General features: G+C 39.4%; 3 protein-coding genes across 3 annotated transcripts in view; 2 read left to right on the top strand and 1 right to left on the bottom strand.

Annotated features, from left to right (window-relative positions):
* Window positions 1-2047: 2047 nt before the first annotated feature.
* Window positions 2048-3441, bottom strand: LOC114365058 (uncharacterized). The gene has a single exon (XM_028321510.1). The coding sequence runs from the start codon at window positions 3189-3191 to the stop codon at window positions 2418-2420; it is 774 nt and encodes a 257-aa protein (XP_028177311.1). The 5' UTR covers window positions 3192-3441; the 3' UTR covers window positions 2048-2417.
* Window positions 3442-44336: 40895 nt separating this feature from the next.
* Pex19 (peroxisomal biogenesis factor 19) overlaps window positions 44337-57148 on the top strand; it is a 17763-nt gene continuing 4951 nt past the window's right edge. The window contains exons 1-6 of the mRNA XM_028321504.1: window positions 44337-44506; window positions 48240-48392; window positions 49447-49497; window positions 49733-49824; window positions 53586-53711; window positions 54905-55056. Of these exons, the coding sequence (XP_028177305.1) occupies window positions 44443-44506; window positions 48240-48392; window positions 49447-49497; window positions 49733-49824; window positions 53586-53711; window positions 54905-55056 (638 nt within the window). The 5' untranslated portion in view covers window positions 44337-44442. The remainder of the gene's footprint in view (window positions 44507-48239; window positions 48393-49446; window positions 49498-49732; window positions 49825-53585; window positions 53712-54904; window positions 55057-57148) is intronic.
* Window positions 55096-56590, top strand: LOC114365054 (uncharacterized). Its single transcript, XM_028321506.1, has 2 exons — window positions 55096-55370; window positions 56085-56590. The coding sequence occupies exon 2, from the start codon at window positions 56100-56102 to the stop codon at window positions 56481-56483; it is 384 nt and encodes a 127-aa protein (XP_028177307.1). The 5' UTR covers window positions 55096-55370; window positions 56085-56099; the 3' UTR covers window positions 56484-56590.

Raw genomic sequence — 57148 nt, 5'->3', positions numbered from 1 at the left:
TCAATTTTTGTCGTAGAACAAAAATTTTTGCACTGTGTTTTAAGGATTTCTTAGCCCTATAAATCTGCATTCACAGCTAAAAATCGAAATGATCCTCATTTGGTGTTCTTTGATCACCCATGGATAAGATGACCTGGGTGATCAAAATGGACACCAGTTTAATTATTATTTTAGTTTCACACTATAATATCCTATTATAAAGTATAAATCACACCTCTGAATACTCACATATTAGTTTTCTGCGGTTTTTAGAAAATATCAAAAATCTTACAAAAATGGGCAGGGCACATAGTACGAGAACTGACGGCCGATGGGGCGGAAAGGTTCTGGAATGGAGGCTGTGTACTTACTGGAAAACGCAGCGTGGGATATCCTGTCCACCCACAAGGTGAATAGATGACATCATAAAGGTAGCAGGGAAGCGCTGGGCCGCTGGACGCAGGCCGCTACCAATCGATCAACATGCAAATCATTAGGGGTGGTCTATGTTTAGTTCAGTGGACGTCCTATGGCTGAAATGATGATGATTACAAAAAATAAAAATGTAACTATTCAGAGGAGGTGTGATTTATTTAATAAGTGATCAAAGTGGCATAGACCGAAAATTTTCTACTGGGTTGGTTGACAGGGCAGGGCTTGATCCTGGCTAATTACTTATGTAGGTGCCACAGTCTTATGTAAGTAAGCCTGTCACCTTTTGCCCAACAATGTTAACATTGTTGTGTTTCGTCAGTTGGAGGTAGCTCAACCATAGAGGGGTGCGATGGTGAGGGACCTCCTCGTGGTGCACCCTGGGCAACGTCCGCGTGGTCTGTTCACGCGGGCGGCTAACCTCTCACCTGCGCGGCAGGTCTCGTCAACTCGGCGGGCCTGTCGGGCAACCCGTAACCCGGGTCACGATGCAGGGGACATCTTAAAAAACCCCCACAGGTGGGGACTGGCGGGGCATTTGCCCGGGACCATTCTTTGGAGGGCCGCTCTCGGTCCTTCTCTGATCAGCAGAACTGACTGAGCAGCGGCATGGAGCAGACCTTAACCCGCTACGGCGGGCCGGGGGTCCTGTTGTACCAGGGCCGCGAGGAGAAAACCTCTATAAAAACAACTGGAGGAGGGGTTCCCTCGAAGCTGGAGAGGCTCACTCTTGAGCGAGGCTCTAGCCTGAGGCAGAACTGCGGACGAATGTCCAACTTGGACAATAACTCGCGGCTGCGTTTCTTTGGGCTCTGGTGGAAACCGTCGGGTTTTAGTGGGTAGGCCCCGCCTTTAGTGGGTAGGTAGGGAGAGTCCCATATAACCCACTGGCCGTCCCCATCGATCAGTGGGTATGCGCAAAGCATTTCTCGACGGCACTCTGGCACTTCGAGGGAAGCTCGCTTCTTTCACGTTTCCTTCTACCTTCAGGCTGATCAACACTTTCCATTAGCTGCATGAAGATGGCAATTAATCAATAATAAAAAAAAACTTAAGTAGTAAGTATTAGAATATGCTTGAGTGGTGGCGGTGAGTGACAAGATTATTAGACTATTTTGTTTAAAACTTTACAGGAGTAATAATTACTCCTATCGACAAATGAATACCTACCTAAGCTCGTTTTCAGGGTTTTCAGAATTATCGGCTCAAAGGAGGAATGAGGTGACAAAGTTTGAAAATCAACATGGGTACAGTAGGCGCGCGAGTTCATGTCCATCCTGAGGAATGCGGTAGTGCTGTTATGCTAATGGCGATATCGATTAAGTAGGTCAACCTTATCTACTTATTCCATATTTTTTGCAACTTATAAGGAAGTAACTATAAGTATAAGTAAATAAGTAAGTAAGGCCCCGATGGATATGAACTCGCGCGCCTACTATACCTAGGTACCTAGTATGGTTTAACGTGTCACTAATTACGAAAACAATACGCGGTAGACTTTCTATAGATTTTGTAGATTCGTGTGGGCGAAGCTACGGGCAAAAGCTATTTTTACCATAATTATTGTACCAAGAGGGCTTTGCAAATTACCTCAGATCTTTAGAAACATGGAAATCAAACATTGGTTCTTAGCGTATCTTTTATTGCAAGAACATTACTTATTTAATTAATAAAATAGGACAACATTTACATTGGTAGGTAGTCAGCTAACCAAAGCACGCACAAGTGTTGACGATAAGGAGAAAAAAATATTAATTTTGTGTGTTGATTGAGTAGAGTATCATATTTCGTGTTCTAAAGCTCATATACTTAAATATGTAGAAACAGCTGCCAAGGAATTTTTAGGACCATAAGCTTTTAAATAAAATAAAAAAACAATCACTATCCCTTTGCTTTCACTACTAGGAACGTTTTATTCAATCTTTGGTTATAAATCAAAATTTATATTTTATGCAATTTTAAATAGCTATCTTCTTTTAAAATAACTTAAAGAATAATTTATAAAATCAACCATGTAAACATAAAACACACGCAGACAATAAACATAATAATTTAGAATTGATGGCGTTAGAGCTATTTTCCATAGAACAAGCCTGATCTTCGTAGGTCAATGTTTTGAGAGTTTTTTTCCACTTAGCTTGAGCATCTTTTGAACCTATCAACTTGCCGTCAATATATTCGGCACACTGCACTGTCACTGTTGGTTGAGCGATGAGGGAATTTATCTGCTTGCTGCCCAGTTTCAAGGTACGGTTTCCCCGCAGTTCCAAAGCTTCCTTCCCGTTCAGGTACCATCGTACTTGTGCATTGTTTTCCGCTCGACAGTACGCCTGAATCTCTTCATCTTCCCCGTACTCGTCAGAGAGACCCTCGACGACAGGTTGTCGGTGCTGACGGCTTACCACCTTCATGTAGCCAGTCTTAGATTCGAACTTGTAGGGCGGTTTGTCGAGCTCCAGGTCGCATCTGTAGAGGCCTGAGGCTTCCTCGGTGAGCTGGCCGAGTCGGAGCCGGCACTCGGTGGGCCCGCAGGAGATCAGATCGATGGTGCCGACGCCGAGGATTGGGAAAGATCGCGTGCTGGGTGTCGACGTGGGTTTGTAGCGGAAGAACTCGGTGGAGCCTTTGAACCAGTTGAGGATTGTGAAGTTGGCGTCGTAGCGGCACTCGATGTCGACGGAGGTTTGGTCGGGGGGCACGTACGGAGGTACGTGGAAGCTGGTGATTTTGAAGGCACGCGCGGTGGTGAGCGTGAGGACGACCAGCGCCGGCGCCAGCATGGTGTCGGGTCGCGCGCTCGCGCCGCACTGCGCCCTAACCCTGCGCAAGCGCTCTTAATTAAACAGTTTATTAAACTCCGACACTTAACCGTCCGACGGATCCCCTGGTATCACAAATGTTGTCGGCTTAATTGATAAACATATTGCTTTCGCTGGGGCATGGAGTTGAATGGGACTCTATTATTTTTTGGGGGAAATAGAAGTGTTATATTAATTGTACCCTCATACACAACTAATTACAAACTACTGTACTTAATAAGATACAAATGTAGGTACGTTATATTGGAACAGGAAAACTGTACTGACTGAGACTGTAAAACTTAATAAGCTCTATCTCATCTGACATGACCAAGTAACGAATAGCTACAAACAGATTGTGATTTGTAGGTATCTGGTAGGAGTATATGTGTGATTTTTTGTTAGCAATAGCAGGATTTAACGAAATCTGCCAAACATCGGACGTTACTTTTGCATTTGCAGATACCTAGCTGTGAGCGTAGTGTGGCATAAACTTCTTCCCAAGCGAAGTCCCGATAGCAGCAGGAGGGTTAAAGGTGCCGGCAGCCGGCGTCGTTACGCACGCTGTGTGTCATCCAATTCGCGAGATTAGCCGGCCGAGTAGATTGTATCCGTTTGACACTGATTTTCGAAGAATAGTTCAAGGTTCAATATATTATGAACACAGAAAAGCATACTATTTCAACTGTCGCCAAAAACGACTCCAGTGTTTTTGAAATTAAACTCGACACGCAAGCAATTAAGAAAATATTATTATCACACGCTTGAGACTAAGGCTCACGGTATTTTTGATGATCTTAATCACACTTTACTCGTACGTTAAATGCGGTTCGGAAAACTATAGGTGATAAAATACCTACTGTGTAACCTCACTTGTAACTTTTGAAGTGACGGACACCTAAAAAGATTTATTAAATTTAATGAATGGTGAATGTTCCGTCATCGTATATTTCAACCGCTGCAACTCCTGTGTAGCCAGAATCTACAGCTTAAACGCTAATAAAAACCCAAGTAGTGAAGGTCAAGTTTGTCCCGGGGGAAAGTTAAACTGTCATTGGACCCGCAACAAAATCGTGTGCCTGTGTGAACCTACCTAAGCTCTCGTAAAAATCATCCAATGATTATACCCAGGGGTCACGGGTCCATCTCACGAGCCCACGCGCTTGTCTCGGAAGCAAGACATTACAATTTTATTAGCGGTAACCGCCTCAAGTGTTATCAGCCTAATTGAATAATGCACTATACTAACGACCCCATACACATCTTAATATTTAAAATAAGTTAGTTCCTCTCCACAACCGTCGGAATTACGAAACGAATCTTAGAAATAGTAAATTGGGCTGCCAGAAGGTGATAGCGTTCATCTTCATTAGTATAAGGTAGAGTTCCTACATCTGAAGCTAAATTATGTACTTATTTTTTTATTTACTTACTTAGACGATGGCTTAGGTTCTAAACACACTTTGTGAGTTAGGTTTTCAGAGAGTTAGTAGGTACCTACCTAGTTCAAAAATTTAGATTCTCGGAAAATTAGTCTAACGAGACGTCAGGAAATTAGGTTAGCGAGAAGATAGGTTTTCATAAAGTTGGGTTTTTGGAAAGTTATGTTTTCAAAAGTTAGGTTAGCGAGAAGTCAGGTTTTCAAAAAGTTGGGCTTTCGGAAAGTTAGATTTACAAAAAGTTGGGTTTTCAAAAAGTTAGGTTAGTGAGAAGTTAGGTTTTCTTTAAGTTGAGTTTTGAGAAGTTAGGTTTACAAAAAAATTATCTAGCGAGAAGTTAGGTTTTCATAAGGTTGGGTTTTCGGAGTTAGGTTTTCATAAAGTTGGGTTTACAATTTGGTATTGAAAAAGTAAGGTTTTCAGAGAGTTGGGTTTTCTGAATGATGGGTATTGTTTTGCGTGTTTGTTTTACTAGTAGCCTATTTTTGATATAATGTAACATAATTTATGTATCGCGTATTTGCATAGAACGAGAATTTATTTTCATATGTTTTCGTAAAATTGAGAAATAAAGGGTTCCCCATACTCATACCTATTCCCTATTTCACATTCAAATTTTTGCAACCATAATAGCCCATGTAAACCTAGCCGAAACTCTCCGATCTCCGAAGTATGACACATTTTCAAGGAACTCGAAAGGTTATTGTAATGAAGTAAATTGTTCTCGTGACGAGCCAACAATGTCATCGAGGAAGGGTAATCTCCTGCCGGATATTACCGCTTGAGGCCGAGGACCTGTCTTCAATGATGCAGTTTGATGAACGACTATTAACTACTATATTGTTATTGGATAAACATGTTGTATCCCTTTATTAATAAACTATAGAATGCCGCAAGTTGCGGTCCTCAACTGGCTAAAACGCCGTTTTTGTCTCTTTAGATCACAGTTTCGTTTACACAGATAGTGACTAAGTATTCACTATGAAATCATAATTAAAAGGCGGAGTTGAACTATCTTACAAGGTGCTAAACTCTAAACTTTGACAAACTTCATACAAAAAGCACCGGTTATTGTTACGTTTAAAATAAGGTGGTGCAAATCAGCCTAAATATGTTTTGTAAATAAATAGTATACCTCATAGTACTACGTGTGCTACGTAGACGTAGTAAGTGCTACGTGTGCTACGTAGACGTAGTAAGTGCTACGTGTGCTACGTAGTCGTAGAGTCTACGAGGAACGTAAGGTAAAGTTGTTCTTTCACAGTATAATCATAAAGATTGTTCTCTCTAAAATTGACCGCGATGTGACTGCATTAGTATACTTACTTGGCTTCTAAACAACTTGCCACTTCTAAATGACTCTAGATTGAAGATAAGATTTCAGTCAAAAAGCGTAAAGTAGCCCCCACAAATACGTTGTAATTAACAAATTATCGTGCGTTATCAGAACGACGTTATTATATGCGGGGTGATAGGATCTGAATACGTGTTACAAAGGCATCTGGCGATAGAGACTCAACTAATTATGTTCTTTAAAGCACATAATTTAGAAAGGTTTCATAGTATAAAATAAATATGTATGTAGTTATAAAACGTCCGGGGTAGTAGAAAGTAGATTTAGTTAAGTACATAATTAAATAAGGCATGTACCTAGGTTGGGTATTATTCAGCGGTATTCCATAAAATAAGTATTTTTGCTGTAGGTATACAGTCTTTGTGCTTTTTGGTTCCATTTTCTGCAATAATTTCACGTAAAAACTAATGTCAAAACCTTAATCCCGTGTGCTTACCATGAGTTTACGTTAGGTGTGCTCGCTAGCGACTGCGTAAAAAAATGACATTTAATTGTATGACATATTGTGCAGCGCCCCTAGCGGCTACTTTCAAGAAACAAAATCTTCATAGAGATTTTTGACGTACTCGCTAGCGAGCACACCTAACGTAAACTCATGGTAGGTACACTGATCACCTAACATTACTCAAGTGCTAAAATATTGATAGTGGTATCTTTTGTTTCTTACGGTTTTTCCCAAAGTTTTACCTACCTTAACATCAAACCAATAGGAATCCCTATCCCCCAGAGTCCGTAGTTGCTATCACAACTCTTAATACCCCCAGGGGCACAATTTCGGTAATTCAATCCAGCGATTTGACATGCCTGTCGGGTCGGGCCCTGACCGTCATCGACCGACAAATTACCCGCCAGATAAATAATCCGACGTAATTCAATTTCCACTTCTTAATTAACATTTCTAATTTTTTGATTGGATTTTTCAAGTGAAATTAATGGCGTTTGACAATTTATTTTGTATATTTTTTGTACCCTATAATTAAGTAGAAATTTTCATTGCTATTATTTTTTTGCTATTTACTCTATGAATTTACATTAAATAAATTAGTAAAATTTTCTTTTGACACTTACATATTTATTATTTTATTGTTTAATATTATGATCCTAATTGTAATTTCATGTTGTGTTCTTGTAAATTAAACTTTATAAACGGAAACTACAACTTAATTGGCTTTAAGATTTAGATTTGGTAGATGAAAAGCTCTAGAAAGCTCTCGAACAAAGCGCCATCTAGTTAGCAGTCTAAACATTAAACTCAGGGCGTGTCTCTACATGAGTAAAGCACAGAAAGAAAATTGCTGGAGCTTTTGTAAGTTCAACGAACTGTTCGTAGAGGGCGTTATTTTGAATTTAATATGTTAGGTGTCAATCATGGTACAGTTTCTATGAATTGTATATTTATTAGCTTAAAACTCATAGTCGTATCATTTCTAGTGTTGTTACAAATATACCTAAATTAATAAAAACAAAAAACCAATTAAAAATGAAGTAGCTGCCTTAGGGTCAAATGGGCGAATTGGTATTCTCAAATTGACCTTACCTATACACACACGAAGTTTGTCTAACCTTCCACAACTGGCCATGAGGCAATATATATCCAGGAAGCACAGAGCTGAATGGGAAAGCTCCAACGGTATGAGCCACTCCAAACTATTCCTAGTTGGAAACACAAGATCATGGGAAAAGCTCATACTCAATGGAAACAGAAGGCAAGCCCGAGTGATCACGGGTGCGCTAACAGGACACTACACTACAAACCACATGCTCCACAAAATGGGCCTAACTACGGATGACAGCTGTCGAGCATGTGGAGAACATGCGGAGTCCATGAAACACCTACTCTGCGAATGTGACGCGCTAGCTAGAACTAGAATGGGTCTCCTGGGGTCGGCTTATCCGACACCAGAAGAATATAGGTCCTTCTCACCCAAGCTCTTGATCCACTATATGGATAGGATCTTTGCGGATGAGGGGGGATAAAGGTATAGGGAAGCACAAAAGATCCCAATGGGTCGACGTGCACTGCGCCCATGCGCGGCCCTAAATAAGATAAGATAAGATAAGATAACCTTCCACAAAACATACTGTAGATCGTAATCTGTTTTCACAAAATTACCCTAAGAGTTTGGTCCATTTTTTTATGCAGAACAAAGCGGGTATTTGACTGCAATAATTCTATGATTTTATATAAATTATGTAAGTTCGTTTGTTTCACATCACACAACCCTAAAATAAGACCATTCGAATTTTAAAACCTTAAGTTCCTAGGTAATAAAAGTCCATCGCCATTTGATGGTCGGACGAAAGATTTCCGAACAAACTGTAAAGTTGGAAGACGCTCGAAGTTAGCAGAGTTCCGCATAGCCGTCAATTTGCGGCGATTTATGCCGCAGCCGCAGCTCTTAACAAGTTCTCGCAAACATGGACGTTTGGCCAAAAGTATCGGCTTTGTTCTGGTCTTTATTGTTACATTAATCGTAGATCTAAGTAGACAATCTAACCTTTGGTTTCCACCAAGATTGCAAATTCTATGTAACCTGCTTCAAATACATATAAAGAAGATGATCCGACGATCTAGTTAAGGTCGAGGGTAGTACCTGGCAGGCGCAGGACTACAGGTCATTGTAGTAACTGGTCTGGCTACAGGTTCATGGGAAGGCCTTTGCCGTCTTTTGGTTTTTTTTTATTTTTTTATTTATCTTTATTAAAGAAACATACAGCCGTGTTTGAAACGAAATAACTGTAATGTTCACTCTGTATAAAAATCATAATGCAGCTCTAAAATAAAAATAAACAAGCAATGAGTTGCATTTTAGAAAGATGCTTATCCATTTTTTCATTTTCTAGACTTCCTATGTCCAACGTAGTTTTAGCCCGATAAATCCATCGCTTGCATTTTCGCGGCTGGCAGCGCCGGACTGCAAGTTCGCTCGTTATTTTTATATCAGTGTTGTTTGTTGCGTTTGCACTAGTGTTTTTAGCACTTTATCGCACTAAAGAGTTTTAGCACATTAGGGCTGACTTTTAAAGTGCTTTTGTGATATGGAAAATACATCGTGTAAAACTTTTAGGACGTTTGTAACTTATCACTTTCAGGACGCGTAGCTCTACAATTTTATGTAGGTGCCTTGTTGTAATCGATTTTGAATAACGTTACGCTTTTGTCAGAACTTGATATACAGGTGTGATTGCGGGTTCTAATCTCTCAAGGGCACATTTTATACAGTGTGAGTCACGTTAAAGTGTACATATGAAAATAGATGAAACTAGACCTATTTTTATCGACAAAAAAGAGGTCAAAAATTTTTTGAGATTTTTTTAATTTTTTTTATAGAATTTATTTTCTTCCAATTACTTATTGTAAAGAAAACGTAATAACTTTTAAACTAAGCGGTATATCCTGATAAAATAAAAACAATAATAATGCTAAATAACAGGCAATACTAAAAAATACATAAAATACACAAAAAAGGCCAACAAATAATAAAAAATGATACTTTTTGAAAAAAATCTGCTTTTAAATTCGTGTTTTTTTGGTTATTTGTAAAAGTTCTCCAAAAAATGCCCCTATAACAGGTGGTTTTTATTACTCTGTATTATTTTCTATCGTATTATCTTTGTAAAACCAAAAATCGCATGTTTCTATCCCTATCACAACTTTTGCTATGAGCGTTTGAACAAAGGCCTGCCACAACATTATTCTCCGCTGCAGGTAGAGAAAATTTTAATTTTAACTAAAATGCTTATTTTACTTCGAAATCTTTTGTTTTTATTTGAATTTAACTTATTTATCTAAATTACAAATCTAGAGCCATTTTCAGTTTCGTTGTTAACGAAGCGTTGAATAGCGCGCCCGGAGAGGCTTAGTTCAAACGATCACCCACATTTTAGAGGTATTACTATAATACCTCTAAAATGTGAACGAATAAGTTCAACAAATTATACTCGTACGTAACTTCAGAAGTTTTTAGTTGGAAGATCTTGTTCGTTGAAGTTCTGTAACAATGTTAACTTCTGTCAACGAGATAAGTAGTATAAATGATTTACTGAGTTCCACGTATCGCGGAATTTCGTAGTTAGGCACAATTATTCGCGCGAACGAAACTCCACCTATTGTGCTAACTCAGTGTTATAACTTACGGAATCTACAAGTACACGAGTAGCAATGCTTCTGAATAGTTAAGACAAAGCTCAGGCATTTAAGACCCGATACAACGAGCATTGTTCAGGAATTTGTATGAAAATTATTAACAGTGTCTACTATGTTTCAAATACATATGTTCGTTTGTAGTGAGATATTATGCTCTCGATTTATACTTATCTAGAGCTCACATTCTTCTTTGTCGGAATACTCTTGACTTGATATACAGGTTTTAGTTCAATTTGCGTTCCAAAAACCTTACAAAATATGTTCAAAGACCTTTGAAACATGTTTTACCATAAATATCAAAGAATTTCATATTTCACTCGACTACTTCAACCGCTAATTAGGTACTTACAGAAAGTAGGCGCCATGTTGAAAATCCTGTTTTAACTCAGAGGCTTTTGATAAATTATTGTTACTAAACTTCAGCTTTCCTAGTAGGTACGAGTATATGTATACATGAGTGTTATTTACTTACATAAAAGGAAATAACTCAAGCCAGCAGGTATGGTAAACAGCCTAGTGCCGCAGCCGGATGCCCTGACTTACAGGCCGCGGTCCGCCGCGGAGCCGTTTCATATTCGAGGTGTTATTTCAGCGTAATGCTCAGCTTCAGTAGAACTGGAATGATTTACCTAGTTCTGGAGAGTTGAAGAAGTATGTGGGGTAAAGTTTTGGTTGATTAATTAACGGTTTACGAAAAAGATGATAGGTATCTCTTAGAAATAAAAATGTTGATAAAAAAAATGATAAATAAGTCAGTCAGCAAACATTGCAACTTCTACGAGTATAATTTGGTATCCATTATGAGCAAACAGAAACTCGCATTCGCTTCGGTGTTCAGACATAGCCTTCGTAGCCAAGTAAAACAGCCTTAGGCTGAGTTGCACCATCTTACTTGGACTTTGACAAATGTCAAAAATCTGTCTAACTCCATACATAAAGCACCGGGTATTTTCAAAGTTACGGTTAAAATAAGGTGGTGCAACTCAGCCTTATTATGCTCGAGTCAAACAAACGAATATCTCAAGTCTACCAAGTCTTGGTGAAATAGGACAGTGCCAAGTAATGCCAGTGGGAAGTGGGGTACATACTTCAGGTGAATAGTAACACTGGCCGGCTATCCGTCCGACAGAAAGATGATCGCGTATGAGGCGCGGACGCACGCGACCTGGCGTGCTACACGCTACGATGGACAGGGGTGGCAAAAATCTTCAAATAATAAAAGGTACTGATTGTTATTAATAATAGGTGAAAAAGAATCTGATTTATACAAAAGGTACCCGAGTGACCAAAGAACAAAAGACTTCAAAAGCCTTCTCTTGCTTTTATCTGTCACCAACAGTACCCAAGAATAGGGTGCTTTAAAATCTTATGATCTATCTATCTATCTATCTATGATCAGCAACTTTTAAGGTGGTGCGGATATCAAAAAGGGGCGATGATTTTCAGGTGACTTCCAAGTTTGTCTGTTCTCTTTTATGAAAAGAACTCGTAAGTAGTCGTCATAGACTATATTTAAATATCTTTCTGTTTTGAGTATGTAGAATCAATGCCACAATATTGCCAATGTATGTCATGAGCTGCACAGAGAGGTTGTATGTGTACCTACCTACGAGTATAGCACACTCTTCCAGATCAATTCAGGCTCTACCAACCTGCTGGTAATGTAGTATGTATGTAAGGAAAAGTGCTACAAAAATGTACTCGAAAACACAAAACGAATAGTGGCCAGCCCTAAGTAATAGAGACAGCATTCGCATTTCCAGCGATGTGATAATAGTTTAACGCAACGCCTTCCAGGATTGTTCCTCGCGCGCGCTCGCGTAACTTCTCGTAATGGATCGCCAGGCGCTCCGCGAGTTTCGATGGAAATGGAAACACCAGGGTTTGTGTGTACACTGGAAGAAAAAAGGGGAGGCTTTACTATAAATATAAAATGTTTGGGCGAATATTTACCTTCTCTATAAGTACAGACATCACTTTGAAGGTGTACTATCTCTACCTAAAGGTTTAACTATACGGTGTAGGCAATATTCCGTAAGTCCCTTGGCTTACTCTACATTGCATATATTCTAACGCCCGTGTTCACAAACATTACTATGAGGTCTCACAGTGCGCGTGGTGCACAGGGTCACACAAATCACAGAGCTCTATTTAACGATGTGCGTTCGATTTGCTGATTCACTTAAGCAAGCATCGTTGGTGAATATGAGTGTAAGATTTTCAACAAAGATAACATTGTTCTCCAAACTTCAAAGGCCAAAGAAGCCTGAAAAAGAGTGACACTAAATGTTAACTAATTCACTCGAACTAAAGACTCAGATCTTTGACAAAGTTGGGCTCCAAACAGCAAATCGCAAACGCCTAAATGTGATAACAGCACATCAAGACTGTTCTTGTTGTAAACTAGAATCTATTACAACTACATAAGATGCTACTGTACAGCTTGAAGTGCCGTTATGTACCTAGGTACCTACATTATATTGCCGAAGAGCAAGTTGCGCCATATAAATGTAAATGAAGAGGCGCGCCTCAGCCTTGTTTTTACAGCGTGTTTTTCAATTTATCCCATACTTTTATAGTAGTTTGTGGAAGTTTTCTTGTTTAAATAACTGCATAGCAAAGTTATGGAGGAGCCGGCTGCATAGTTTGCCGATACTAAGTCTGCTAAATATGTAGAGTACAGGAAAGCATTTTGCCCGACTCAATAGTTCGCAACAAAAATGTTAGAGCAAATAAGTATTTCCACTTTCAAGTATGGGCTTCGCATTCCAGCTATTAGCCGGTTGAATTGTGCCGTTCTAAGTTGTATTTCCAGTAATTTTGCTTAGTTGTCTTATGTGAAACTTTAAATGATTAACAAAGACAATAGGATGTTGCCGGGGTAAAAAAGCAAGTGTTTGAATTAGTCTGTCTGTTAACTTATCAAAAAATACTCGACATGTATTTTTCAATTGAAAGAAATAAAGGGGACCAAAGTTAAAAGAAGTGGGACGTCAAGGCGTGCTTATAAGTGTATCGTCACGTTGAACTACAACGCATCGTAACCTCGCAATTACTTGATTGATTGTCAAAGAAAAATATACGTGTTCAATATTTTTTGATAGTATAATTGACGGACTAAAAGTTTTTTTACGAATACATTGTTATTTGTCACCAAAACATATGATTCCATTAATACTTTAAGCTAAACCTGCATACATGTTCGAAACTTAGTTAAAGCATGGGTAAACCAAAACAGGTGGAGCTGTCTGCATATAATATTCATGTGGCATCCAACTGTCAGAGTTAATAGCGTTTAATTATTCGCCCATTTGCCGTCTCGTACTAATCTGCCAAACTTTACACCGCGCAAAGTACTTGCAGTACTTGTCTATGAATGCTGGTAGGAACTAAAGTGGAGCTAGAAGCGACATGAAGCTGGAGGCCCGTGAAAGATAAAAAAAACAGAATAGAGGTACGATAAATTAGTTCAGAATAGTTCGTATAAAACCCAAAAAGTTTGCAACATGTCTTTGTGAGAATTGGAATAAGGTTGTGTTGTTGTCAACGTTTTACCTACTCTGGATGTCGCGAATTATTTGACGATTATGAGTTTTTTTTATCTCCACCGGAGTTTAATTTTTGCAACGTAATAAATTTTAAATATGCAGACAAAGTAATGTATATTTTTAGAGAGTGCTGGTAGCTTCTCGCCAATGTATACGAGCCAACTCATCATTATGAGTACGTAATACGTATTAGGTTAGCTACATGATATCAGCAAGACGAATTTAATTTAGTAAAAATCTCATTTATTTAGCTCATGTTTGTTAGCTCTACAAGTAGCTGAAGATGATAGTTAATCGACTAGTTAAGTATATTAACCATAATGATACTGAGTAAGAGACCTTAGTGTGATTCTTAAGTTACCACTGATCTGCACTAAGTATTCATAATTTTGACACGCAAATAACCTATTTAAAATTGAGATACATTCTTACTTTTCCGAGTTTTCAGGCGCTTCCAGTATTCTCAATCCGTGTCCACACTACAGGGATGAGTTTTCTAAAACTTGCCCGACTGTTTGTAATTTTAAAGTAGAGAGTTACATGTACTGGCTTTATGAGTTTTGTTTGCCGCTCTATGCGAGATGATTACATGCTCCGCGACGTGCGTTCAATTTCAAGCACTTAATACGGGGTGTGTAAGCACCAGACTTCCTTTCAGACAGGAGTCATTAATACCTACTTTAGTGAAATCTACTATGCAGATAAACATTTCATAGTCTGATTCTGTAGTAGCTTTTTAATTGACTTCAAAAAGCAGGAGGTTCTCTTTCGGTTGGTATTTTTTTCTCACATCTAAGAATGTAAGTTTAAATAATGATAATTGTAAAAAGGGCTATAAATACTTTTAGTTCTTACTATAAATGAAATACCAGACTGGATACTTAACTAGTGTCTGTAGTTCCATTTATTATTTACCCCCAGTAAACTCATACAAAATCAGAAAATAATAAGGGACGTCTGAAGTATATTTATTATCTAGAATTGACATCCCACCCCATTGAGACCATGTATTCGAGACCAGAAAGTTTTTAAAACTAACATTACATTTAGTGAAAAGTCGGGTTTTATCTATATTTCCGCTACAAAACATTCATTAGAAATGTTACTGCTGCATAAAAGCTTTAAACAGTTAAACTGCATTTTTACACAGCACATAAAGCGAGAACACGCCGCAGCGGAAGATGGCCGCAAGATTAATTGTGACGTCACCACCGGACGGGGAGACACCGACGCCGGCCGGACGTCCGGTGTCCGGGCGGCTGGGCGCGGACGCCGCCCGCCCAGCGGCAAACAGAATTTCATCTTCGCCTGTTTGGATTTATTTGTTGCTCCACTCCAGCGCGCGAGATGTTTGTTGGCTTGCAAAATACAGATACGGTTATGAGGTTTACTCGTGTTTGGTTTTAACAAAAACATTTTCCTAGTGTGTTGAAGAATTGACTGCAAAGAGAGTAAATAATTGAATGAAACTAGTATTTCTAGGTATAAAAGCGAGGTCACTGACTGACTCATGAAATCTCAGAAACTATAACACCTACAAATTTGAAATTTGGCAGGTAGGTTCCTTATAGGGTGTAGACATCCAGTAAGAATTTACTAAACTCCAACCCCAAGGGGGTAAAACGGTCCACGCGTACAAAGTCGCGGGCGGCCGCTAGTAGTGAAATAAACCCTAAATGCGTGGTAATGGAAAATGGGCTATACCGAACCCAGATGACGAGCTCAGAGATCTCACTGATTTCTCAAAAAAAAAAAATTTTTTTATATTGAATACGTAGTACAAAATAGCAAAAAGAACGAATGAAATCCTAGTACTAGTACTGCCCGTAACTAACGTGCTCATTGAATAGTCAATGCAACGAGTTTTCCACAAGAATCAAGACTCTTCTTGCACTCAGAGAAGCTTCACATGACCCTGATACATTTTGCAAAGTTTTTCCTTCAGGAAAAAGGTACAACCGCCCTGCTTTAAATCTAAAATACAATCTAAAAACAAGACAAGCCCTTGCAAGGCCGATTAGGGTTGCAGGGCCGGTATTCTCAAGGCACGCGATGGCCCCGTGTACCTCATTCACTAATAAACAACATCGCAGAGTTATGATGATTGCCCCTTAGCGTTTCGCAAGGCTGTTAAATTTACTAAGCTTGTATAAGTTTTCAACCCGGAATTCCTTCGATAAAAAAGAAGAATTACCAATAAAACAAAGTACAAAATATCCTTGTATTTATAGCAACTTCTGTGTGCACTAAGCTTAAATTAACTATAAAAACACATTTTTTAGAAAAACTTTAATTGAATTAATTTAGTGCTAGCCAAAAGTTTGGTAAAAAGCTAGTTTATATTCCAACTTGTCGCTCTAGAACTTTCGAATAAGAAACGATAGAAAATACACGTTTTTCCTACTTATACATTTTATTTATAAGAAACACGGTGCCGACTTATGGGAAATGAAATGTGGAAAAAGGGATTGATATGAGGGAAAACCCGAAGGGGTTTCCTGCTTCATACATTCTTAATTCGATTAGAGCTTTCACTTGAAATTGTATTTTTCCATGACATTGATTACGATATTTCGGAAGAGATGTTGTAGAAAGAAACGTATGTTTATTTACGAACTACACACATTCTGACTTACATATTTATTGTGTGTAGTTACGATACGTTTTGTAATCAGTTTGCGATCTGTATTGAAGGGGTCAAGAAAACTTTCCATGACATTTAAAATTCAAAAAAGCTTCAAACGTGCTTTGTTGAACAGTACTCGTACATCAAGTCTTGATTTTACTTTTTTATAGGCACGTCGGATTCGGATTTGTTGACTGCTTTTTGTTTTAAAGCACATTGTATTGTATCTTGTATCAGATACAATGTCCTATCTTATATTATTCACTTCTCCCTCCCTCTTTCTCATTCTAATTCCACCTACATAGTCATAATGACCGATTTTCACCTAACAGAAAAGTTCTCCAAATTGTTCTTGTCAGCAACATAACATTCAAATCAAACGACCCTAGAACAAAAAACAATATTGCATTATTCCAATTTTAACCTGTGTTAAGTACACAGGTTAAAATTGGAATAATGCAATATTGTAACTAACCCATATCAGCATCGATTCGAGTTGATATCTCGCGCCAGTCACCTATTTCTCACTGTCCTCTATCCGCATCCGAATTTAGTATCAATATTCCCCGCGCTCCCAGGCGGCGGAGACTGATCGCTTCCCCTTATCTTCCTCGATTTCCCATCATTAATTTTTTGCCTCCTTTCCCGAACATTCTGGATTGATTGTGACCAATCAGCCCGATGACGGTCATTTATTCAGAAGACAGGGATATTAATTAATGAGAAATTATGTTTTGCCGCCATATTTTGTCGACTTTTATCATCATCGAGAAATGTTTATTTTGTAAGACAATAAATTATGTCAAATTCGATTGAGGAAAGATTTACTTAAGTATTTACCACGTCATATACATATTACAATCAGAATTTGTGTTGAATTAAGAGAAACTATATTATAAACCTATATGTGATACCTAGATAGACTTTCGTAGATTGTAAGAGTTTTGATTGAAATGTAACTTTCTTCATCTCTCCTCAGTCGCTTTTTTTCATATCGAGCATTATACCTACTTATCGATGCTTTTTCTACTTTACCGATAATGCTATTTTAGTTCACTTTAAATTAAAAATACTGGCAACGACTTTGAAAGGCAAAAAAAGAAAATCACCTAGAACTTAGTCTGAATAAGCACCAAGCGTTTTTAAATACACCAAACCCAGTCACAGAAAAGAAGAAATCGAGTCGTTGTTAAATTGAAGCCTGGGCCACTGCTTAACGTCTTCGGGAGCAAAATTAAATGCAAATAAAAAGTTGGTGAGTGAATTTGCTCGGGTACATTAAGACCGAGACACTTTAAACGTTATTAACTAAAGTGGGGCCTCGGCAAGTACTCGGAACTTTGATAGTGAGAAGACGAGGGAGCTTAGTGCGCACCTGTATAATGGCGCATGAGTATAATACTGCCTGACATGACAAAGTTCATGGCTCTACTCTGAAAACAATAGAGTACATCCTTTCAACAGAATTTACATCGCTTACTTGCGTTGCTAGCATGAAAATTTTTGTTAACACACACACATACAGAATGGAATTTTGTAACGCCACCTGAAGGGAAAGTACTCTTAATACTGTAGATAGAAAATTTTACTCAAAGAAAACAGTCCTTTATTTTTGTAAATAAATAGAACTGCATTCAAAGATTTTCAAAAAATTACTTGCTACACCCGTGAATCGAACCAACAATCTGTTACACCCTGAATTTTTATTGCATAGATCGTTAGGGTTAAGTATAAGGATGAAATCTCTCAAACAAACTTGATATTGAATGAAAGGAAAACCATGAAATCGTAAATTATTGTAATTAATTATTTACAGAAAATTGTATGTGCACTTTGTCAAACTGCACTGTGCATGCCGTTTGACAAAGTTTGGCCTTTTGTTAAAGTTAAAGTAAGATGGTACAACCCAGAATTAGTAATTTCAATCTAACCATGTTTGCTGATTTAGCTCAGACAGTGGGTTAACTAGCTAAAGTGGCAATGTGTTAGACATGTAGAGCTGAGAATCGATGTCCACTAGACTAGAGCAGATAGGTTCTTGAGTGGAAACCACGCAGTGGCAAACGCAGCGTGAGGCGACCGCCTTGTCACTTAAGTGCCTGTGCTGTGCCTTACTATTATAAGTAATTAATTGTTCCAACAACAACTTGTAATATAGCAAGTACTACGGATAAATGTATACGGATACGAGTAAAAGACAGTGTTTAAATGTACAAGTATAGCGTCCATTTGTATCGCTTATTATGTTAAAGTTCTAAACCGTCGTAAATGCAATCAGTTGTTTTTACCGGAGAGCGAAATATTTTATACTGATATTAACGCCCGTATTCACAGACATTACTATGAGGTCTCACAGTGCGCGTGGACGCACAGGGTGATATACGAACCAACACAGAGCTCTATTCAACGTTGTGCGTTCGATTTGCATCGTTTGTGAATACGGGCAACAATATTTATGTAAGTAAGTGTTATCTTGTACGCAAACGATGCAACTTTCGAAACCTAGCTAATAGCATTAACATAATATCAAAACCGCCCAAAATTACTTACATGGTGCAAACTTCAGCGACGATATGGCGAGTGAAAAGTTTCGCTGAGAAACTTATTTTGTTTCATACCAAATGACCATACAATTACGCAACAGCATGGCGCTGCAGCGCTCCTTTCCGAATGGTTTTCTGATAGACTCGCCGAGTTTTCGCCAACTAGTTCCGCTGAGAAATTTTATTTTGTCGAATAACTTGGGAGAAGTTACGTTGATAGAAATAAAATTTCTAAAGTGCTGGCTGTTCATAAAGTAAACGAAGAGGTTAGAACGGTGCAGAGCTATAAATTAAGAGAAAACTACGGTTTAACGGTAGCACGGAACGTTGTTCCCATTGAAAAGGGAAAATTGAACTTGCCAGCGTTCCAGGTAATGGAGTAGGTAAAGGAAACCATGAAAAGTTCCTTTAAAAGGGCGAAGCTTGAAAATTAATTAGAAATCAAAGGAAACGTTGTTGTTGATAAATATTGAACGAAACAAACTTCGGAAACAGTTTTACTAGGAATTCTTTAGAAACAAGTTTGAAATCAATATGAAAACGACACGAACGAGGAACATTGAAAAGTAGTAGAATTTTCTAGTAGCAGGCAGGTCAAATTTTTTTAAAACCTTACTTAACTTTCATGAAAACGTTCATACATTTTCATAGATAAAGAATAAATGCCCCTATGTTCGCCCATAGTCCAGTCAATAAAGCATTATAGATGGAAATCCATGGAACACAATTTTTGACTTCGGGACTTTATTTAGACTAGTTAGGAGGTGAACATAGCAAAAGTCCCCGCCCTTAGCCCTTGAGCCGGCGGGAAGAGGGGGGTTTAAAGGTACCACTTTTCGGTTTTTCGCTTAATTCTCGGAAACTATGCGTCCTAGTGACATGGCTACTATGAACCAAAAAAAGCTTATTCAATTTGCTACAGGTGAGATAGTCAAGTTTTTCTATATCTTGTATAGTTTTCGCGGCATCTGCTCTAGAAGGTCTGTAATATTGGAAATTTTATTTTTGTCTTACATGTTTCCATTAGGAGAAAATCGACTAAATCAACATTGAGCTAATATTCTAGACATGCGGGAGCATGTTAAGCCTAGTTCCAGGGAGGGGACTGCACCGTGCGTATATTTAGATGAACCAATTGAAGCCACTTTTGACTCCTCAGCACTCAAAAAGTACTGTGCATTAACACTTCAAATTTTGATCATGTGTTGAGACTTGCAAGATAAATATCAGCTTCAAATTTCATAAATATACCTCAAACGGTTCTTTAGGTATTGACGTCTAAAAATCTACATGGCTGACCTATAAGACCGAATTCTAACCACTTCCAGATGACCTTGAAGGTTTAAATTTGGCATCCAAATAGGTAGTTGTGTAAATACAAAGGAACAAATGAAAAACCAGTAAATTTTAACATTTCACATGTGATAGATAGATTTTAGTGTCCTAAATGTCGATTTTTGAACGTCAATACCTAAATAACCGTTTGAGGTATATTTATGAAATTTGAAGCTGATATTTATCTTGCAAGTCTCAACACATGAGCCTAATTTGAAGTGTTAATGCACAGTGCTTTTTGAGTGATGAGGAGTCAAAAGTGACTCCAATTAGTTCGTCTAAATATACGCACGATGCAGTCTCCTCCCTGGAACTAGGCTTAACATGCTCCCGCATGTCTATAATGTTGATTTAGTCGATTTTCCCCTAATGGGAACATGTAAGACAAAATTAAAATTTCCAATATTACAGACCTTCTAGAGCAGATGCCGCGAAAACTATACAAGATATAGAAAAAATTGACCGTCTCACCTGTAGCAAATTGAATAAGCTTTTTTTGGTTCATAGTAGCCATGTCACTAGGACGCATAGTTTCCGAGAATTAAGCGAAAAACCGAAAAGTGGTACCTTTAAACCCCCCTCTCCCCGCCGGCTCAAGGGCTAAGGGCGGGGACTTTTGCTATGTTCACCTCCTAACTAGTCTAAATAAAGTCCCGAGGTCAGAAATTGTGTTCTAGGGATTTCTCTCTACACCGTTGTTAATTCGCATTCATTGACTGGACTACCAATACTTTGAATCAATGAGAACTCTAAAGTTGTAGCAGATTCATTAATTAGCCTAGTCTAAATTTATTTCGTAATATCAGGCACTATAGAACTAAGAAAGAAAGAAAAAAGGTTCAATCCCAGACGTCAGTTGTGAAATGCAGGTGGATCCAGCTCCGAAACATAAATTCGTTGTTCTTAATTAAACCCGTCCAGCTTTATTCGCGGCACGTAAACGAATGGTCTCGTATCTTGGCCCAGATCCTAGATTGGTCTAGATTCAGGTAAAAATATGGTGCTAATTTTAAAAGTAAGTGAGCGGGATTATTCTGCACAAGGACAAAGTAAGAGACTGAGTTGTTGACTAGAGTTGCTATTATAACTGACACTATTGGTCATATCATGTAATATTCGTTACCGTAAAATTAGAACCTATCGTTTAACAAAATTGCAGAATTTGAGAGGAAATAAAAGAAATAAGTATTGAGAAAAATGAAAACAGAGAATATGAAATACTTTGCTGAATAAAAAAGAACCTAAAAGACTATCAATTTCAGGTGGATGCTGATAATTATGTAAGTACCTACTCGTATAAATCCGTTCTTTGTTATTTTAACCCGTCCGTCCACCTTCATGCACGGCACGTGCCATGCATGAACCAAGTGAATTGCAGTCCTCGCATCGCTCCAGATTCGGGCTCAAGATATTGAGGTCAACTTTTGTCCGAATGTGGCTTTAATTTTAAAGAAATGTGAAGTGAAAAGGAAAAGCTACTTCAGACATGGGCGTCGCGTAAGAATTTGTAAAGTTTTAGCAAATTAATCTTACCATTAGTGAATGATAAGATAATATTTCTTTTAAGGCTATAGGTAGGTACAAGATACCTTTTTAATCCTTGAATATCTACCAGGAATAGTTTCCCAAAATGGCAATCCTTTACGCGGAGCTTCAAACGGCGTGCACAAACTATGTTATTTTGCAGAGCTCTAGCAGTCAATCAGTTTCTCTATGTGTAACCAAGATGCATAAGCACGACGATCCGTCTGAGTTAATGGGTACAGTTAGTTCAACATAGGTACATCCTGCATAAAATACTAGAAACCTTGTGCCAAAGCATAATACCCAAACTGACTCTGAGTCATGTAAAAGATAGTGCCTATTTCTTTCTAAAACAATTCCAATTCCAAGTAAGGCCTTTTATTTACTCGATCCAAAGATGCTTGCGCTCGTATCGGCGTGTATCGAGTAGAGAGTCGGGAGCCTGGAGCTGTAGGCGTTCGTTACAGAGCCGGCGCCTCGCGTCGCCGTGTAAAACACGCGTGTCAAACTGTCCGCCGGTCGTGTCGGAAACGCCGGTGGGGACATATGGATGCAAAGGAACGCCAACTAAGAGTGTACAAAGGCCAAAATATTCAAGAGCTTGCTTTCTCAGTTATTTTTATGTATTATTTTATTTTTTTGAACATTTCGATTCATAATTTTCTTTAAAAGTTGAGTAGGTAGAGGTTTCCAACATTGTCCTACTCAAAGTTGGTCCTGCTGACAGTACTTATCGTGAGTGAATCACAGCGGGACTCAAAAAGCTTTTGTATGTTGCGATAACTTTTGTACAAGTACCGATTTACGCGCTGAAACATTTTTCAGGCGCATTATTTTCATGTCATGTTTCAGACAAAAATGACCCTCTTCAGTGTCCAAATCTCCTTATTTCAGTTCTTATTAGAAAATGTTTCAGTAGTATGTTCCTTTTGCTCGTAGTTTTCGGCAGCAGTATGTCCCGCTAGGCGCACGTATCGTGCACGTGACAGCAGCGCAGTTCTGCAGCTGATATTTTTCTAAGCCCGCTGCCAAACTGACGGCTCGCACTGCAGCCGCTGGATTTTTGATGGCGCTATTTGGGAAGTCAAAAAGACTACACGGCAAGCTCAGCCAGTTTAGCCGTGTAGCACCGGCGTTTAAAGTAAAACAGTTTCCGACGAAATGGTCGATTTACTAACAACTTCGGATGTTTTATCTGAAAATATAAAAAAGGTACTGTCATAAGATGTGTTGCTGTTGAGGCTTGCAAATACAATTTTTGACTACTGATATCATAAAAATATTTATTTAATTTTAAAAGTAAAAAAAAGTAAAGACATAATTATGCGCGAAAACACCACGAGCAAAAACGGGAACAGCTAAATGTTGTACAATATGTTTTCCAGATATAGAAATCGGTAGAGTTGAACCAAGAAAATCAACAACATTTGTCTCAACGACATTCCAAATATAACCACTATTCATTGAAACCTGTGTTAAACTGCTAATATAGAACCAAACAATACATAAAACACTCTGTTCGTTCAATGGAAACTTCTCGAAAATTTTCAAGTATCTACATAATAATACTTAACAATCGGCTTACAGTAAACAATTTAAGAAGTATTAGTTGGAAATTTTGTAACAATTTGTTGACTGCGGGAGTTCGAGCCGGTGTGTGGGGAGAATAAGAGGCTTTTCATAACACAATAAAGTTTCAAAAAGAATATAAAATTATAATTTTCGGTCCAAAATCGCAACTTTTTCTACATACAAATAAGTTTCCACAGAGTAATTATAGCCTGACCAGGAACATAAAAACCCTCGCCATGTTGCGGAAAACTAATGGTACTAATTTCTTTTAATGGCAACAGTAACTGAAAACTTCATTGACATGTCACCTTGCATGTCAGTCTATTGTTGTCAAAGTGTAAACCATTGAAGTAATATTACTACGTAGTACATTATAACTGAATGGTGTAAACACACTTTATTTTAAATGTGTGCAATTGATTTTGTGAATTAAATTGCTAAAATATTTTTATAGTCGTGAAAGAAAAGTGGTTCACAATGTGTTAATGTATTTTGTCGAAGAGAAATACTAACGGTTCGGACAATCATCATCAACAGCCCTTTACAGTCCACCGCTGGACTATAGTGGAGGGTTTTGCCATAATCTCCACGCTTGGCAGGCGGGTTGGAGATCGCAGTCCACTATGAAAATTAGCTGTAGTCTGTTTCAACTACCTATTTTAAAGTTTTTTGTCATTTTCTAAGTTTTGAATTTTATGGAATTGGGAAAGAAGTACCGAGTTTGAAGCGTTCATGAGCAGACATTGCAGTTGAATATTCAAGTTTTGAATTTGATAATTGATGAATAATAAAATAAATCCTACTAGCTCGATTGATGGTTTCAATTAATTTATTTAAACCAGGTTACCTTTAATAATATTTTTTCGTTAATTTATGAAAACATCAAATTAGCCCGTAATCCTGAATCCTGATACATAAATTTAGCCTGTTAATTTAACACATGTACGACTGTACTCAGTGTTGCACTATCAAATGCAATTGACGCGCCTCTATGCCAGGGTTTTTATGTTCCTGGTCAGGCTATACCTCTTACACTGAGTTCCAAAAAATCATCTTTGTTCTTTCTTTGTTTGTATTGAATAGGCTCCAAAAATACCGGATTGATTTGAAAAATTCTTTCACCATTAGAATTCTACATTATCCGTGATGAATATAGGTAGGTAGATTTTTTATAATCGATACCAAGTTCGCTGGGTCAGCTATTAATGAATAAACTAGAACTTTGTTTGTTTTCACGCTTTCGATGCAGCTGTCGTATTATTTTTTCAGCATTTCATGACGTAGTTTCAAAGTTTGACCCGTATTCTTGCATATCTTTTAAAGCTTTTCTTGCAAAACAATAGGTGAACTCAGATAAAACCGCGCTGGATGCTTGTCTTTACCATTACCGTTGAGCAAACGCGGGCAGTCGACCGACAACACACAAACTCTGCCAAAATCCAAGGGGTCTATTCGCAAAACCAATTTACTCTTATCAAACTCTATTTCTCTCTCTTGTCCGTTCCAGAATTTCAAAGAGAGTGACAGAGAGGTGTATCGCTGTATCAGTCGACATCGGTTTACAGAATACAGGTCCATGACCTCCTGATTTTCCGCTGTTGAAGATTTCGACTTCAAAGGATCTGAAAAAGACCTGCAGCATCGCTCGTAGCGCAATGCTCAGCCTTACCCCTTATGAATGAAGGTTGATTTTCCTTTGTAGGAAATTGCTGCATTTTGAAATACCATTACAGGTGATTCTGGACTTTAGACGTAAGAGATAAGATCAGTTTTTGAAGGAGATATCCAGTGCAAGCAAAGAAACACGTACTCTGTTTCACGGTTTATGCGGTCACGTACTTTTATATCGAGAAGAATTTATTTCCTCTAGAACTGGAATTGGTACAACTGATTTTAGTTCAAGGGGCAACTTATAAACGCAATACAAAATCAGTTGTTTCTTGAAAACAGGATCCTTTGGAAGCTTTGGTTTCCATGTGGATTGTTTGTGCGTGGGTGGAATATAAATAATAGTTGATGTAATGTAATGTGTACTACTGTCTGATAGTGGTTAATGATGGTACTACTAATCCCAACTTCCCAACTAATATTATAAATGCGAAAGTAACTCTGTCTGTCTGTCTGTCTGTCTGTCTGTCTGTCTGTCTTTCTGTTACGCTTTCCCGCTTAAACCTCGCAACCGATTTTGATGAAATTTGGCATAGAGATAGTTTGAGTCCCGGGAAAGAACATAGGATAGTTTTTATCCCGGTTTTTGAAACAGGGACGCGCGCGATAAAGTTTTTCTGTGACAGACAAAATTCCACGCGGGCGAAGCCGCGGGCGGAAAGCTAGTTATTAANAAGCTAGTAGAGAATATAAAAATATCTTAACGTGGAATAATAGTTTTGAAATCAGAGAAGCTTTGGGTGTGTAATACATTACGAGGCGGGATTTTAATTCACACAACAGAAATCACATCGCGATCAGAAACTTTTGTAAATGAATATTGATTTACAAAAGTTGCAGATTATGTCATCGAGCCTGCTTTGTGTGCTATGCTACGATGCACAGGCGCGGCGGACCATTTGACACAGATGACAAATCTGTAGTGATATCTTATTGACTTTGACTAACATAGTGTTTCTATCGAATTTAAAACTTTAGAATGCTGAAATCTCTTACAAACAACATGCAAATCAAGTGCTCCCACAAATAGCTCCATAACTACACCTAATCAGACTCGACGTGCATTCAAATCGGCTGCACTAGCCAAGTTGCGAACTGCGGCGGCGCCCATTATAGCGGCGAGTAAACACATTATCAAACACTGCGAGTGCGAGTACAAACCACTTCCAAACTTTGGCGCGCGTGTTTGTTAACACCGTGTTTAGTTGAGGGCTGAGTTAGTGTATCATTTGGTTAAAGATAAATCTGACGTGAAAACGTAGCGAGTTGAGTAAAGAAAATTACTTCTTTACTCATTTTTTAAACTTCAGCCAGCTTCAGACATAGGTGGTAGTCATGCACGAAGTTAATTACAAAAACACACACGTATTATCTTCACAAATGGTGGTGGTGTCCCGTTGCAGTTCCAGTTTATGAAGAAACGTGGACTTTCGAATAAAAATAAGTACTTACCATTTCACATCGTTCTATAACGTTCGTCTATCTTATGACGCGCGTGCGATTTCGATTTTTATGAATAGCGAAATCCACGTACGACGCAGGTCTATTGTTATCTTTTTATTCAATTTCCTTCTTATTTTTAATATTTTTTTTACAATGTAAATTATAAAAAAACTAAATATACATTATAAAAAAAATTCTTAAAAATAGTTAATCCGCTGGTAGCGGAGCAGGGCCCAAGCTACCGGTGGTCAGGGTCACAGGCTGAGGAACCTCCGGACAATGCGTGCCGTGCTGAGGATCACCGCCTTTTGAATCTGACCCTTGAGCCAACCATCTAGCGAGAGCTTCTTTAGATGTTGGTCGAAGCTCTTCGCTATTAGCCCGTTCGCCGAGACAACTATCGGGACAATGATCGTCGAGTCAACATCCCACATGGCGGTCACCTCGTGGGCCAAGTCAAGGTATTTGCTTTGTTTTTCCTTCTCGGCCTTCACGAGGTTTTCGTCATGCGGGATGGTGATGTCAACGAGCACTGCCCGACGTTGGGATCGATCAACCACCACAATATCAGGTTTATTACAGACAATAGTCCTGTCTGTGATGATAGACCGATCCCAATAGAGCAATGCATGACCATTTTCAAGAACTGGCACCGGCTGGTACTGGTAATATGGCGACTCAGATTCAAGAAGGCCGTACTGAAGAGCAAGTTGCTGATGGATGATTCTGGCTACTAGGTTATGCCTGTGCAAATACTCACCGTTAGCAAGATGCGAACAACCAGAAATTATATGCCTGAGTGACTCTCCGGGACGGTGGCATGCTCGACAAATGTCGACCGTACCGTCCTTCAAGATATATTTTCGGTAGTTGTTCGTCATCATTACCTCGTCAGCAATTGCACAAGCAAAACCCTCGGTTTCCCCGAAGAGGTCACCGAAGCGTAGCCAGTTCACCGAGGCGAGGAGGTCCACATCGGGACCTGTTAGGGCCCGATAGAACCTCCCGTGCAGCTCCTTGCTCTTCCATACGTCCTTCCGATCCGCGACGCTCAGCACCTTTGGCTTGCGCCAGTTCTCGTTCGCCAAGGAGAGCGGCGTGAGGCCTTTGTCAACTGCCACAACATCGCGATGCATTCCGCACTCATTTGTAAGGAAATAATCCCTGAGACTGCACACTTCACGGTTGTGGAGGTTCTTGGCATTTAGAAAGCCTCGACCTCCCCACTTCCGTGGAATGTAAAGTCTCATTACAGATGAGCGCGGATGTAACATGCGATGTTGTGTAAGTTGCTGACGTACCTTCCTATCCAGGGCGTCAAGCTCGGTCTGAGTCCATCTTAGTATGCCGAAGGAGTATATTAGTAGAGGCATCACCCAACCGTTGAAAGCTCTTGCTTTGTTGCCGCCAGACAAAAGGCTATTAAGAACTTTTGTCAGTCGACTACAAAAGCGTTCTTTCACCGATTTTTTGATGTCATCTACCGATATACCTAACGATTCTGACATACCAAGATACTTATAGGTCTCAGTTTCGGAGAGAGATTTGAGTGTCATTGTCTCAGAAAGTTGTAAATTCGGAGAATTCACAACTTTTCCCCGCTCTACATGTAAGACCGCACACTTGTCTACACCGAACTCCATCCTGATGGCGTTGCTAAATACCTGTGTGGTTTTTAGCAACTTCACCAGGTCTTGTCGTTTTGGTGCAAACAACTTGAGATCATCCATGTAGAGCAGGTGACTAATGACCTCACCCCCTCTTCGAAGCCGATAACCAAGCCCTGAATCCTTTAACAGAGTGCTAAGAGGATTCAGTGCTAGGCAGAACCATAAGGGACTCAAACTGTCACCCTGGAAAATGCCTCGCTCAATCCTTATGAAGTTCAATGGATCAGGAGACCTCTCACCACCACCTGGCTGCCGAAGGACTGTAGTCCACTGCCCCATGCATGAGCGTAAAAAGGATCTCAGAGCCTTGTTATCTTTATTATTATGTAGTGTGATATGAAGAGTTGCGCACAATTAAGACGTGTGTTTGCAAAAATACGTGAATTCAGACCAATGTACTCAATGTTGCTACGAGCCATTGCCAATCCGCCGCCCTACACCTGCTTGAACAAACAAGCAAGCCTCGGCTTTGTGACATCGCATAATCTGCAAAGAACCCGCGGGACCGGCTGAAGACGCAAGCGTTCCGGATCACGCCCCGGGACATAATCACTGTTTGGACTGAGCCAAATACAGCGAAACTTTGGAGGTAATGTAGGTATTTGATTTGGATTCTTTGAAAGTTGCTTTTTAGATGTTTACTTTACAATACTGTTGATGTTGGAATATGTTCTGTCGTATGCCTACTTCACGGGGATATCAGTTCACACACACAGTTCCCGATTTCGAGAATCAGTGACCCCAAGCTACCCATCCTTATCGCTCGCGCGTAATTATGTTGTTGTCGCGCTTGCACACTCACTGCGGGCGCCCGTCGCAGTCGCGACAGCAATATAATTACGCGCGAGCGATAAGGAAGGATGGGTAGCTTGGGGTCATTGGAAAAAATTCTACTTGCTCGCAGACCAGACTATAGATGATAGAAATCGATCGCCAAATTAGTCAAAGGATTTTTTACTCACAAGGGAGAATTTCTTTGCTTGCATCTCACTTGATTGACTTGATGGTTAGTGATGATCAAACCCCGCTAGAGCGAGTTTCACGTTACAGTTTATTTAAAAATACTGCTAGGACTAAATACATACATTCAACGGCATCAAACGTAATAGTCTTTCAATTAAAAATGCGCCTTTCACAATCGTAGATAAATACGACTTTACGAAATGATAGGGCTTGCGCACGCGAGCGCCTGCCGGCGGTGTTGTTGCCGCGCCGTAAATATTGTTACGCTTTCAACAAGTAGCTAACAAGTAGGAGCGGCACGCGAGCCGCAGGCCTATTGTGCTATTGTCGTTCTGTTTTTATCGACAATGTTGTAGTAAAGCGGTGAGGTGTTAGTGCGCATCTTCAAGGGTAGCGAACGTTGCGGTAGGACGAGCAACAGTCATTCTTTAGATAGGGACACCGTTTTTGATGATAAGTTTAAGAGCTCTACACACCAAGCCTGGTTTCAAAGTATATGTCGACGAATTGTACTTTCTATGACTTTTGACAATATGTCTAAAGTCCACGACTCATGCCAGACGGGTTTGGTGTCTGGGCTTATTATTGCTCGGATTTTTTTAAAGAAATCTGGGTGTAAGTTAGGAGCAGAGAAAAGCTTTCGGTGAAACTTTCAAGCTTCCAACTGTATGTGACAAGACTTGCAACAAGTAGCGAAACGAAATCCCACTTAGGAAATCGCTAACCGCAAGCCTATAGTCGCTATATTTTTATAGACTACGTTGGAATGAAGAGGCGTTTGTAAACGTAGGCAATTGCGCTCTTCAAGGGCAGATAAGTAAGCTTTTTGGTAAAACGAGCAATGTCTATTAATACGGCTTTTAGGAAGTAGCTACAGGTATCGCACGCAAGATGCGGACCTATTATCGCAATACATATTTACTGAAAATGTCGTAGAAAATTCTTAGTTTTGTAAGAAACATGAACACACCCGACTACGCGAGTTCCGACCCTTTCGTACCAATTTTTCTTATACAAAGAATTGATTCTCATCAGAAGGTGACCAAGGATTAGTCAGAAGGTAGTCATTACAAATATTGTTATCACATTTAGTAGGTATGATCAAGTGTGGTCAAAATCCTATAATTTTGTATTTAAAAAGCTAATTAACTACTCATTAAGTGGATTTCTTGCTTGGATTTGCACAGCGGAAAAACAAAATAACAGAGCAATAAATATAACAAGTAGATTCCCTTAACCACCAACAAACAAAGTGCGAAGACACGGCACGCGAGCCGCAGGGTGTTTCGACGCGCAAATACAAAGGTGATGTGGTCCTCTATAAATGTTGTATAATCAACACCAACAGTACATGTACATATAAGTAGCAATCGAGAAGTTGCGCGTTAATATAAGTAATATTCATACAGGATAGGAACATGCTTATGCAATTTTATAAGAGGCTGACAATAGTGACTGAGTTTCTTGCAATGCTTCTTATCAGCACTGGCCCATTTATTGTCCTGAAGCAGTGGTAGGGTTAATTAATACTGGGACGTGTAAAAGTGCTTTTTAAAAGCCTACTTGCAAAAATAAATGAGTTTTATGAGAATCTTAGAGGCAACAAATAAAATACTATGAAAATGTTCTCATAAAATGTTAAGGAAACATCCCTGTTGACTGTAGTAACTCTACATGACTTCCAAAGGTTATGAATCCTAAAATTGAGGATTCTGAAATAAAATTTTGTGTGGAATCAAAACATTGAGGTGTTCCTTGAAGTAATAACCCGTCAGAAACTTACATCACCTTTTCGAACACAAGCAAAAAGTCGAAAACAAAATTAATAGCGGCGCGTAGCTCACGCACGACGCGCGACGCTCGCAAACTTTGGAACTTCCACATTTGAGATTTATTGCGCGCGTGCACGCGGTAGAGACGTCTTCTGCAATCGACTATCGATAGATTGCTAGAAAAACGTTTGTTATTGAGATCTAATTAAATCCATTCTTACGCCCTTAAAATGTATGAAACTTGTATTGGTTTTCTACTTCTACTAATAGATAATTTTATTGGCTATCGCATGATATAAAATGTTTGCTTATTAGTGTTAAGCTACCCACGCTATCACTTGTTTTTGAAGGAGGAGGTGAAAACTTAAAAGTAAAAACTTAAATCCTTGTAATTTTGCGACAAATGGGTCAAGCCCCAAATTTGAAGTTCGTTCGTTCGTTCGTTTCAGCCGAAAGACGTCCACTGCTGGACAAAGGCCTCCCCCAAGGATTTCCACAAAGACCGGTCCTGCGCCGCTCGCATCCAGGCACCTTCCGCGACCTTCACCAGATCGTCGGTCCACCTAGTGGGAGGCCTGCCCACGCTACGTCATCCGGCTCGTAGTCGCTCGAGTGACTCGAGTATTTACTTGTAATAGAACAACGCCGGTCTATGATATTATGTTCTATGTGTAACCCTTCACGAACCAAACGTCGTATATTTCACCTTTATTGTACCATTCGTAAGAACATTACATAACATAGAAACGTTCGAGACAATGCTCTAGTTTATACTCGCCTTAATATTGAAATGGTGTTCTTGTTTTGACCTCAATTTAACATTTAACATCATCTCTCTCAAAAGATGTTTATAGACGAAAAAGACATTTAGATTTAAGAAAATAGTAACGGGGCCATTTTCATCACACTGCTATCACTGCTACGGGAGCTTTATAAAATCAATCTACTAACTAAAACTACAAGAAAAGTAATATTCTGACATCAGGAACTTTTGATGACTCAAATTACCGAATTTCAATTAAGTTTGGTTTTGTGCGTAAAATGAAATTAATCAGTTGCCGACGCTTAGTACTGATGGTATTTAAAATCTATGAAGACATCATCGATACTTTTGTTTCAGACATCACTGGTTTGCTGTCTTTAAGATTTTGACACGATCATCAGTTTTCAGGAGATTTCGCAGATACGGAAGTAAGTAATTAAGGATCGCACTTCGGCGCGTGTGGATTGAGCGCCTAGAGTGCGAATGTGCCCGAAGTTACGGGAAGGGAGTTGAACGTTTTGACAAACTTTTATCTCAGCTTTGCCGTTGATTCCGAAAGTTATCCCATCAATTTAACCTGACAGCGGAGTTGAAGATGAATGTTGATTTTTAAAAGTATAAATTACTTTCGTTTTTAACATACATACTTATATCTTTTCCTTTACCGACATAACAAGACTTAGGCTTAGTTGCACCATGTTAATTTAATTTTGACAAACGTCAAAAATCTGTCAAACTCCATACAAAAAGCACCGGTTAATGTTATTGTTGCGGTTAAAATAAGATGGTGCAACTCAGCCTTAATAGAGAAGAATCAACATAACATTGACCCTGTACAGGCTAAGGTAAAATGCAAAATTGAATACGTCAGATAATGTCAAACAAAAGAGGGTAAGTAGAGTATAAACATACGATAGGTAAGAAATTATAAAATATTTACTAACACGTTTACAACATGAATGATTGGATAAAACATCATCATCATCATTTCAGCCACAGGACGTCCACTGCTGACTAGGCCTCCCCCAATGACTTCCACATCGCACGGTTGGATAAAACAGAAACTCATTAACTTTCCCTCATTACGGCTGGCTTTGACACAACCTAATCAAGGTACAACGGTTCCTAAACCCAAATCTTTTAAAGCCTAAACCGAAGCTCGGCAGCTACGTAGGCAGATCCTAACCCTCACAAAGCCGACGCCACGGTAAACAAAATTTGAGAGGACATAAAGGGCCGGGACAAAAAGACCCCTGTTTGCTCTGCTAATTGAATTCATTGTAGCTGCTTAAACGATGTTTAAAGTGCCCCGGCGCACTCCGCTATGTACAGGTTTAATCTTTTAGAGATCGGTGGGGAGGATTTTAAAACGTTAAGTACCTACTTACAATCGAGCTGGATCCGAAGATAATGGGGATGTTGCCTGGGTCAAAAAGCAAGAGTTTTAATTAGTCCGTCAGTTAACTTATCAAAAAATACTCTACACGTATTTTTCACTTTTTCAAACTAATGAAAATTTAAAGAGATAAAGCGCCCCAAAGTTCATAAGAAGAGGCCCGTGACGTCAACGCTTGCTTAAAAATGCCGCACGTTGTGACGTCGTGCGCAACTTCAACGCACCATAACTATGTAATTATTTGTTAGATTGACAAATAAAATTATACGTGTCCAATATTTTTTGATATTAAACATTACGGACTAAAAAAATTTTTTTAGGCAACTAGCCTATTGCGTGAAGTTTTAAGGAAGAATGTTTCTTCGATTCAAAAGTGGAGGCGAAGCAGCTAAATCTTACCTCTCTATCACTTTTTCTCATACCGGCGTCTGTCTAGAAGAGAATGGAATGGATCTATCGTAACATTGCAGTTGGGAGTAAGTCTCCAAAGACTTAAAAAAACTACAATGTTCCCTGCGTTATTCAATAGTTTTTGGATTCAATTAATGTTAAACTTACTCAAATTGCAATGATGAAACGAGATATGGATGGAATACCTACCTCGTTTGATATCATTGCAATTGAAAAGTGATAATAATATGACTTTATAGGACGTTCATAATGTAGACTATCTAGAATCTAGACTAATCGATCAAATTTAAATACTATTAAACAATTATTATCTTCTTTATTATTATTTGTACGGAACCCCGTGTCACTTCGCCTTTTCGCCCTTGCTCCTCATTTCAAGCTATCGCCAGCAGAGACAATACGCGGATTGATTGGACCCCGAATTAATTTGGGCCGTAGCCGTTTTTATGAGTGTATGGTAATTCATGGAACCCGCATTAAAACGTAATGATTCTCTTCAGCTAGCAGTTCATTAATCTGTTTGTAGTGAAAAGTCGGTAGGTGGCTATTATTAAATAATTACTACGCAATATAGTTAGAACTAATAATAAGTGTGTATTAAGAAAGAAAGAAAGAAAGAAAGAAAAGTATTTATTCGATGCTAGTACTAAATAAAATAACAAATAGATATAACAAAACCAAACAGTAAAGTACATGCACCAAAATGGCATCTGCTCAGTATAAGCCGTGACGGCAGAGAGAACGTCACGACCACTGGTATTCTGCGGATGCCAGTTGAGCAAAAGGGCGCAGCCCGCCCAAGAACAATCGGTTTACAAATAAGTGATTTTAAAAATTAATACAGCTTTGACAGGTAATTTAATTAAACAGCTTATGCGAAATTTTGATTATTAAATACCTAGTAGCTTAGTTAGACAAATATTATGTAACAAAGAGTAGGTACAGCCATGAACAAAATAACTTAAGTAAAGAAATTATGTAGTTCCTTCGAATATTTCTTTTAAAATTATGACATGATGGAGAATCCATTGAGTTTTTAATTGAAAGGTAGGTACTATTTTATAAATAAATTCCACATTATTATGTATGCTTTTGCAAGTTTAAAAGATAGTTTTTATAATTTAATTTAAAAGAATTCAATGTATTACAACTTTTGAAAGGCGGTGGTATGTTATTCCAGCATTTCGTGGCAGAGTAACGGAAACTACCACGAAATGCTGCGGTACTGTGACTAGGACATCCAAGGCGTGAGGCAAGCCTAACACTCCTATGGGAAAAAAAGATACTTTTTATAATTTAATTTAAAAGAATTCAATGTATTACAACTTTTGAAAGGCGGTGGTATGTTATTCCAGCATTTCGTGGCAGAGTAACGGAAACTACCACGAAATGCTGCGGTACTGTGACTAGGACATCCAAGGCGTGAGGCAAGCCTAACACTCCTATGGGAAAATAAAAGCTTTTCATATAGATATGGTGGACTTTTAGTACGCACAACCCCAAATAGTAAACACGCGTAATGGAATGCACGTCTTGATTTCATATTAAGAAGGTTTCCTTGATTGAGGAAAGGCGAGATATGGGCTCTACGCGGGATGTTGAAACAGAATCGGGCGCAGGAATTCTGCACCCGCTGAATGACCTTTTTAGTGTAACCATAGATACATTCGCCTATGACGGTATCGGCGTAGTTAAGCTTGGACAAAACTAAAGATTCACAGAGTTTAATTCTCACGTCAACATCCAAGTAATTTCGTACATGGTATAGTACTTTGAGCCTATAATAGCAGTTCCTAACCGTCTCCAAAACATGACTGTGAAACTTAAGTCTATTGTCCATAAGGACGCCAAGGTTACGAGCTTCAGTTACCTGTTGGATAACCTCATTATTGATTGTGATATTAGGGTTGAAGTTGTTAATACTATTTATTTGGACGTTGGAACCGAGTACAAGAAATTTAGATTTTAATGGGTTCAAAACTAAACAATTTTTATTAGCCCATGCATTAATCCTAAAAAGGTCTTCATTGATTTTACCAACCGCGGCGAGAGTTTCATGGGGCTTAAAAGACAAATAAATTTGCAAATCGTCTGCGTAAATATGATAATTACAATTTATGATTTTACTAGTCAAGTCAGCACTATACAAAATAAAAAGAATTGGACCTAATATGGAACCCTGCGGAACACCTCGCCTCAATAAGGCAGATTGTGAAAGAGATGATATTCCACTTTCATCACTGACCTCCACGCGCTGTGATCTTCCATTAAGGTAACTATAGAACCACCTCAGAGCACCACAATCAAAACCGTAGTAGGACATTTTAGATAACAGAAGGTTATGGTTTATTGTATCAAATGCACGAGAGAAGTCAAGAAGAGCCAGAACAGACCCACATCCCACATCTTGTCCTGCCAGAATATCATCAATCACATCTAAAAGAGCAGTGGCCGTGCTGCGACCAGTTCGAAATCCAGATTGCTTTTGTGGTAAAATATTATTAGCAGTAAGAAACTCAGATAACTGTAGAAAAATGACTTTTTCTATAATTTTCGACAAGAAAGGTAGAATACTGATGGGTCTGAGGTCGTTTAGCTCGTTAGGATTGCCTTTTTTGGGGATTGGTTTAACAAGAGCCTCCTTCCATACATCAGGGAAGATGCCAGACTGGATTGAACTATTGACAATTGCCGTTATTACTTTCAGTGTTCGTGGTAAAGTTAACATAATCATGTCACGAGAGATTCCGTCTGCACCTATGGCATTGGACGTAAAATTCATAATGATTTTCAAAATGGAATCTTCATCAACAGTTTTGAGACCAAATGTTGATGAATTGAAACGGTTGTATTCATAATACGTGAGGTCTGAAATAGTGACACTATTGCTTCCGGGAAGGTTAAGAAAATGATTATTAATCTGATCTGGGTTATTGATATGAGGGGGAACTGGATTATGCTTACTTTTAAAATCTACTACGTGTCTTTTGATATTTTTCCACAATTCCTTAGAGTTTTTACAATTCTTATTAACATTCTGCTGAAAAAATGCTGCTTTTTCAGCATACATTGCTTTATTTACTATTGCTTTTAATTCTTTATAATATTTTTTATCCGAATCCTGTTTTGTAAGACGACTTTTGGCATGAGCTTGATCCCGTAGCTTCATCATTTCCCTAACTGTCGGCGTTATCCAGGGGTAACTTTGATGTTTAACACAGGAGTGAATGTATGGGGCGTGAATGTCATAGATATGTATTAAGTAAGCATTAAAGGATGACACAGCTTCATTTACATCATTACTAAGCAACTTTTCCCAGGGGATTGTATCTATAAAAGCGTTAAATTCTATTGGGTTAATGTCTTTAATTGGTCTGTAATGTATCCATTTAGGAGATATTTTAGGTTTAGTATGTCGTAATTTATATGAAATAAAAGCATGATTAGATAAATCAGGGATGAAATCAACAGAAACATCAAAAATTTTGGAAGAACTACAAATTAGGTCTATTAAAGTCTCCGAATGATCTGTAAAGTGTGTCGGTTGCGTAACGAATTGCTCAAGGTTAGCATATTGGAGGAAAGCAGTTAACTTCTTTGTGTTAGAGTCGTTCGGTGTAAGTAGGTTGATATTGAAATCCCCCATTAGAATTACGTGATCAAACATGGAAAAAGAGCTAACTGACTCAGTGAGTGCATCAATAAAAGTATCAACGTTAAGCCACGGGGGTCGGTATGCAGTTCCGATCGCAAACTTGAGGCCATTTAGGGTAACACTCAGCCACATTTGTTCTACTGAATTAATATTTGGTGGTTTGATTTGTCGAGCATAGACACCTTTACGAATGTAGAAACCAACGCCCCCGCCGCGCGCTCGAACGCTAGGCGGGCGCGGGATGTGCCGGAGCCTGTAGCCTGGAGGCGCAGGAGCCCGCTTCTCCTCGCCGTCCCTGAGCCAAGTTTCATTTATGGCCATGATATCTACCGAATGTCTCTCTATTGCAACTAAAAATTCCTCGTGTCGAGTACCAAGAGATCCAGGATTAAGAAACCCAAATGTCAAAAATCTATTTTTAATGAATTGGAACACAAACGAATAAGAAATAAGTATTAATTTTGAGTTATTAAGATATTTTTTAACCATTGTTAGATGCCGTATATTAAGAAAAAGAAAAAGAAGAAGAATCACTTCAACGAATTAGTAGTGTCACGTCAGTGTCTTAATGATACTTCTCTTTTTTGTTTTAATTTCATAAACAAATACAAGAATATTATCAGCATGTTTTTTCTATTCCCAAGATAAATAAGAGCATGCAAACAAAACCCCATTACGGTTCTTAAGCGGGGGAAGCGATCAATCTCCCGCTCCGAATCAATCTCTCCCCAGGAATTATCCCGTTAATTGATGTGTTTCTTTTAAACTTGTATACATGGTGTAAGCAAAAAAGCTGATTAGATTGAATATAACAGATAATTGCGGACCTTGAAGTCTTAGTACACTTATCAGCTCGCGCTGTCAACTGCGAGGCTAGGCGTTTACGTTACGATGGTGGGGATAAAATGTGCGTATTGCACACAGAATACTGACCGTTTCCGGTTTGATAAGTGTGCTACGTCCTTATAGCGACAATTTTTATGTAGCACATGTGTATGTACAGCTTTATTTCAGCTGCGATGAAACAAAGACAAAAGAAATATCAAATCGATACTTTTATGCAAAATAATTATTCGTCAGAGTAGAATAGGACCTCGACCACACAGTAGAGACTCAATGACATAATGATGATTATGATGATGATGATACAGTCAAAACAAAAAAGACAAACAATTAATCAAAGTGGCATAATTTATACGGTCAATTTGCTGAGAAGTTTATGTCAGTGATGGCTTAAATCACAATCATATTTTATTCTTCGTTCGTTCGTTCGTTTCAGCCAAATGACGTCCACTGCTTGACAAAGGCCTCCTCCAAGGTTTTCCACAATGCACGGTCCTGGGCTCAATTTTTTCTACAATTATTATATATTTTTCTTTGTGGACAGTGTCTTGAAACAAACACAATTTTCTCAGCGGTATATACGTCTTTATTGTCGGACATCAAAGAACCAATTTATTTTTGGGACCATCATTTGAATTATCTTAATGTTTATCATTTGAATAAAATATACATAAATCCAAATCTCCGTTGACAAAATCCTGATAATCTTCAAAAGGGTTGAAAATGATGAAAAATACTTTTAAAATGTTCAACAGGGATTACGCAAGGTAAAATATTGCACCCAGTTTGATACAATTAGGGAACTTTGGAAATTCTTGTAAAGATAATAGAGAAAGGGGTTTTAATGATTTTGAGCTGATTAACGATGTTCCAGTTGTTTTGATTAGTGATGTCTGTATAGTCGATCGACAGATTTATATTCATTGTAGAGGTGTCGATATTTTCCTCAAAATGTATTGACCCTTGTTAATTACAGTGAAAATATTATAAGAGTAGTCCTCTTTAACTAAAAACGTTAATTTACGTTTAGCTATTTATTTAAGCCGATTGTTACGACTGCAAAGTTAAGTTTTTTTCTAAATCCTTTGTTTCTTCGAATATTTTAATGGACTTAGAAAAATAAAGGCGATGGTGAGGTGTTATTGGAAAGGACGAGTGTGTGATAGTGTAACACCTGTTAGGATTATATTATCTTTGGAAGTGTATTAAATATTAAAAAGTTAACTGTTTCCGGTAGAACGCTCTTCCCTCTTCCGGCTATGTACGAACAAGATGTGTCTGTGTAAGAACCCGAATAATAAATGCTTATCTCGCTAACTATCGGTCTTTTCATTAAAGAAACACAAGTTCTGATAGGTTATGGGCCCAGACGCCCGTTAGTTAGAGTTAGGGAAAGTTTTAATTGTAGATTATTCGGGAAAAAGCGGATTTGTGAAATATAAAAATGGCGATGTCAAGTAGTAACACGCCGCTACCGCAATTGAGTGCAGGGGCATACGACAACTGGGTTTTCAGGATAAAATGCATACTCGCAGAAAAAGGTCTAACAGAAGTTTTGGATATAAAGAAAATAGTAGACTGTGATGAGAAGATGAAACTCATGGATGCAAAAGCGAGAAGTATCATCGTCCAAAGCGTGACAGACCAACACTTAAACCTGATAAAAGAAAGCACAAGCGCGAAAGAAATGTTAGAAGTTTTGAAAAACACATTCCAACGAAACACGGTCATATCAAAAATATGCCTAAGAAGAAAGTTATTGACTTTGAAACATACAGGAAAATTAGAAGAATATTTCGCCAATTTCGACAATCTTATAAGAGAATTAGAAGTGTCAGGAGAGAAAATTGCAGAAAATGAAAAAATCAGCTACCTCTTAACTGGATTGGGAGAGGAATTCAACGCAATAATAACAGCAATGGAAACGGTAAACCAAGAGCTAAGGCTCGACTTCGTAAAGTCTAGATTGCTTGACAATGAGATAAAGAGGGAATATAGTAGCACAGAACCACAATCTTCATTTGTCATCAAATGCTATACATGCCATAAAAAAGGGCATAAATCCTTCGAGTGCAAAAGCCGAGGACGAGGCAGAGGCCGCAGATATAGAGGTACTACAAGAACACAGTATAATGAAACAGCACAATGCCCCCCCCCCCCCAATGATTTCCACATCGCCCGGTTGATAGCGGCCTGCATGCAGCTTCCTGCTACCTTTATGAGGTCGTCGGTCCACCTTGAGTGGTAGTAATTAATAATATGACTTTTTCACAGCCGTTACGCTCTCGACGTGGTCTGCAAGTCGCTGTTCTTCATATTGTTGGCTTGGCTCCTATATTCTTATCTGGATGCCTTCACGTCATCTGTTGAATACCTCGACAGTACACTGAAGAGTCTACCACCGATTAGAAACGTCAAAGCTGAAGAAATCGGGGAAAGTATAAGTTAATAAACAAAAAATAGTTCTGGCGCTTACAAACTCAGAGCCCGTATTCACAAACATTAATAAGAGGTCTCACAGACTCTCACAGTGTGCGTGAACGCACAGGGAGACACACAAACTACTACCCGTTTGCGCTAAGTTTGCCGGTCCGTGGAATGCTCGTCCCCTCTCCCAACCGCGATTAAACGCAATTAGTTAGAGATTAAACGCAATTAATGTGTCTTATTTTCAGCAAATACACAATTTTTATCAATAATAACAAATAAAAAATATTTTAAATATAGTTTGATAAAGTTATAGACGCTTAACTTCGAGTAACGTCATATCGCCAGCGGCAAACTTAAAGCGAACGGATAGTAATTACAGAACTCTATTCAACGCTGTGCGTATGATTTGTGCTGTTTCACTTAAGCAAGCATCGTTGTGAATACGGGCGTCATTCAGTGCCATAGGTATGGGACCGGCACGGAATTTTGTTACGTCAAATTTTAATGTCAGCGAGGCTTCAGATTTGTATAGATGACCCCTACTGAACTGTCACACCAAACTCAATGACAGGGGGGCGCTATCATCTTTCAACTAAATGGTTTCCAACATGGCAAAAATCGGAACCAGCGATCCGGTATTGACGGTGCGGTGGCGCCCCACTGTCAATGTCATTGATAGGACAGTTCAGTATTTTGGAAGTATAATATGCTCTGTCACGTCATAAATGTCAAAGTCCCCCTCCCGTGCCGCTCCCAGACCTCAGGCACTGACTGAGTAAGCGCTAGACGTAGAAAAAACTAGACAAAAGAAGGCGGAAAATAATTTTATTACCTTTAAATAAAATTTATTTCATTGTCATTTTCGTAGATGGAAAAGGCTTATTTTTAAGTAGTAAAATAATATTGTATGTTATGTATTTTTGCTTTGTTTGATTGTTGTAAAAAGTTTAGTGAACCTAATCTACCATAAATGTAAACAAGTAATTTAAAATAAGTAGAAACTTTGTAAAATATTGTAATTAATAATTAAAGTGTTTTGGGTCTTGTAATATTAAGAAAGTGCCAAAAAAATAATAAAATATTTTAAAAAGTGTAGAGAACATTATTTTCTGCTTTGGTTCACCCATGTTCATCCAGTTCATCTACTCCCCAATAGATGTCACTATTAAACTGACAGGATAATTTTGTCATAAAACTTTTTCTGTAGAAAAATCTTACACAAACGATATTATAGTCCCAATAATATTTGTAATTTTAATTTTAATCCATCCAATAAGAAAATAATTATTTTCTTTTAATTATTTCCGATTTGTACTACGCCGCATCCTCTAACGCATCATTGCCATGAAGTGAAGCTAAAGATAAAAATGGAGGGCAGAGTTGGAACAAAAACTTGAGTCAAATACCTACTTATATCTATCTCGCTCTCTGCGGCCCTACCACTCTTTTTAGTGTGAACTGTAGTATTGCTATCTTCTGATTTAAATCTCCTTGTAAATTCTTCGAAATAGCCAATTCACTCACCAAATCAGAAGTTAAACAAATAAATGATTACTATTTGAAACTAAGATTACCTAGTTATATAAAAAATCACAAAATTGTCGGCCATTTAGGCTTAATGTGTTGGCGAATCAGGGAATTACAATCCCAATTCCTGGGTAATCGGTACCATGTGGCAACATCGGCCCAATCCGGCCCATCATGGCGGGGGTATTTCGCCAAAAATGGTCAATTTTGCCTAATTTCCTTGGCACGAATTTTATTTCTGTTTTTAACTATTTTTAGTTTCCCATTGCATTAAGTAGTAAAAACTAAGCTAATATATCTAGAAGGGGTGTCATAATTCGTTTTAGAAACAAAGTTATGAGGTCATAAATTTTTGGTAGCCAAGGAAATTATTATAAATATTTTTTTCTCTAAGTTTTCTTCTGTGGTTTGCTTTTTTTTTGTTCGACCTATTTTTGTGTACTTTCGCAAGCAAACATGCCAATGAATATTATATCATTACGACCTTTTTACACAACTAAGGAAGATAAATGCAGTAGATTGAGTTAAAAGTTAAAAACAAGTTTTTCTATATCTATTCTGATACCTATTTCTTAAAATTTAAATTTTAAACTTATTCCAATAAAGAAATACTCAAAATTTGACTTTACGCCGAATTATTAATGGTCTTTTATAATTTCCTAGGTCATTTTATGCCACGGAAAACAAGGAAATTAGGACCAAAGAAATTAGATTTATGCCTAAAAGACACCACAGACAAAAACCTATTTACCCTATACATTTACTATTTAAATCATGGGTTTACCCCTACAGACACTACATTTGTGTAAATAAACAATAAAATTAATCCATTGTTTAGTTGCAAAAAACCGTCCAAAGAAATTGACTTTTTAGTAAACAAAAACCCAAGGAGGGACCTATTTATGCGATTTGTCGCGAAACTGATCAACGACGTGCTGTCCTGCCTCAATGGCCTCTTGGGACGAAATGGCCGAGTGTAGTGGTGCAGTGCGTTACATTCTAAGTTTTTTCGTTTCGTTACAACAATGGTCGAAACGAAGACCCAGGGAAATTATACTTTTGATCTGGACAAGAACTTAACTTCACTTTATTTTCTTCCTATAAGTATTTGACATTTAAAGTTTTTATTTTCCGATAGCCAAACGTTTCTCAAATGTAAAGAGAGTGCTATAAGAATTAAATTACGCTTCAATTTGTTATAATGAGCCTTCATTTTGGCAAACAACAGTAATGGACATGACAAGGAAATTAGAAAAACGACTTTTGATTAAGTTTTTCTACGGTATTATTTGTAGTTTCTGCTATTGTAATAGCAAAAACAAATAAAACTTTTGATTAACTTTCTCATAAAAATAGTTTTATACAGATAGATATAAAAAAACATGTGTTCGCCTGCCTGGACACAGAAAATTTACTGTTTCGGCGAAATACCCTTGTTTACTATTTTGTTTATTAAGCAGTCAATTTCGTTTGAGATTGTTTACAGGAAATAATCATTGTTTTATCACAAGAATTGGTGCAAAATTTTGTAGTGCGTAGTTGCGGTAGTACGTGGTGTCCTGGAAGTGACATAAGATTCCACGCGTAAGTGTTTATTTCGTGATTTCCGACATTGGATCATTGTAAACATTTTTCACATTTTTTACAGTAATTTCTTCCTAAAACGTTTTACCAGTAATGACACTTATCATTTTTATTGATACCTATGTCAAGAAATAAAGATTTTACATTGGTTTCGGGCCGATTTTTCAATCGTCGGATAACTTTTAATAAAGGAATAAGTTTGGCACATTGACAGTTTCAGTATGGGAAATATGTCAAAATGACAAGCTTATTCTTCAGTTAAAAGATATCTGACTATTGAAAAATCAGCCCTTCATTGAATTTGAGCAATTTTATATTTTTTGTTTATTTAGAAAGAGCGAGTCTGCCCACAGAGAGCGAGATAGTGATACTTAGTTTGTGCTTCAAGTAGGTATTCGGAGTGTGGCCTCCATTTTTATCTGTAGCTTCATGATCATTGCACTCTTCTTCATTCACGTGATCATTCAATCAATCCCGAAAATGAATGAATGAATCTAAAGAATGCACTTTAGTGATGTACAATGTTTTTCTATTTCATTTTCAATTTACACTACTATTACATATTATCGATTATCATTGAAATATCGATTTTCAAAAAAAACATTTTTTTTTAACAGAAGAAAGTTTAGTGTGAAGTGAAGTGACATAACAATTAGCTTTGATTAATAAAGATTTATTAATCAAAATGGCATTAAAAGTAAAAAAGATGACGCATCGTAAAGAATTTACAATGTTTTTTTTTTAAGTTTTTGAGTGATCATATTGATCAATTTATGATATAGGACATTTTATTGATATTATGTATCGTTCTTTTATTAATAAATATCGATCGCTCATAAATAATTGAACAGTATATCGATTAAAATGTAAGTTAGCGTGACAGCACTATCTTTCATTCATGAATTCCTCACTGACCTCATCACTCGTACAACTGTCAAACAGACATTTTTCGTCAAGGAAGAAATCTTTGCTATTTTTAAAATTCTATAAAGTTTTACTTTGAAATTTAGTGCCAATAAAATGTCTGACAACAAGGAAACACCGAAAAAGGACGTTGATCCTGAATTGGACGATTTGTTGGACAGTAAGTCGATTTTTTAATTATCATGATTGTTACACAATTTTTCTAACCTTTGCGTTACTTACTTTGGTAAACTTGTCCCTCATTGTTTTATAGAGATCTAAATTGCATTAAATTTTAGTTCTATTCTGTAGTTTCTACTATAAAAATGTAGATTTAAAGTATAGGAATGTAGTTTTTAGAATGTCTTTATCAACAGCTCTCTTTGGCATGATTCTAGTAATAAATCTTAATCAAAGTGTCAGATTTCGTTTTTATTTATTGGTTAATGGGCCGTGTTCTGCCTGACTAACACTGGTAACAAGTTCTGCTCTTTTTTGGCAAAGTTATAGCTAGTTTTAATAATTGTAGTAAGAAATTGTCACACTAATTAATTAGCTAACCACAAATTGAGCAGAGCTTGGGTAATTGACATCATATTGACAGTTCTTTGGTAAAAATAGTCGTTTCTTATAATTACCGTGCCCTACAGGCCCCATAATGTCTAGTTTTTATCTTCATAATCATTATGAACTTCCATTAAAAGGAAGCAATTATGAGCATAATATTTGACTACACAGATTCTATTGTAAACCCTTGAGCAAGACACTGACAATGGTGACTGAGTTTCTTGCGCTGCTTCTTCTCAGCACTGGCCCATTTATTGTCCCGAAGCAGTTGTAGGGTTAATACTGGGACATACAAAAGCGTATTTGCTGAAAATATAGTACTTTTATGACACTTTCAATTTAAAGGTTAATGCAAAATAACATCTATTAAAACTAAGGCCCGAATCGACCAACCTTTGATCCGAGAATGACTCCTGGTATAACTGACACATTGACGTGGGAAATATGTTCAAATTGACAATTTATTCTGAGATTAATATTTACTCTTGTTTGGTCGAATCCACCCTAAGCCTGAGTTGCATTTTGACTATGTTAGTTTTGCAGGGCAATCGAATACCGCACTTTGAGGCTAAGTGCGGTATTTGATTAGGCCATTGTGCGCGAGTTGACAATATTAATAACCATAATAATTGGTGCTTTTTGTATGGAGTTTGACAAACTTTTGACGCTTTATAAAGTTAAAGTAAGATGGTGCAACCTAGCTTTAGATACCAGTGTTTATTTTGACATGCTATTGTCTATCAAACGTCTAATAGAATTTAAATTCTGGTGATGATGTAGTTTGTTTAATCGCTGACATCATTCTGTCAACAAAATGATTGTCAGTGCTAAATACACAGTTAAATAACCTCTATTTACTCTACAACACCAATGGTTGAAGTTTCAATCACATTTAACAAACATTTTTTGTGTAACTTATTGTATCGGTTTGGTTGTATTCTGAGTAAAATAATTTTAAGACTTTTTTTTGGGACGTGAAATGTCAGCAAGACTTCAAATGTGCTTCAGATTTGTATGCTTTGTCACGTCATAATATGTCAATGTCACCCCTCCCGTGCCGCTACCATACCCCAGGTACTGACTGAGTTAAATGCTAAACCTATATTCTTATCATACAAAAGACAAATATAATGGGTGACACTTCTCATTCTAATTACATATCAATTATGCATACGTCCTTTGCGTATGACATTGTCAGAGCATTAAACTAATTGTCACAGCTTGAAGTCCTTGGTTCAATTCCCAATAGAAATATGTATCATTCTACTCTAGATGTTTCTACAATTAGTCAAAAATACAAAAAGAGGCTGACTAACCACCCCAACCACCTTGCTGTGGAACTCACAATCCCTGAAGCTATGCGTCGACTGAAACGACGTCACATTCTGGACATAGACAGCCAGAATTAACCATGGAGTCCCAGTAAGGGATTCTGCTTTCATCGCAGAACAAATTTGTTCATAATCTGACTGATCGCATAATGATGGAATAAAAGAAAAAAAAAGATGTTTCTAAGCCTAGGAGCAGACCACCGACTTTTAATTGGCCGATAGTTGAGTCGGGCTGTTAATCAGTATGGAGATGTATGAAAGTGCGCACATTGGATCGCGCGATCCTTCGTACAAATTAGAGTAGGCGCACACCGTTGATTTTTAGTTGGTCGATAGTTGTGTCCGATTTTAATTTGTATGAAGAATCGGCCAAATCGAATCGGCGTAGTGTGCGCACTCCCATACATGCCCATACTGATCAACTGCCCGACTAAACTATCGGTCGACGAAAAATCAACGGTGTGCGCCTACTCTTAGAATCGGGCCCAACTATCGGCCGACTTCTTTTTTAATAACAGTGCTCATTACAGCTCTAATCGATTTGTTGCAACAACATTAGGGCTTTAATTAATAGATAATGACCTTGTGTTACTGATTAATTAGGGATTTAGATTACCTAAACCATTCGCCACCTGATTAGGTGACGGAGGACGGTTAAATAATTATTTTTAGCTGATTAGGGTGACCGATGTACAGACGGACGTAGAGACAATGTCCGTTGGGGCAGAAAAGTTCTCGAGTAGCGACCACGAGCTGGAAGACGTAGCGTGGGCAGGCCTCCTACTAGATGGACCGACGATCTGGTGAAGGTCGCGGGAGAGCCTGGATGCGGGCAGCGCAGGACCGTACATTGTGGAAAACCTTGGGGGAGGCCTTTGTCCAGCAGTGGACGTCATTCGGCTGAAACGAACGAGGGTGACGGATAATTATTTTTGGCACATAATCGTGGAATATTTTTCTTTTGATAAGTTTAAAATTATGTCTGAGTCACCAGTTGAATATTTTTGTTTTGATAAGTTTGGATTTAATATTACTGAGTCACCAGTTAATTGATGTTTTTTTATGAGCTGTCGAAACTGTGTGTTCATTGTTCATATAATTTTCTTTTCTAATACTAAAAACTAATATCAATGGTATGGTAATTGAAAGAAATTGAACATGGAAATACCTTCGCTTGACGTTCCTTGTAGATTTAAAAAAAATATGGGTGACATGAAATGATGGCTGTGAATGTAGAATTGTAGAGAATGGGAAAAAATAATAATTTTGTAATTATTATATTGATAATTCAATTAATGCCCCATCGGCTGTCAGTTTTGAGTACTGCCCTGCCCATTGCCACTTCAGCTTGCTAATCCATAGGGCTACCTATGTCAGCGACTTAAGTTCGTTTACGGATCTCCTCATTTCTGAATCGATCTCGTAAAGAAACACCGAGCCTAGCCCTCTCCATAGCACGCTGTGCAACTTTGAGCTTTTTTATGAGGCCTGTACGTGACTATTCCCACCTCTCGTTCCCACCGCTGCAACTCCTGTGTAGCCAGGATCTACGGCTTGACCGCCAATAATAACCCAACCAGTGAAGGTCAAGTTTGTACCGGGGGAATGTTAAACTGTCATTGGACCCGCATCGAAATTAATCAGAAGAACATAGGAGGAGTTCGAAGTTAAGGTTCGAAGGTCAGGTTCATACGTACGAAGATTTATGAGGCCTGTAGTGTGCATCTATAGTCTGGTCTGCGAGCACGTAGAATTTTGTCCAATGATCCCAAGCTACCCACCCATTCTTATCGCTCGCGCGTAATTATGTTGCTGTCGCGCTCGCACACTCACTGCGGGCGTCCGTCGCACAGTCGCGACAGCAATATAATTACGCGCAAACTATAAGGATGGGTAGTTTGGGGTCATTGGACAAAATTCTACGTGCTCATAGACCGGGTTTTAGGCTATAGCCTAATTAATTGCGTGATTTTCTTTTTCATCTTTCTCTGTATGTTCTTTCTCTGTTCCTCACAGGTGCCCTTCAAGAGATGACCAAGAAACAAGAGGCAGATAAACCCACAGGGTCTGGAGAAGTCAACATGTGGAGTGAGGAGTTCATAAAGGAGGCGGCGGCGCAGTTTGAGACCAATATGGCGGCTATACTGGGCAGTTTTAGCGGGGTACCAGGTCAGTCACAAATGTATGCCTTTTTAATTATTTATTTATTTACAAACGAGGCGGCGCGGGAGCGGGACAGAAGCGGCGCGAACGCGGGCCCGCGATGTTGTATTACTATGTCGGCCATATTAGCATGACACACCGGACGCAGGGCGGTAGCAGCGCGTTGAAAGCGGTTTTCGAATATTTAAATTTTTGACAACCCCCCGCGTTGCAACTGCTTTGAAACCGCGCTGCTTTCAGTTTGCAACTGACCCGCACTGCTTCTGACCCGCGTTTGGTCTGTGGAAGCCTTCAAAGTCGCCCAAAACACAGATCTCCCCAAAAAATTTCCCTAACAGAGTCACTGAGGCTACGGTCTCCTATTAAACGCTACTTACGCGGCGTTCGATGTCAACCTCTGAAAGAGGCCACAACAGTACATTTCTGTAGTAAGTGCCGTGTCGCACGGCCTACGGCGTTTATACGACCATAGACTTATGTTTAAAAGGTTCATTTTAGCTGAAAGATCTTTGGAAAACGTCCAAAGATTTCCATAACAACAGATCTTGCCCTGATTGCATTGCACCCAGGCGCTTTCCATCTTCACCTGATAGAACGTCATCGTCAACGAGTCGGCGCTGTGAACCTAGTGTTATGTCGGGACTATTCCCACCTCTCGTTCCCACCGCTGCAACTCCTGTGTAGCCAGGATCTACAGCTTGACCGCCAATAACCCAACCAGTGAAGGTCAAACTTGTCTCGGGGGAAAGTTAAACTGTCAATGGACCCATCATCATCATCTCAGCCATAGGATGTCCACTGCTGAGCATGGACCTCCCCCAATGCTTTCCATGCTGCCCGGTTGGTAGCGGCGGCAGCAAGGTTCTGGAGTGGAGGCCGCGTACCGGAAAATGCAACGTCGGACGTCCACCGACAAGGTGAACCGACGACATCATAAAGGTCAATGGACCCGCAGCGAAATTAATCAGAAGAACTCAGGAATTTGCAGCACCACTTTCCTCCAATAGCCAATTTAGAATTTGTTCAAATACAGTATTTCAGCTTTATGTTTTTGTTACAGAGGACCAAATCACACAGGACCAAATTGCACAAACGTTCACGAAAATGGCCGGTGAGTAGTTAATCTTGCTTACAGATTATACTACTAAAGTCCGGTCGCCGAGCACGTAGATTTTCGCAACAGCAATATAATTACGCGCAAGCGATAAGGATGGGTAGCTTGGAGTCATTGGACGAAATTCTACGTGTTCGGCGACCGGACTATACCAATATATGTATGAAACCTGCTTACAGATAATGCTTAGTTTTTTTAAACCAACATTTCCATTAATAATTTTGGACTACAGAAGCGGCCGCGACAGTTTTAAAGCCGGCAGCGCAGGCCGGGGACTCCGCCCCCTCGGAACAGGATCCCGCCGTACAGGAGAAGATTGACGAGGTAAATCAGTTTTCCCACTAAGGTTGAGTCCGCAATACGGTTTTTAGGGTTCCGTGGCCAATGGCAAAAAACGGAACCCTTATAGATTCGTCATGTCTGTCTGTCTGTCCGTCCGTCTGTCCGTCCGTATGTCACAGCCATTTTTTTCCGAAACTATAAGAGCTATACTGTTGAAACTAACTTGGTAAGTAGATGTATTCTGTGAACCGCATTAAGATTTTGATGCAAAAATAAAAAAATAATAATAAATATTGGGGGCTCCCCATACTTAGAACTGAAACTCAAAAAAATTTTTTTCGTCAGACACATACGTGTGGGGTATCTATGGATAGGTCTTCAAAAATGATATCGAGGTTTCTAAAATACTTTTTTTCTAAACCGAATAGTTTGCGTGACAGACGCTTCCAAAGTGGAAAAATCTAAAAAAGATGTACATTACTATAAAAACTACCAACGAAAATTGTTTTGAACGAGATCTAGTAAGTAGTTTTTTTTAATACCTCGTAAATCGTAAACCGCTTATTACCGCGTAATCTTTCATACAAATAACTTAAATTAAAAAAAAAACAAATCAATTGTACGGAACCCTTTGTGCGTGAGTCCGACACGCACTTGACCGGTTTTTTTAAAAGATAGAGCTCGTGAAGCACTTTCAGGATCAGTAACCAGTTTTTCGATATCTTGTATAGTTTAGAAATAATCGAAGGAGATCACTTATCGTTTCCACCCTGTATAAATGACCGGTGTGCTTACCATGAGTTTACGTTAGGAGTGCTTTTAGTTGTTGAAAGTGGCCGCTAGAGGCGCTGTACAATCTGTCATACATTTTAAGACATTTTTTTACGTAGTCGCTAGTGAGCATACCTAAAGTAAACTCGTGGTAAGCACACTGATGAAAAATCCGAAAACCGGCCAAGTGCGTGTCGGACTCACGCACAAAGGGTTCCGTACCATTGATTTATGATTTTTTTTTAATTCAAGTTATTTGTAAGAAAGATTATAAGCGGTTTACGATTTACGAGGTATTAAAAAAAACTTCTTACTAGATCTCGTTCAAAACAATTTTCGTTGGTAGTTTTTATAGTAATATACATCATATGTTTTTTTTTAGATTTTTCATTTTCTTATTTTAGAAGTTAGAGAGGGGGGGATTAACTTTTTTCCACTTTGGAAGCGTCTGTCACGCAAACTATTCGGTTTAGAAAAAAATATTTTAGAAACCTCGATATCATTTTTGAAGACCTTTCCATAGATACCCCACACGTAGCTATGTGTTTGATGAAAAAAAAAATTTTGAGTTTCAGTTCTAAGTATAGGGAGCCCCCAATATTTATTATTATTTTTTTATTTTGGCATCAAAATCTTAATGCGGTTCACAGAATACATCTACTTACCAAGTTTCAACAGTACCTATAGCTCTTATAGTTTCGGAAAAAAATGGCTGTGACATACGGACGGACAGACAGACATGACGAATCTATAAGGGTTCCGTTTTTTGCCATTTGGCTACGGAACCCTAATAAGGGTCTTCGTTCGTTCGTTTCAGCCGAAAGACATCCACTGCTGGACAAAGGCCTCCCCCAAGGTTTTCCACAAAGACCGGTCCTGCGCCGCCCGCATCCAGGCACCTGCGACCTTTACCAGATCGTCGGTCCACCTAGTGGAAGGCCGGCCTGCACTACGTCTTCGCCCGTGGTCGGCACTCGAGAACTTTTCTGCCCCAGCGGCCATCAGCTTTACGGGCTATGTGCCCCGCCCAGTGTCACTTAATTTTAGCGATTCTGCGGGTCTATTAATGAAGAATAGGCTAGTTGCCTAAAAAAATTTTTTTAGTGCNATAGGATAGTTTTTATCCCGGTTTTTGAAACAGGGACGCGCGCGATAAAGTTTTTCTGTGACAGACAAAATTCCACGCGGGCGAAGCCGCGGGCGGAAAGCTAGTTTGTTATAATGTGCCTTCATTTTGGCAAACAACAGTAATGGACATAACAAGGAAATTAGAAAAACGACTTTTGATTAAGTTTTTCTACGGTATTATTTGTAGTTTCTGCTATTGTAATAGCAAAAACAAATAAAACTTTTGATAAACTTTCCCATAAAAATAGTTTTATACATATAGATATAAAAAAACATGTGTTCGCCTGCCTGGACACAGAAAATTTACTGTTTCGGCGAAATACCCTTGTTTACTATTTTGTTTATTATGCAGTTAATTTCGTTTGAGATTGTTTACAGGAAATAATCATTGTTTTATCACAAGAAATGGTGCAAAATTTTGTAGTGCGTGGTTGCGGTAGTACGTGGTGTCCTGGAAGTGACAGAAGATTACACGCGTAAGTGTTTATTTTGTGATTTCCCACATTGGATCATTGTAAACATTTTTCACATTTTTTACAGTAATTTCTTCCTAAAACGTTTTACCAGTATTTACACTTATCATTTTTAATGATACCTATGTCAAGAAATAAAGATTTTACATTGAGTTTCATTGAATTTGAGCAAATTTATATTTTTTGTTTATTTAGAAAGAGAGAGTCTACCCACAGAGAGCGAGATAGTGATACATAGTTTGTGCTTCAAGTAGGTATTCGGAGTGTGGCCTCCATTTTTATCTGTAGCTTCATGTTTCCAACATGGCAAAAATCGGAACCAGCGATCCGGCATTCACGGTGGCGCCCCACTGTCAATGTCATGCATAGGACAGTTCAGTATTTTGGAACTATTTAATAATTACCGCAATCGGGGCTCAGAGCCCCGATTACGGTTATAGTTCCAAAATACTGGACTGTCCTGTCGATGACATTGACAGTGGGGCGCCACCGTCAATACCGGATCGCTGGTTCAGATTTTTGCCATGTTGGAAACCATAAGTTGAGCAATGGTAGCGCCCCCCTGTCATTGAGTTTGGTGGGACCACAGATATCTGTGGGTGGGACAGTTCAGCGTGGGTCATCTATACTTTTAACGTCTACAATGAAATCCAGACGCGTTTCTGATTCTGCAATACGATTGGTCGTTCAACAGCGTACGTCAGCTGTTTTGACCAATCGTATTGCAGAATCAGAAACGCGTCTGGATTGTAGACGTTAAAAGTTACCGTAATCGGGGCTCTGGTCTGGGCCAATTTCCCGCATAGTGTACTTGCGCCAGTACACGGGCAGGGTGACTTTATCAAGGTCGCTAAGAAAGATTGATTGTACACTATCGCTTTGTAATCTGTGATTTACTTCAATTTATAGATGACCCACACTGAACTGTCCCGCCAAACTCAATGACAGGGGGGCGCTACCATCGTTCAACTATATGGTTTCCAACATGGCAAAAATCGGAACCAGCGATCCGGTATTGACGGTGGCGCCCCACTGTCAATGTCATCGACAGGACAGTCCAGTATTTTGGAACTATACTTGTGTACATCATAGAGAAAAGTAATACATAGGTGTACATTTTCGCAATATTCCTAATCCATATCTGTGCAATATTCGGACTGGTTTTGGTGTTGGTGCTTCTTGCTGGTAATTTGACTTTCAGAGAAGGGGTAGCGAAATTTAGTTTCGGCATCGTAAAATATTAACTCTGTTGTAGTTTTGACTGGTAAGAATTTTCGAATTNACTTTGGGGCGCTTTATCTCTTTAAATTTTCATTAGTTTGAAAAAGTGAAAAATACGTGTAGAGTATTTTTTGATAAGTTAACTGACGGACTAATTAAAACTCTTGCTTTTTGACCCAGGCAACATCCCCATTGTAATTTAATTTGCAGGTTTCAGCAGCCATATCCCAAACGCTGCAAAACTTGAACACCAACGCTGAGAATCTCCAAACACCGATGTCTGAGCAAGACCTAGCTAATATGTTCAGTAATTTCAACCTAGGCGAAGGGGGACAGGTGAGTCGTTAAAATAGGAAATTAGACTATACAGGGTGTCCCATAAAGACCGTGCCAAACTTAAGGAGAAGATGGGTAATGCAAAAAAGTATCACCGAGAGATATATGATTTTATTTTTTCATATTATTGTTTAAAACTTCCCCGTTTTGGGCCTATATCTTCTAGCTGTGTGTACAAATTATCAGATATTTCATCACTATCATCACCATTTCAGCCACAGGACGTCCACTGCTTAACAAAGGCCTCCCCCAATGATTTCCACAAAGGCCGGTCGGTAGCGGCCTGCATCCAGCGAGCGTCTTCCTTCTAAGCTAAGCTACCTTTATAAGGTCGTCTGTCCACCTTGTGTCCCACGCTTCGTTTTTCGGTACGTATCCTCCACTCCAGAACCTTGCTGCCCCATCGGCCGTCAGTTCTGCGTGCTATGTGCCCTGCCCATTGCCACTTCAGCTTGCTAATCCGTCGGGCTATGTCAGTGACTAATTTGTTTAGCATAGCTCTTTCTATAGTCACATCATAAAGCTAGAAGGAGGGCGCTGGACGCAGGCCGCTACAAACCGGTCAACATGGAAATCCTATGTTCTATGTTTAGCAGTGGATCTCCTATGGGTGAAATGGATGAGACTAGTGGATGACAGTCAATTTCCTAAGATCATCGAGAGATATTATGATTCTATTTTTCATATTTTAAAAAAATCCTCGTATTGGGCTTATATCCTTTTGCTGTTTACAAATTAGTAGTTATTTAAAATATGAAAAAGTCTTATCTCTAACCACACCAACGCGTGCAGATCACCATCGCCGGCGTTATCACAGGCCAATGACAGGTCGCGCGACCCATGACAGTCTGCGCGTTTCGAATCTAAACAGATGGTCATGATGGTAATTTATATTCTCCTTTATGGGACACCTATATCTACAGCTTTTAATTGAGTATTTTCTTTGTATTTACCTGCTATAGTCTGGTCTGTGACCACATAGAATTTTGTCCAATGACCCCAAGCTACCCATCCTTATCGCTCACGCGTAATTATGTTTCTGACGCGCTCGCACACTCACTGCGGCCGCCCGTCGCACAGTCGCGACAGCAATTACGCGCGAGCGATAAGGATGGTTAGCTCGGGGTCATTGGACACAATTCTGCGTGCTCGCAGACCGGGCTTTAGTTCTAACCAACTACCCTCAATTCCAGGACAGCAACATGTTCGTCCCGTTCATGCAAGGCATGATGCAGTCTCTGCTGTCGAAGGAAGTGCTGCATCCGTCGCTTGTCGAGCTGCTGGACAGATATCCAGCCTGGCTCGCGGAGCACAAGGACACGGTGGAGCCGAGCGAGTACGACAGGTGAGGAGCTCAGCTGAGGAGCCTGGTGAGGGCCGGAAGTTGGATGGGTGACCGCGCTTAAAGAGCGTAGCAAGTGTCTTAAAGTTGGATGGGTGACCGTCATAGCAATTGTCTAAAAGATGGATGGGTGACCGGGCATAGCAAGTGTCTTAAAATTGGATGGGTGACCCTCATTAAGCAACCTAGAGTTTGGTCACTATAGGATGGGTGACCGCGGCTAAAGGGCGTATCAAGTGTCTTAAAGTTGGATGGGTGGCCGGGCGTAGCAAGTGTCTTAAAGTTGGATGGGTGACCGCGCTTAAAGAGCGTAGCAAGTGTCTAAAAGTTGGATGGGTGACCGCGCTTAAAGAGCGTATAGCAAGTGTCTTAAAGTTGGATGGGTGACCGTTATAGCAAGTGTCTAAAAGTTGGATGGGTGACCGTCATTAAGCAGCCTAGAGTCTGGTCACTATAGGATGGGTGACCGCGTCAAGCGACCTTCAGTCCGGTCACTACAGGATGGGTGACCGCGTCAAGCGACCTCCAGCCTGGTCCTTATAGGATGGGTGACCGTCATTAAGCAACCTAGAGTCTGGTCACTATAGGATGGGTGTGGGCGTCAAGCGACCTTCAGCCCGGTCACTACAGGATGGGTGACCGCATCAAACGACTCCAGTCTGGTCACTACAGGATGGGTGTGCGCGTCGAGCAGCAGCAAGTATCTCTATGTGCCGCATGAAGCATGCGACGACATGTTCGCGACATGCAAGGCATGATGCAGTCTCTGCTGTCGAAGGAAGTGCTGCACCCGTCGCTCGTCGAGCTGGACAGATACCCGGCCTGGCTCGCGGAGCACGAGGGCACGGCGGAGCGAGCGAGTACGACAGGTGAGGAGCTCAGCTGAGGAGCCTGATGAGGGCCGGAAGTTGGATGGGTGACCGCGGCTGAGGAGTCTGGTGAGTGTCTAAAGTAGGATGGGTGACCGCGGCTGAGGAGCCTGGTGAGTGTCTAAAAGTTGGATGGGTGACCGCGCTTCAAGGGTGTAGCAAGTGTCTTAAAGTTGGATGGGTGACCGTCATAGCAAGTGTCTAAAGGATGGATGGGTGACCGGGCGTAGCAAGTGTCTAAAAGTTGGATGGGTGACCGGGCGTAGCAATTGTCTTAAAGTTGGATGGGTGACCGCGCTTAAAGAGCGTAGCAAGTGTCTTAAAGTTGGATGGGTGACCGCGCTTAAAGAGCGTAGCAAGTGTCTTAAAGTTGGATGGGTGACCGCGCTTAAAGAGCGTAGCAAGTGTCTTAAAGTTGGATGGGTGACCGCGCTTAAAGAGCGTAGCAAGTGTCTTAAAGTTGGATGGGTGACCGCGCTTAAAGAGCGTAGCAAGTGTCTAAAAGTTGGATGGGTGACCGCGGCTGAGGAGCCTGGTGAGGGGCGGAAGTTGGATGGGTGACCGCGGCTGAGGAGCCTGATGAGTGTCTAAAGTAGGATGGGTGACCGCGGCTGAGGAGCCTGATGAGTGTCTTATAGTTGGATGGGTGACCGGGCGTAGCAAGTGTCTAAAAGATGGATGGGTGACCCCGGCCGTAGCAAGTGTCTTAAAGTTGGATGGGTGACCGTCATTGCAAGTGTCTAAAAGATGGATGGGTGACCGGGCGTAGCAAGTGTCTAAAAGTTGGATGGGTGACCGCGGCTGAGGAGCCTGCTGAGGGGCGGAAGTTGGATGGGTGACCGCGGCTGAGGAGCCTGCTGAGGGGCGGAAGTTGGATGGGTGACCGCGGCTGAGGAGCCTGGTGAGGGCCGGAAGTTGGATGGGTGACCGCGGCTGAGGAGCCTGGTGAGGGGCGGAAGTTGGATGGGTGACCGCGGCTGAGGAGCCTGATGAGTGTCTAAAGTAGGATGGGTGACCGCGGCTGAGGAGCCTGATGAGTGTCTTATAGTTGGATGGGTGACCGGGCGTAGCAAGTGTCTAAAAGATGGATGGGTGACCCCGGCCGTAGCAAGTGTCTTAAAGTTGGATGGGTGACCGTCATTGCAAGTGTCTAAAAGATGGATGGGTGACCGGGCGTAGCAAGTGTCTAAAAGTTGGATGGGTGACCGCGGCTGAGGAGCCTGATG

The sequence above is a fragment of the Ostrinia furnacalis genome, unplaced genomic scaffold, assembly GCF_004193835.3.
Source record: "Ostrinia furnacalis isolate ACB-3 unplaced genomic scaffold, ASM419383v2 OfSCF7542, whole genome shotgun sequence".
NCBI lineage: Eukaryota > Metazoa > Arthropoda > Insecta > Lepidoptera > Crambidae > Ostrinia > Ostrinia furnacalis.
This window is presented reverse-complemented; position numbering and strand designations above follow the sequence as displayed.

Excerpts from the sequence above, each read along its gene's own strand:
- LOC114365058 (XM_028321510.1), bottom strand. The coding sequence starts at position 3,191 with ATGCTGGCGCCGGCGCTGGTCGTCCTCACGCTCACCACCGCGCGTGCC.
- LOC114365054 (XM_028321506.1), top strand. The coding sequence starts at position 56,100 with ATGGGTGACCGTCATAGCAAGTGTCTAAAGGATGGATGGGTGACCGGG.